The sequence below is a fragment of the Coturnix japonica genome, chromosome 20, assembly GCF_001577835.2.
Source record: "Coturnix japonica isolate 7356 chromosome 20, Coturnix japonica 2.1, whole genome shotgun sequence".
Taxonomy (NCBI): domain Eukaryota; kingdom Metazoa; phylum Chordata; class Aves; order Galliformes; family Phasianidae; genus Coturnix; species Coturnix japonica.
In genome coordinates this window covers 3966889-4027836 of record NC_029535.1, presented here as the reverse complement: position 1 = coordinate 4027836, position 60948 = coordinate 3966889, and the positions used below count along the sequence as shown (strand labels likewise).

Genomic DNA, 60948 nt, shown 5'->3' with positions numbered 1-60948 from the left:
CAGAACTGGTTTGGATCCAATGATATTTAGCAACTTCATAAGACAAGCTTCCAGCACCTCAGGGCTCTGATCATCTCCTGCCCATCCATGTGAGATGCAGCAAGAGCAAGCAGTGCCCACACCGTCCTTTTGGGCGGAGCTTTACAAAGGTATACAAAGAAGTTTGGTGACCAATACCCACTGAAAATATGCAGCAATCAAACATCTGTTGTTCTCTGGTTCTGCTGGCAACCTCATCCCCTGAGGGGTTAATGGCCATGCTTGCCTTCCTCAGCTTGATGCAATGGATGTATAAGAGCTGCAAGAGCCCTTTTCATCTCTTCATGTCAATCTTTCACCAGCATTGAAACTCCTCCCCCCATCCCCCCTTATTTTTTTTGTTTTTTGTTACAGTCTTGCAGCATTTGCTAGAATTAAGTAATTTGACAGAGTGGGGATTGTTGGCCTTTGCTCAGCCAGGAGGGAAATGAAAGCCTGGCTCCCTTTTTTTTTCTACTAAGAGTAGAATGAAGTACTGACAAAGGGCACTATGTGTGCTCACCTCTGTTCATTTCAACTGTTACTCATTTCCCTTGAAACAAGAGGATTCCCCTGCTTAGCTGCCTCACTCAGTACCCACCCTGCAGATTTGGGGACAGAAGAGCAGAGCAGTGATGGAAGGAGCAGGAAGACCTTGGGCCATTAATAACCAGACTGTGAGGGTCATAGAAGGGTGTGCAATGAATTCAGAACTGGCATTTCCCCAGCCTGTCTCTGCACTGTGGGTTATCCTGGAACAAACATACATCTACACCTATAACTGCACCCACATCTACACCTGTACCTACAGCTATGCCTACACTTACACCTATAGCTGTACATGTATAGCTATACCTCCACCAACCTCTGCATGCCTCATTTTTCCCCCCATCCCCTCCAGGATTGTCCATTTGATTGCATTGCTAACTCACATGCTCTACCTAACAGGGTGAATCTCTGTAGTCAGATAAACAAGATGAGGCCAGAGGCCAAGCTGCAGGGTGATATTTTGGGATGGCTGTGGTGAAGCCCTGCAGGCAAGGTGCCCGTCTGTAAGCAAATACTTTCAGGCTAGATTCCGGGGGAGCCCATGTGATATCTGCAGGCAGCTCAATACCCTGCATCCACCCCACTGAGCTCTGTTGGCAGAAGCTGGACACTTACAAAGATGTGTTTTTGCCAGTGTAACTTATGATGCCTTCCTTGCTGGAGGTCAACATTTGTAAAGAGGTGATTCAGAAGTTAGTCCCAAAGCAACTATTAAAGATCTGTTAATGACAATGGAAAAACTGGGAGATAAAGAGAAGTGTATGAGCTGTTTATTTTTTTCCTGCAGTGGTACTATCTGGAGAGAACTTTCTCCCTCCATAAACATTTATCTTGCACTCGAGGCCCACTGGCCACCTCCCACCTATTGGCTGATTTGCTGCCTGGCCTTCAGCAGAGCTGCACCAACCACCACCAGCTCCAGACTTGGAGCACACTCAGCAGCTTCGCACTCCTTGGGTATTCACATGCTCCAAGCAATTATCAAACCTTCAGTTTACAGCTTCCTTGTGACTAAATATCAACCTTTTTTTTATCCTGCATGAAGTCACTTTTCTGCCTTTTAAGTGGGAAGTCATTTCTGCAAACTCTGTTCTCGCTCCATTCATGCGAAGGGACCAAGAGGGAAGGAAAAGAAGATGCAGCCACTTCAAAACAAAGCAAAACAAATTAAAACTCCCAAGTGGCTGTGGTGCAGATTCCTGCTGTCCTCCTACACAGGCTGCCTGCCCTTGACGGATGGATTTTATTTATCTGTCTATTTTGTGGGTGCTTTCTTCAGAATAGCTAAGGGAAGCAAGTTACAAAAAGAAGTGCTGTCACTGGGAAGTTAGTCATTAACCAACGGGTGTCTCCCTGACATGACGGAGGTGCTGCAGCCTCTCTGAAGTTTGCATGTCTTTATGGAAGGATGTCATGGTGTGACAGAGATGGGGATTTAAGGCAGATCTTTGCCTGCCTGGGGTCCCCTTTGCTTCTGTGGTGTTTACATGGGATCTCTGAGCTATTTTGAGCTTTCAGTACCAAATGCATCAGCACTGTCCATGTGCATCTCCCATCAAGAAAGATTAAGTTTGCTCTGCACAGCAGTGCAGAAATACTCCCAGGGCAAAGCAGGATGGCCCCAGCAAAGATCTTTCTTTTTCTTTCCCCACTCTTCTCATTAAAGCTGTAGGTGGCTGATGGAAATAGCTTACCTAGCAGGGAGACAAATGGCCAGGAGCTGATGTGCTACAGTAATTCACCCAGTTGTGGTTCTGGATAGAGCAGGGGTGTGATGGCACTTTGCAAGTGCTTAAACCACTTTGTTGAATCAGATTTAACACACTATTTCATCAGGAATATAATTCCCACTGTTTTGTACTGCATCTGACCCTGAAGGCATAAGCAAAACATCCCATCTCAGCCCACATCCACAGAAAGGTTTTGTGTCACTAGGCAGAAAGCTGGGATCCCCATCTCACGTAGGATTTGGACTCGGTGGTCCTTCCAGGTCCCTCCCAACCTGGGATATGCTGTGACTCTATGATTTTGCTGTGGATCTATCCCACAAGATCTCTGCTGCCCTGCACACTCTGGGGCTTGCAACCCTCGGGAGCATTGGGTTCAGGGGTGCTGGAATACAGAGGCACTACTGCTGAGAGCCACATGTCCTCGGTGTGCTCAGGTGAGGAGAAGGCTCTCAGTGTAAAGCTGTGTTACTGCACACTGCTCTGAGGAGCTGATGAGCAGTGATGTTTTTCTCAGTGTGAACTCCATTATCTGGAGTAATCTAATCACAGCATGTTAATGAAACTGGGCCTAAAAGACCACCCAGTAATCAATACCAAAGTGTGCTAATATTGTGTACTGCAGACCTAACATACCCATTTTCCATGCTTTATTTCATTTTTATGCACTGTTTTCTCTCTTTACACAGAACAGCCAAGAAGGAACTAGCATCTCTTCCAAAATCCAGCAGCATTGGAAAGGTCCCTTTTTGGTAATATTTCAGTGATGATTCACTATGAGTAGCCATATAAAAAATTAACACATGGCATTTCAGAGCAGAGCTAAAAAAAATCAGGAGATCTGAGTTCAGGGGCTGAGCTGTGCTGAGCTGCTGCTCCCACCATCAGTTCATTTCCTTCTGTGAACAGCCCATGAGAGAAGAAAGGTTTTGTAGGGAAGGATGAGCACTTTGCACCAACAGGTTGTGCAGAGGGAGTGGAGGAGGCAGGGAGACTTTGCTGTTTAATGCCCATAATCCTTTTATCCATAGAGGCATCACAAGGTGGGAGTGGAAGAGAATGGGAGCAGATGAAAAGGCTTTATTTTTTTATGCCCTTCCTGGAAAGCTAAACCCATCTTTTTTTGGTGTGTTTTTTTTTTTTTTTCTATGTCATTGTGCTTACACAGAGAGCATGGATTGCATGACAGCAATGATGAGCTCAGATACATCATTCCTGCAGCAGAGATGGGTATACAAAACTTTGCTCCTCGTCTCCTAAGAGAACTATGACCCCCCAGGTACCAGGACCACTAATCAAATAGTCCAGATCATGCTTTGCCTGTAGTCTGCATCTGAAATTCATTCTTCTAGAGTAATTTCATACTTCAAAAGAGTTCATTGTGGGAAGGGTGGAGCATGTTGGTCCTAGGAGCTGTCTTAGTACTTAATCAGAGGGAAGGGCTTTTCCCATACTCCACAATTACTCTTAACCTCAAGCAGAAGTTCCTCAGCCACAATTGCAAAGTGGTGAAATGCACTTGAAAAGGCAAAGAAGACCTATATTGTTGCATATATAACTTAAACCCACCACCCCTGGGGCACCTAAAGCTCCAACATAAAGTTTGCTGTAGGATGATGCCAACCAATATCAATGCACTCAGCTCATTGTGATGAGTTCTGGATACAAACAGAAATAATGGAATAAGCCTTCTTTCTTCAGTCACACAGAATCAACCCCCCCCACAAAAAAAATCTACCACCAAACTCGACTCTTTTTTTTTTTTTTTTTTAAAGAAAAAGGCAATTTTTCACATTTTAATAGCTTTCATTCCATGTCTTAATAAATGCATGTTTGTTGATTTGTGTAAGCATGATGTAGGATTCTGCAAATGAATGTAATCTGCAACGAGGGGATAGCTAACCACTAGCTAACACTTTTGAATAATGAATCCCTACTGTATCAGATGGACGCTATTCATAATAATTCCTTGCTTTTCTCATTTTGTCGTGTACAGTAGCGATTAATCAATTTGCAGTGTTATGTCACCCGCAACAAATTGCCAGCACCAAGACAAATTTATTGCTTTATGATAAAAGAACTTGTTTAGGTAGAAATAAATTAAATTTGGGGGGTTGTTATTTGAGTTTGATGTTTACATATATGACCCATGCTGCACAGGCTGGCGGAGCTGAGGGTATCCAATTATTACTCCAGTGTTCTGAGGATAGTTCAAAGAGATGCAGATGCTAATGGCATGTTTGTACAGCTAACTAGTCCTTGAGGACACCAAGTCCCTCTGGGAGCTTTCTGTAACCTGGATGAGGCTCTTCTCAAGAATTTGGAAGGGTTCTCATTGTGGAGCTGTGTGTTGGAGGTTTATTCCATTGAAGATGACTGGGTGTTCATTCTGGGGGTCTGGAGGACAGGCAGCTCCCAGCACACCAACAAATATTGCGTCTATGGATGTTCTTGTGACAGTGGTGCTGCTTTGTGGGAATGGACTGAGCAGAAATAGCTTTGCAGGAGCAGCTCTGCTCACCTGTGGACACAGACTCTGGGATGCTCTTGGGTTACTTGGTGGAGATGCCCAGGCCTGAGGGTTAAAAACCTGCTTAGCTTCCAGCAATAAGAATGCCCAGATCATTGCCTTTATTTTGTTTTATTTTACTGTTATTTTTTATTTCCTTCACCCTTTGGCAGACTCTGGTCTCCCGCTCCCCCATCAATCAGCTCTTCCTCTTACTCTTCCTCATACTTTCTCCTTCCCACTGCCTCAGAAATCACTTTGACTCTTTCTCCCTGGGTTAAGTACTGTTACTTCTCTTTCTTTGCCCATTTCTTCCACTCTTCACTTTTTCTCATTTCTCATACTCCTGACTACGCACTTTCTGTAGCACTGGATAATGCTTCTCCCCTCCCTGCTGCTCCCCAATAATGTTCTTGTCAGCCTTCCCCTGAATCATCACTGTACAATCCCAGAAGATATTTAACTGAGATTATCCCTCATTGGAATCACAGAGCTGAGAAAAACTAAAGGCTTCAGTTCATCAAGGTGACCCCAAAGCCCTGAGAAAATAGCCCAAAAGGAGGGATGGAAAGGAGAGGGAGAGGAAGAGGAGGAGGAGAGAGAGGAGAGGAGAGGAGAGGAGAAGAGAGGAGAGGAGAGGAGAGGAGAGAAGAGGAAGAGGAGAGAGAGAAGAGGAGAGGAGAGGAGAGGGAAGAGGAGAGGAGAGGAGAGGGAGGAGAGGAGAAGGAGAGGAACGAGGAGAGGAGAGGAGAGGAGAGGAGAGGAGAGGAGAGGAGAGGAGAGGAATGCTGCCCTCATTTGTCTCTTCATCTCAGGCATGTATACTATATGAGCACTTGTCCCACAGTGAGCACATGCACCATTCAGACCTTATTGTGGACATAGCCTGAAAAAATCATATACTCCTACAGTTTGTGTCAAAGTCATCATTAAATCCAGTCTTCACCAGGTTTGGAGATTTTCTGCAGATTTTTGCTGGTGTAACTAGTCTCAGAGAGTTCTAATGTTAGTCAATGGCAGCACAGTAATGATCTATTAATTAGCCAGTTTCTATCAACACCCACGGTGAAACTTTATTACCCATGACAGCAACCGGGCTGTGATAGCAATCTGCCCTCAGAATCATTTGAGGGAGCTTTCACGCTTGCTGAATAGTCAACATCTCCAGCAGTATCTTACAAAATCAAATGGTATTTCATAAAGCTTTCTCACCATCAAATATACCTGAATCAGGGAATAAAGAGGAAAAATCCCAAACATGCCAAATAGTGCCCTTTTTTTGTACCCGGTATGAATATGGGTATAATACATCAGCTCCCACTGCACTGAAACTTAGTGCTTCCCAACTGACACAGCCATACAAGAAACACAAGAACAGAGAGCTGGGGATTGTCTGGAGTAATCAGATCTTTGGTGTGAAGAATCCTCAGCACCATTATTATATATTTTCTAATTGTGTCATGGCAGTATTGCTGTGTCACAACCCAGCCTTAGCATCATCGTGCCAACTACCATAGGTCACATGTGGCATACTTCTATCTAAACTGTGCTGTGAGGTTTAATTAGGGTATGTGGGCAAGCATACCTAAATTAATTTCAGATAGCTGCCAATCTTGCACAGCAGCTAACTTCAGCATGGATTGGCCACTGAGTGCTTAACCAGCATCCTGGGAGTGCTCCAGCAGCCTGCATCTGGGTGCTGTGCCATCCTGCTGTCTCCTAGGGCAGATGAAGACTCTTGGACATACCCATAATCCTTGAAAGTGTAGGGGCTATCTGAGAAAACATGGAGAGAGTGCTGGAGTATAGTGGTGGAAAATCACAGCTGATTCACTCAATTAATGGGCAATATTAAGTCCCATAAAATAAGTAAAAAAATACATAAAATGGGATTATCTTTATGCACATTAGCACAAAGGGAGGCACTGTGCTATTTCTAATGTGAATCAATATTTTGACAAAGCTGATATTTACGCTCACACATTTCCTCTCCTTTGATGCCCACGTGGGAAGTGGCCTCACAAACACGGGTTGCCAAATGCATATTCATTAGCCTTGCAATTGGCTAATCCAATAAAAGAAAGAAACAAAGAAAGAAATAAAGAAAACTGAAAAAAAAATAAAAAAAATCCATGCCCTGGTAACGTGCTTATGGAGTCATTTATTGTAAACACGATCCAAGCAGCTCATTTCGGGTGTGCTACTAAAAGCTTAAAGAATTCTGGCACTGCTCAGCCCCAAGCCAAACCCTGCTCAAAGGAAGGGCCTTCAGCCCAAGCCAAATGGAAAAAGGGAATTAGAAGGATGTTACTCATTCATTACTGCCACTTTAATCACTTAGAGGTCCAATTAAGAATAAATCATTAGTATTAAGTTACTTTATCCAAGACTCTTTATAACACACATGGCTGGGTTTGGAGGGCTCTCAGTGGCTAGATGCAGTGTGAGCTGAGAAAGGCAGGCAGACGCTGGTTCCCCCCTCCCCTTCCCTTTCCCCCTTGCTATGAAATTGATAAATGAAGGCTGCATTCTAGGTGCAGCAGTAATTTCTGTAGTGCAGTCAAGTGCTAGGTCCCTTGTCTCCCGCAAGCAATGAGGCCGCCGTCCCCTTTAATGCTGCAGCCTCCCCCTGGGCTGCCAAAGGGCCGGCCCAGAACCTGGAGAGTTTCATTTCACAACCCCCCCATGTGGAAACCCTTCCTTCATTAACAGATCTGTCCTTTCCAGAGGCAGGGGCAGAGGGAATGGAAAAGCCGGGAGGGAAAGTGGCAGCCATCCTGCCTGGCTCCTGCCTACCACCACAACCCATCTATTGCTGGAGAGACGATGGAGTGGCATCATCCTGGATACCTTCCTCTTCCCTTCCTTTTTCTCCCTTTCTTCCCAAGGAAGGAATTTCCCTGGTGGCCCTGACCACTATCTGGGAAGCATATTTCCTTCTAATCGGTTTTACAGCTCTTTTAAAGTAATATGTCAGATCATTTTCTCCATATACATAGTTAATGAAAGTAACCCTACAAATTCATTTTAAATAGATGGAAGTTGTTATAACCCTGATCTGGAATTTATTACATTCATTACAATCTTGCTGAAGTAGGTAATGTAATGGACTATTACTTTTATTATCTTTTTAATCCCTCAAAATTATTAGGAACTGACTAATATTTGGCATCACCCTGTTAATGTTTAAACAGAAATTGATATCTTCATTCATCTAATGAATGATGAGGTCTTTTTTTTCTTCACAGAACTGAAGCTGGTGACTTTGTCTTTCAATCTGTACTAGGCCAGGAGTAACATCATAAACTACCAATGTCTTAATTTTATGAAATCAACCCTTTTACCAGGTTATGGGAACACCTTGCAGAATTACTTCCATGGCTCCTAGGGAAAGCCTGGACCCCACTGGTTTCTGTGAGGAATAGGTTAAGGTTTTGCTTCAGCACACAGCCAGAGTTTTGCCTCCTGACCAACGAAGCAAAGCACAAAAATTGTGCTAAATCTTTCCCTCATCATGGCAAACTTTCTTTAAAACTCTGTGGCAGTGGTAGTGTTCCTCAAGAGTATCCTCAGATCAGCTTCCTCAAAGCACAGCTTCCCTGCACACAACCTTTCGGTTCCATCCCACCTGTTCAATACCCAATGGGAGGCAGGTAGCCCCATCTTAATCCATCATTCCTTCCTATAAACACAAGCACGTCCTTCTCATCTCCCTTGTTCTTCAGTAGTGACACTTGCAGATTCGCTGTGAAAACTTATTTTTGGGCTTCAGGAAGAGGCCATGCATTTCATCGTCTGTGCTAGATCTGGGAGAATTTCAGGAGCTGTTTCAGGGCAGCAGATCAGAATACCAACATGTGGTAGAAACCAACCAGGGTCTACGCATGCTCTCCTGTGTGAGGCCACCATCATCTACTGGTAGATGTGATGTTAGAAGAGTTACAGCAGGGTTTTGCCATTTTCTTTTAACCCCAGTAGACTAGGAGCAAAGTCACCAGTAACTAATAGCAGGAGTAGAGTTCAACCCCATGCAAATGGCTTTTCTCCTTTTCCACCCGGCATCTATCACTTGGACTTCGCTTAAAGTCCTTTGCTATGTCAGTAACTATTGGACACAATTTCCCAAGAAACCTAAGTGATGAGGTTCCATTTTTTGAAGTTATTTAGATAGAGACTGTAATGTGCAAACAAGTTTCTAAAGGAATTTTCCAAAGCACCTCAATTTTACTTTAAATTGGCAATGATGCAGGTGCTTTGAGTCTTGCAGAGAATACCTGTTTGTACTTTGACATAACTTTGTAGAGCTTTACAAAAAGGAATCGGAGTCACTTCTAAAATTGCACTAACAAATCTGGCCCTTTGGCACTTCCAGCAATGTTACCCAGCATGCAACCTTTGAAAACATCCAAGCTATGTTTTAATGCTTTTAATCTGCACCTCACCTTACAAGTGTTATTAATATTCATTATAGATTAAGGCCAAAATGAAGATAACAAAGAGTTCTTCACAGTTTCCTTTGAGTTAAAACTGGGTTTTGCAGCACAGTGCAAAGGAAAGCAAAGAAGTTTCTTTGGACAGTAGCCCTAAAAAACAGCTACAGAGGTGTGTGTGTATACATATATATACATATATATAAAAGACCTTTTTGTTAGTGTATAGGTGAAAAAATGCACAGAGTTCTAGCATGATGAAAGAACAACAAAGCGGACACATAGTGTCATTTATTTTCATTTGTGATAAAAAAGAAGAAAGAAAAAATATAAAAATTTAGATGTAAACCTTAAAAGTGAAACATCTTCTGTGTATTGACCCAGCAAAATGAATATTAGTTAATACATATTCCCTGAAGTAAAGAACCCTGAGACAAAACACAAAGGGTTAGTGCTAGCTTTTAGTGAAAATAATGAGAGCATCAGCAGGAAAAGGCTGCTTGTGCTGCATTCCGGGAAGCTTTGGTAATCTGGCAGAAATAACCAATCTGCAAAGGATTACCTGCTATATTCACATATTCAAATACTGCACTGTGCTCTGTATTCTGAGATGGGGTCAGAGATGCAGCTGGGCTCTTTCTTTTGGTTATGATGGACTGATGGCAGCTTTTACCAGCTAAGGGTCTGTTCCGAACATCATCATGTTTTGAACTCAAATGTCCTCTCAAAGATCAATTACCATTTTAATCTTGTAACGCTGAACCTGCTGCAGGTACCTGACCAGAATAATCACTGAGCCGTGCCCATGCTCTGAGCCACAACCTGTTCCCAGCTCACAGACCAGACACCCACAGAAAGATGCATCAGAAGGATGCTATTTAGTACGACTTCTGTGCTTCTACATACATTAATAAATAAAATAAATGTGCTTTTTGTCTTCCTACTAATTTTGAATGGACAAATATCCAAATGGCTTTGGTAGGTGGCTCACAGAAAAACATCTCTCTCAGTCACACATTAATACCAATACTTTCTTGCCTTGCATTAATGCTGTCTGTGTTTCCTGATCTGCTGCTGAGGCAGAGGAAAAGAATCCCTTTTTTCGTATTCCAAATACGGCTTTAATAAGACTGAAACTCTCTCTCTTTCTCTGCTTATAGCCCTACAGCAAATAAATGGAGGTGTCAGCCCAACACCCTTGTAGGTTTAAACTGAATGGAAGTGTCCTTTTGAAAAGCTTGTTCTGTCTGACAGTCCTGAATGTGCTCCTATTGCAGTTCCTTTGAACACCCATCTTTTCTGCGTTGGTACTCTGCTGACATGGCTTTTCGTTTAGTTAAAGATTAACAGAATGCTACAGGATGTCAGGACTTTGTGATAACTTAATTGCACAAAACAGAGTTGTTCCTATGCAAATGGGAGGATAATTGGGCACTAAGAAATTACTCCCCCCTGTATAAAGATGGCAAAGTGGATTTTGAACACACATAGGGAATAATAATCTATTACCTTTTATTATATTTGAAAAACGTAGTTCACAGTTTTTATGATGAGTGTTAGACGTGTGTTTAATAGCATGGGGATATTCAATTATGTACATTAAATATAAAGTCTGGAAGCTCTAAAGTCTCCTTAGCTTTAAGTGTATGTTAACAGCTGACATTGAAATTAACATAACAACGTGGGAGCTTTGCAATATGTTCGTAACCTGTGAATCATAACAAATATTCTCAGGGTATTTGCAAGCCAAAGGAAACATGGTGGACACTCTTTTAAATGAGGAAACACAGCAGAAGCTCCCTGAAACTGTTTCTTTGTTATAATTATCTTTGGGCAAGAGTAAGTATGAGATTACAGCATCATCTAAACACATATCATAAACCAGATAGAAAAATGATATTATAATCTCAAATGGGACAATCCTGGGGCAATTGATGCTACCCAGAGTAAAGGTCTGGGGCAAAGAGCAGAGTGTGAAAAGAAGGGCAAAAAGGAAAGTGATGTGTTGTGGCTGTGGAACTGGTGGTACTATTTACCAAACTACTGAAGACTCACCTCTAACAATAGCAAGGCATCATAAACCAAGGTCTGTGAGCTAAGCCCTGTCTCACGTTGAAAGGGCAATTACAGTGCACCACATCCTCCTCCCTCAGTGTTTCACTGCAGACGCTCAACACTTTAGGAATTCTAAAGCACAACAAAATGGAAATGGTATTGGAACAGAAAGAGACTCCCGAAATGAACTGTACGCAGTCCGTTGTGTTGGCATGATTGATACTGGAGCATGTAGGTGTAATGAAACTGATGCTGTCTCTTCTGCACCTGTGATTTATTGAGTACAAATTTAAGATGAGAAAAGGCCCCATACCAGGAGCTGCATCTTCCCCCTCAAAGAGGGTATGGTCATCCATCACCAGCCATTGCAAAAGGCCCAATAGTGAGCGGCTCATCAGATGAGCCAATAGTCTCTTTGTTGGGATTCCTAACAAGTGTTGGATCAGCAAAAGTCTATTTAGGCTGGTGGACCTTTCAGGACCAATTTGTAGTGGGTCACTGATTCTGCTAGTGTATTATCTTCTTTACTACTAGTACCAGTTGGGCAAGCAGCAAAGATTAATGATTTTAGCTGCCGACTGTTTGTGGCAATCTACTGCTTCTGGACCAAAGATTAAGATTTTTTTGTGCTTTACTCGAAAGGACACACCTTTTATCCAGGGCCCTGTTTTATTTGCTGAGTTCTGTACAAATAATAATAATAATAAAAAATAATGGGCACCTCAGCTGCATTTTTTAATGGCAATAAAGGGGATTTTTGCTGGTGCACAGTGCAACAAAAGAGTTTTGCAAGGGAATAATAAAACTCAAAGCCAAGAGTAAGTTTCAGTCTCGTTGGGCTGAGGAAAATGGCACAGCACAGCTCTTTCCTTCATCCCACAATACACTTTGCTGGGAAAAGGAAAGAGAGAAATAGGGCTCTCCCCAGCAAGAGATAATTTGTTTTCCTATGTTAATCTTTCTTAATTTTTCATAGCAGAAATCCTCATATTGATGGATATAATGATAGTGCAAAATACCTTGAGACCCATCCGAGGGCAGCCTGGAGCTGCTGGGATATTGAGTGGATTTGTTCACTTTTTCAGACAGTTTCTCTGTAAAATAACTCAGAAATGACATTCCTGTGACTGCATCATCCCCAAGGCTATCAAATCTGGCAGTCCTGTTTACCATGGGAGCACTGACCGATGGCTTCTGAGAAAGCAGATGAGAAAGGGGAGAGATTTTGGTGACTTTGTCTTTTTAGCTGTCTCACTGGCACGCCAGCAAACAGAGAGATACATTCCTAAGATCAGAAGGTGGTACAAGACATGGGACGTCTCCAGACAAATGCCACTGGCTCCTTGTAAAAACACAAGACATTGCACTGATTAGCTCAGAAGAGACGTGCCAATGTTGAAGAGATCAGAAATGGAAATCTAGTGACTTAAGTAATTCAGCTGTTGGAAGAACAGACCCAAACAGGTTAAAATAACTCAAACTACAGTGTTTCTGAGGGCCTTGCTGCAAGTCTTCATTATTAGTGTTATGTGTACTAGAAACTTTCCAGGGGCCAAGGCAGAGGTTGCAGCCCTGCCATAGGCAAAGGTCAGAAGAAAGACAGGTGCTGCTTGTGGTGGGGAAACGGTTCAGGAACCAGCACAGCTCCTGCAAGGATCTCGCAGGGGCTCGTTTTTGCAAAGGGCTTCAATTGCAGCCATGCAAGGCCCATGGGTGAGCTCGGGACATCCTGTGTGTGCTCCTGCAGCTTTCACATCCCCGAGAGGTTGAAGATGTTGTGCTGAGCATTTCCAAAGGAAAGCCTAGGGCTTTCTCTCTGTTGAAAACTAGGACAAAACATCCAAGTGTGTGAAAAATGCGCTCATCAAGGATCTAATTTTTAAGGAGAAGAATTCTATAAATGACCTAATAAAAAAGTGATCTAATTGTTTCCACAACTGCTTCCTAAATTACCAGGGCCTTTTCTCCTCGCTTGTCATTGTTCACGGAGTCATAAATCACAACCCAGGAGATCACTCAGCTCTTGACAATTTGCAGCCGTACTCCCGCGTCCGCATTCAGCTGGGCTGCGACCGCTGACGAGCTGTGCCTTGAGCAGTTGACAGGTGCAAAATAGCACAAGCAACAAGGATACTATCAAGTCAAGAACTATTTATTTATTTATTTATTTATTTATTTTAGATGCTTATCTTCTATTCTTCTTATGAGCACTGTCAAAAAACATGGGTACTCCAAGGTTAGATGCTTCAAAAATCACGTTACGCTATATAATATGAGCTTTCTTCTGTGCCGTTTATTGGAATATGGTTGTGATGGTGTCAGACAGGAAAGGCCTCTCATTTAAAATAACATTTATTCAAAGAAGTCTTCCATGCGTTTCATGCAGGTTGTCTTCTCACTTCAATCTCAGAAACATCATCAAACTCAGAAACTTTCATCAAACGTGAGGGAGGACGATGAAATTTTAGGAAAATCATAGAATCACACAATCATAGAATCACTAAGATTGGAAAAGACCTCTAAGGTCATCAACTCCAACCTCCCGCCTACCACCAGTATTGCCCACTAGACCACATCCCTCATTGCCACATCTCTACATTCCTTGAACATCTGCAAGGACGGTGACTCCATCACAGCCTGTGCCAATGCCTGACCACTCTTGCAGGGAAGAAGTTTTTCGTAATATCCAACTTACCTTCCAGAAAAAGAAAAGGAAAAAGAGAAAGAAAAATTGCAACACATTGAGTCTGGTTCTTTGTTTGGTGGCCCAAGCACTGTCTGTGGCAGCATGTCCCTGGGAGTAAGGAGCTGAGTGGGGCTCCTCTGGGTGGGAGTGAAGGGATTGCTCCTGCCCCTGCTTGCTGCTGCTCTTGGGCATTGCAAGGCAAACAGCACTCCTGGCAGCATAGGCAGGCGGAGGATGATGATGTATGTGTTTTAAATCCCAGCTAGGCAAACAACAGTAGGTGTTTCTCAGATTTGATCCACCAGATGACAAACGCCCTTCGCTCTTTTGTTCCCTCAGAGAAATTGAGCTTGCCCGTTGTGCAGCTGTATTTCATTCCCTGGCCAGCGTGGCAGACATGTTTTGACATTGCTCAGTGAACCAGGGCCATTTTTAAGCATGCAGCTATGGAAAGTAGGCTGCATCCAGCACTGTGAAACCCCACACTGAAGTCTCTCTTTCTTCATGTGAATTGAAGAAAATACCCTTCCCAGCCCACTTCACAATTAATCCCACAGTTTATAAAGTTCAAACTCATTCTTCCAGACACTTTCTTGGAATTAGTGCTGTTAAACAAAACAATTCAATACTAGAAGTTAAGCTAAACTCATAACTTCTGGCAAGTTCTCTTGTCAGTTTGTTTTGGGATGGTCATCCCATTGCTGCAGTTCCTCTCTTTCAGAAAGCTCTCTCATTTCTAGGGAAAGTAACAAAACCAGTTTCTTCAGTGAATCACTGGAAGGTGACCTCACCTTTGTCCAGAAGGAGCAAACACCTGCAGAAAGCTGGGACTTTTCTGGCCCATACAGAAGACACAAAAAAGTAAATTTAATAGAGCCTGTGGAGATCCAGCTGGGTCATGAAAGGTGCAAATGGTGCTGGAGGGGAATCTGTTCAAATTCAGGTCCTTCTGCTTAGTGCAGGTTGTGAAGAAAAAAATAGAATGCCCCAGATGTAGAGACTTTGTGAAGAGAGCATATCAGTAACCACTGGAGAATTTCTTTCCTTTTCACTCTAAGTAGTTCTTTGCCATATCCAAGTTCAGACTTGGATGTCTTTTTTCCCTACTGAATTTGAAGGCAAAGTGCGCAGCTGGTCTAAACTCTGGATTTCTGCATGCCACATCGACCTGCTTGAAGGGAGAATTGTGTCTCCACTGATGACATGGAATAGCTGGAGCCAAGAAAAGGGCAGTGCATGTGGTGCAGATGGCCAGGAGCTGCTCAGCAAAGCATGGCTCAGCAGTGAGCCAACAAGGCAGGCACAGAAATGCCAAATGACATGACCAAGGCCACACAAGAAGCTGGAGGCACAGCAAGAAAACTGAGGTTAGAGGAGATCTAGACTGGAGATAAGGAAGAAGGTTTGGCACTGAGGGCGGTGAGGCACTGGCACAGGTTGCCCAGAGAGGTGGTGGTGCCCCATCCCTGCAGACAGCCAAGGTCAGGCTGGACGGGGCTCTGAGCACTGATGGAGCTGTGGGTGTCCCTGTTCAGTGCAGGGGAGTTGGGCCACATGGCCTTTAAGAGTTCCTCCCAACTGAAAAGACTCCATGATACTATGATTTTTCCCCTCTGATTCCATCAGTTGTCAAACTTTTGGAGTGCTGCGCTTACAGAAACCAACCAGAGTTTCAGTGGTTTGAGGTCAGGCCCAATCACAGCAAAACCCTGGGGCAAAATGTGTTTTTCCTCTCCCTTCCCTCCAGCAAACGCATCTCTCAACACTTTCTGTGGGGAAGGTCAGTCCTTCCTTGGAGTCCCCTGAATACAGAGAAGCTTCTGGGAGCACACTGAGCAAATGGGTTGTTTTGAAAGGACAAGTTAGCTCTATAATTTGCCTTCACAATGTGTTCTGCACTCTAATTACAAATGCAAACACAGTAATTGAGAACAGCATCATAAAACTCTAAAGGAAGCCATAAGTGATATAATACACGGACATGTTTACCATTTGGTGCAGCAGAATGCCTCGGTGATGTTTTCCCCATGTTTAAACAGGGTGGAGATTTGCTTTTCTTTCATAAAGTTAATTTCACGACAGCAATTCTCCCCTCCGCCTCCTTGCTCCTGAGCTTGGGCTAATTTAAACCCAGCTTTCAGAAAACAGTTCCTCTCTTTTCTCAACTGGGAAAAGCCTCTTTTTCTTTTTAATGATAAGAAAAGGTTAATTAAAGCTATTCTGGAGGGAATAAAGAAGGGAAAACTGCAGTGTGCCCTCCACCTGTGCTGCCCCGTCCCACCTGAATACACTCTACAGAGCTGGAGGCTGTGCTGCTGCTCCCCCAGTCCTGCTGCTGGGTGATGTGTTTACCTCCCCTGGTCACCTCCTTGTCCCTCTCAGCTCCCCAAGCCGTATGGATGGTGCAGGCAATAATGGTTCTAGTTCTGCTCCATCCGTGCCATGAACTCTGCCATTTGTTGGGGGATGGGGAAGAGGTCAAAGCTCCAGTGATTGCAGGTAGAGCAAAGGTGAGTAGTTCAGATGCAGAAATGGTATATGAAATCTGGCAGGCTGAAAGCTTTCATTATGCAAGGAGAGCAGGACATAAACGTGGTGCAGTCCCACGTTCCTGTTTTCCTTGGCTTTGTCCCTTTTTCCTTGTACTGCCTGCTCATCTCATATATCACCCTCCCCACAACAAACCACAGTTCTGTTCCAGCAAAGATATGGGCTGTGGTCCTTGAGAGTCCTCCTGGACACAACACAGCAAACAGAAGGGAAGTGGAAAAATGCAACTGATATCAGCCCCGTGCAGGTGCAGTGGGAGGCTGGGCAGTGGCAGAGCAGACAGGAGGGATGCTCGATTTCCAGAGGTGCTGAGTGCCTGCAATACATCGTGACAGGTTATCCATCAAACCCATCACCTCTTGGGAAACCTGATTACCCCGGTGGAAGCCCTCATTATGAGCATTTAACTGGTTCCTGCGGGTTTAAGCCAGCCAGTTCAGTTTAGGAATGGGTCACTGGGATTGGGGTGGACAAATCCTTTGGGAGAAAGAGGTCCAAGGGCATAGAAACAGGTGTAGGAATCTATGGAGGTGTCTAGCAAGTTACTAATTAAAAGGTAAAAAAATAAAAAAATAAAAAGGATATTCTATTTCTAAAATGTTGAACCAATAAAAACAGCTCACACTTGGCTGGTTAGAGCTGTGCATCAGGTGACTTGAACAGATGTCTCCAGCTGGGAATTCTTAGATGAAATTCTCTATCTTCTCTCTTATTATAAGCTGGTTATTAAAGAAGTACATTCGAGGTATAGAAACGTGTGTTAATTCTAGCCTGGAAAATAAAAGAAAACAGAAACCACACATACATCACCAAGAGGGAGGTCATGGAGGTGTAATCACAGCTTTAAAGGGGTGAAGCCCCCAATGTGGATGTTTGCAGGATGAAAACACAGCTATTAAAATACTGCAAGTACAGAGTGAAGGTTGCATGTCAACAAGGCACTTGTACTGCAAGCACAGGCAGTGTTAAAGGAGGCTGTCCCAGAGACTGCAGTTTGGTTATTTATGTGCAAATAGTCATTAACTCTGTGTGTGTGTGTGTGTGTGTGTGTGTGTGTGTGTATGTGTGTGTGTGTGTATGTGTAGATTCATTCACTGCAACTTGATATATGTATATACATATACATGTTCAATTTTCAGCTGCATTTCTGAATGAATTCCTGTGTTCTTCTTTCAGCCCAAGTCTGCCCTGAGGAGGGATGAGTGAACAGGACTTTGCATGGCTGTGCAATGCTGCAGGAGCTGCTTCTTTCCTGCTTAGCAGTGGTAGGAATGCTGGTATGTATTCTGCACCTGCTAATGTGAGTGGATTTGAGGGAAACAAGAGGTAACCACCTCCTTTGATACAGGAAATCCAGCATACTACATTGGATTGCTGCTAACACAGACATAGGAATGAAGCATCCTTCGCTGACCACCTTTCCTACTGAAGCACCTGGCCCTTCCCCTCTCCTTGCTGAGTGTTTCTGCATTTTCCTTCTCTACATTCAGGGAGATGTGGGCACAGCTTATGGACCTAAGGATGACCCATACAGCATCCAGACCATGTGGCTGCAGAGCATTTTGCTCAGGCAGCACTGGGTGAGGATTTATGTGTAAAAGAAGCAAGTTGGGAGCTGTTGTCTTTCCCCTGTCTGGGCAGCAGCTAAGGAAGCGTTCCTCAGCCTGGCAAGGAAAGCAAGCAAATGTATTTCCTCAATATTGTTCCCTTTCTTTGTCTTCTTTTTCCTTCTCCCATTTAGGGCTTAAAAACATTTCAGGAGGAAGGTAGAGGTTTGCAGAAACCACTTTGTTTCCAGTTCTGCTCGCCTTTCTCTCTCACAAACACACAAAAGGACCTTAATTTCAGTGAATAACAGCTTTCTAGTAAATAGGTCCTTGCTTTTCTTCTGCACCTGGATGCGTGCAGAGGGGCCGGCATCACAAGATTGCTGTGTTTCCTTGGGTGAATAAAGAGCTCCATTCCCAAAGGGCGCAATAAACCCCATCCTTCCTCCTCTGATCAACAGCAGCGCGGAAGCTGCAAACCTGACCAGTACATCAAAAAGGAGCTTGAAAAATACTTTGAGCAAAAAATGCTAACGGTGCATCCTTCCCCTGTAACTGCGCCGATATTAAATCAGGAAACAGTACAGAACAACCACAAAACATATATACAGGGGCTGTCAAAGCAGAAAGAAAACAAAATCCCTAATGGGGACTAAAGGTGCAAAGAGCAGAAGGAAGAATATGCAGCATGGGCTTTATGATTATATTTAAATCCTTATGCAGCGAGTGCCAGAAAGGGAATTCCAACAGAAATCTGTGTATAAGCAGGTTTGGGTTTGTTTGTTTGTTTGTTTTTGTTTTTTGATCCTGGACTTTGTGCAATGAAAAGGGGTTACAGATCATGGAAGAAGCTCTGAGGTGTCAGAGGAGCCCTGAGCTGGAAGGACAGTCCCTGATCCTGCAAGGGCCACATGCTCAGCTCAGTGGTAAGGAGCCCTACTGGTGCTGTGGTGTTCTATTGAAAGGATGCTCATATAGGGCTGCACTTCTTCATGCATAACTGAGGCCACATCTTCCTCCCCTCATCCTGGGGCATCTGAAATCTGTTCAACCACAGAGTGCCCTGCTGAGCTGCTTGGGAAAAAAAAACAAACAAACAACAGAGGCCAGAAAGGTGGGCTGACCTTTACTGGAAGGTTTTCTGGCTGCTTATCACTCTCTGACATTTCTCCCTTTTCTACGCCCATTGCAAGGAAGCAAAAAGCTTTTCCCACCCAGAAATCTGTGTATTACTTCTGTATCCAGGAAAGAAGCAAGATAAGCAGGAGAGAAAATGTCCCTAAATGAGAGGTGCTCAAGTTCTGAAGTGTCTGAGAAACCTTTGTATGCCAGATGCCATTCCAGGATACAGATGCAGTGATTATAGTCCAACAGCTTCTGCTGGCTCCTTCAGATCTGAAGGGCAACTTCTGATCGCCCAGAGAGATTCTGGTGATGCTTGTTTGCTAAATGCTCCTGGAGGTGCTTGGATGATGAATTCAGCATGGCAGGGTCCAAGAGGGGAGCAGGACTGAGCCAGGCTCAGGAGGAAAGCAGGCCCTAGAGAGGTCTAAACAGGAGATTTTGTGCTTCTGGAGCAGGAGTTTTCTTGCTATATACAAGGGTGGCAGTTAATAATAGGGTGGCAAGGAGAATCATACGGGGAGTATGTATTAGAGGCAGTGTTAGAAAGGGCTGTAATGGGACAGCACTGTTTGGAAATGATGAGGGAGAGAAAGACTCCCTCGGGAAAAGATACAAATAAACCGGATCGCCTCATTCATAGCACTACGAGCCCAAGGCTGAAAGAAAACTGAGAACGGAGCTGCTCGCTGCCGTCTGCCCTCACGGGCCGTTAAAGAGCGAGAAACGGTGCCGGTTGTCCCGAGGCATCCGCTGCCCTTCCAGCGCTGCGCTCAGGCCCCGAGCAAACTGCAGAGGGTGCCAGCGAGGAGTTCGCTGTGTTCCCTGCGAGCGCTCCGCAGGGCGGCAGGGATGCACCCGGCGCCCCGCAGCTTCACCCCGCAGCTCTGCGGGACAACGTGGGGGCTGCGTCCGCCTTTGGGATGGGGATGCGCGGAGGCAGAGCGGTACCGAAGCGCTGCGTTACGCGGCGCCCCTCGGCTCGCTCTGCTCTTTCAGCCCTCCTCCAGCCCCCGCTTCTAAAGGAATTCCGTGCCCCCAACCCCGTCCCGAGCCCTTCAGCCCCGCTCGGTGCTGCTCCGACGGCAGACACAGTTTAAAGGAAACGCCTTCCAATCAACGCCCTCAATCACGCCGTCCCGTGTAGTGGCACCTTGCCAGGTGCGCTTATTCTAAGAGACACCCCATTCTCCTTTCCGAATCCCTCCCGAATCCCAAATCCTCCTCTCGGTTACACCGCCCTCCCATCCCAGACAGGGATTTAATGCCGGGGAAAAACAACCTCCCCCCCCCCAGCCCCCCCGCTCCCAACCTACCCTTCTGCGGTCGCTGCTCCGCTTCCTTCCTACACGTCCACCTGTGTAAACGTGTCTAAAGTTATTGGGACCGGCCCCGCTTAACGGGCTCGGGTTAAAATCTGAAGAGACCCCACCGAACCTCGGACGGTTCCGTAGCTCATTTTATACCGCAAAGCTACCGTGCAGATTTTGTGCGGAGCGTGTTGCACTCTTTACTTCAATAGAAAAGAGAAGGAGAGAGGAAACAAAAGACTTACGATTACCATTAGTAATTTAATCCTAAATTCGTGGGCCATTCCCATCAGCCCGAACAAGCAAACATCAACACTTTTCTTTCTGATGCACACGGATCTGCGATAGATGATTAACCAGGTCCCTCTCTGCTTGCACAGGGGAAAAAATATCCTGACAAACGGCACGGTGCTTGCTGGCAGCTCGAGAAATTAAAAAGCAAGGGAAGGGAGGTAAGGATTAGGAACGAGATGCCCTTCTGCCCCGCCAGCGCTGGCTGCCGGCCGGGGGTGATGTCGGTTTGTGGGTTTGTTTGTTAACAAAAGTACCATTTCAGACAACGTATCTCATTGATGTTATGGGGTGAAAAAGAGAATGCTGGGGGAAATGTAGCAGTCAGAGACCAAAACCGAGGAGCGCTTCTCACCATGGAAAATCCATCAGTGACTGTCTTCTCATACTTATCAGTTACCAAAATCTGCTTTCTAGGAACAGGGGATTAGGACTCCACAGTAATACGATTCCCTTTTTGAACGTGAAATGCACAATTCTGGCTGAACCCTACGGAACCAAACGCACGTATTATCTGTAGGCATCAGTTTAAAGGCGAGATTTCGCATTTCAGAGGCTCAGGACCCGCACTGCTCTACGCGGACACGCGGGATGAGCCGACCTGAAATGACACCATCGTACGGTTTGAACGCATCCTGATTTTAACCGGGAGTTTCCCACAGGGAGGAGGGAGAGAAGGGACAACGGAAAGAAGTCATTTTGTATCCGAAACAAACCGTCCGAAAAAAAACACAAAAGAAAAGAAAACTACCAAAAAACGGATCTTAGAAAGAAAAACCCAGTTAAACGCACTGGACGGCTTTTGGGTGTAGGGAGTAAGTCGCGACTTGAACAAAAATTGCCCGGGAGGAGCGGGATGAAGGGAAAGTGGTGCCCCGGCGCGGGGATGCCGGGCAGGTGGGGCCGCTCCGCGCCGTGCGCTCCCTCCGCGGGTGCGGAGAGGGAACGGCGGGGCGGGGGCGGCAGCGCTGCCCGCAGGAGCCGCAGCCCCCGGGCATCGCTCGCTCCGCGTTCCGGGAGCGAACGGCGTCGCAGGGCCGGGGATGCGGAGCTTCCCCTGCGCGCAGCTCCGCGGTTCGGCTGCGGGTCCTCGCGGCAGAAAACTCTGCCTGGGCTGCCAAGCTGGGCTGCTCAGCCCTGATCCTCTTCTGCTGAGGCAAAGCTATTTCTTCCCCAGTCCTCACTAAAATATATATATATATTTCTAAAAAGGGATTGGACAGAGGGAGATCCCCCCAACACACAACGGTTGAATTAAAAGCTCTGCAATAAAAAATATCGGCCTTTCACTGGGAATTCGGGGCAGAAAGCTCTCGGTGTTTCATTCAGCCAGACTTGCACTGCCGCAAGTTTTGAGGGATATGTGTTTTCTTGAGGGAGTGAGGGATGGAAGAGCAAATAAATGGACTCGCAGAGTGCCCTGAAATTTTACGGCGATGCTGATTGAACACGCAGAACCAAACTGTAATTCACAGCTTAAAAGATTAAGAAGAGACAGAGTGCGTATGGACAGGGAGATAATCAGATCAATGCTTCCTCCACCTTTCAGTAGCTCCACCTTGTGAATATACCTCAGTAATTATGATAGGAAAAAAAGTATTATCCGTCTCATGGCACATTTCGCTGGGCTGCTTCCTCACTTCCTAAGCGCTCGCCGCGGTTCCCTTTCCCTCTGTTTCGGGACCGATTCCCCCCACACCGCCACCGATCACGTTTATGGTGTAGGTAGAAATAAAGCTCTCGCCTAGCACCCTCCAGGACCTCAGAAATACGAGCTGCTGCTTCCCCTGGGGAAGCTGCTGGCTCTCCCCGGGCTTACCGGGAGGCAGTCGGAGACGGGACGGGGACCGCCGAGCTCCTGCCCCGCTCCGACCTCTCTTCGGTCCCGGAGGGGCACCGAGCTCAGCTCTTTGTGCCTCTGGGCTCATCGTTCTCAGTGAAAATATATATATATATATATATTAAAAAAAAAAAAGGAAAATTTCCTGAATTTGGCAGCGATAGGAACTCAGCAGCGCGGTTCTCTCCCAGCGCTGCGCTCCACGCGGGATGTTCCCACGCGTGTCCCCACTTCTGCCTTCGGAGCGGGCGGTGGGGAGGGGAAGGTTGCTCTCTCAGGGGCTCAGCCCTTTCCCGGCCGGGTTTGGGTCCGGAGGGACTCTCTGACCCCCAGAAACATCACGCGTGGGGACTCCGGCGGGTACCGAGCGCGTCGGGCTTCACCGATCCCAGGCGTTTTTTGTATACCCCCTCGGCACATAGAGGGGGAAAGCTGCAGGGAGGCTTCACCCTGCAGCACCGAGCCGACCCCGGAGCGCCTGTAATGCCGAGGGAGTTCCAAAGAACCCCCCGGAGCCCTCCCCGCAGCCCACTCCCACGGGCACAGCCGGGACTTGTTGGCAGAGCGGCACTTAGTGCGGTTCCCTGCGCGGCCGCGGACCGTTCCGCGGGGACCATCGGGGCTGCGGGCATCGCCCCGACAGAGCGCACGGATCTGGTAGGGAGAAAACAGAACACTCTCCGCTGGGCACTTTAAGGGCACGATTTCTATCCCAGCACCTGAAGGGGCAGCTCCCTTCTAATGGATTTCTGAAAAGATGAAAGATTTTAAAGTATAAGGGGTTATTTTATTTGCTTTCTTTTCTTTGGGGTAAATCATTGAGAGGGAAGGGACGGGAGGATGCTGAGCGCCGGGTCGTCCTCCCGGCCAACCCCCCCCTCCCTTTTTTGTTTTGTTTTCTTTTTCCGGGTGTTTTTTACCCCGTGAAACGGAGCCGTTATTCCTAAACGTCACTTGGTGTCGCACTTTCTGTCTGTTTGAGGGTAAAAGCAGCGTAAAAAAGAAGCCTTAATCTCCCTTAATCGTTACAAAATGTTCAGGGGGAAAAAATAAAAAAATAAATAAAAATAAAATAAAAATCCTGTTACCGGACCCAAAAGGAATAAAAAAAAAAAGAAAAGAAACCAAAAGCCTCACAAGCCGAGCGCTCCTTTGCATGCAGTCACTGAGTTAGAGATCAGCAGAAGAAAGAAAACGCGGTCCCTCAGAACTGCAATGTGACTCTATTTTCTCCCTTTCACCCCGCCCCCCCCCCCCCGCCCCCAATATTTGAGATTGTCTGTGTCAATGCCCGCGCTTTACTTTACGGAGAGATTTGCTTCCCGTAACCGGGAGGGTTTCCCCGGCTGCCTGCGGACTGACAGCCCCCCCCCCCCCCCCCAATAAACCTCCCCCTCCCTCCCATCAGCTCCGGTGCTTCCCCGATCCCATCCCCTGCGCATCCCCCGCAGCCCCGCACTTCTCCCGGCTGAACCCGCGCATCTTTCGGCCCATTTTTCCTCTGTACCATCTCACGGGTGGACGGTCCCCCGTGAAGTTGGAAGGGGAGACGCGTGTGCACGGGATGGGTGAGGAGTTGGGGGGGGCTGGGAAAGCCAACTGCCTTGAAATGTGCTACGGGACGGCAACGGGCAAAAAAGAGACTTTGTTATATTTAGAACAAAGGGACGGGCAGGATGTCCCCGAGCCCTCCTCCTTTCTGGACTGCAGAAAAAAAATAGGAAGGGGGGGGGGGGGGGGGGGGGGGGGAGCCCGGAGGAGCGGGGCGAGGAGCGGGGCCGCTCAGCTGGCGCTGCGGAGCTGTCACGCCGCGGTCCGCCCCCGCCGCACCGCCCAACCCCGCCGCCCCCGCCGCACCGCCCGGCCCCGCCGCACCGCACCGCCCGGCCCGGCCCCGCCGCCGCGCTGCCATTGGCGCGGCCGCCGCCGGCCCCGGCCCCCGCCGCGCTCTCGGCGGGCACGGCCGTATAAGAAGCCAAGGGGGGCTGCGCTGCGAATCACAGCTGCACAACGAGCTCTGGAGGCGGCAGCTACATCGGAGCGCTGGGTTTGTCCCGTCCCCCCTCTCCTCCTTTTTTTTTTTTTTTTTTTTTTTCCTCCCCTCCCTTCCTCCTTCCCCTCCTTCCTCCCCCTTTTCCCTCCCCTTCCCTTTGCGCGGCGAGAGCCAGAGAAAACTCCCGTGCAAAGCCCGGTCGCTGCCGCACAGCCGGTGCGCTCCCGGAGCGGAAAGTTGCGGCACGCTCCGGCGCTCCGCTACCGCGGGGAGAAGGCTCAGGACTTACAAAACCCACCCGGAGGCGCGGGCTTAGACCTTCTGCACCGTTCTTCTCGCTTCCCGCACGGCCCCGAAGGCAGCATCTTTGTTTTGTTTTGCTTTTGACCTCCTGCCGCTGCTCCTTTCTCCTCTCCGTGGGCGTCTGAGTGCCCGGAGCCGCCGGCGGTGCGCTGCCAGCGCTGATACCCAAAGCCGGGAGGCGTCGGGCGGCCCCGGGAGCCGGCTCGTCCCTGGCTTTGTTGCCGCGGTCCGAAGAAGCCCCAGAAGCCGGGAGAAGGAGGAGGCGGCGGTGGTGGAGGGGGGAGCAGAGGAAAGGAAGCGAGAGGCGAAGCGGAGGCAAAGTTTCTTTGGAATAAGGAGAGCGGCCAGCCCTCTGCCAGGCTGCGCGCTGGGGCCAGGTCTCCAGCCCCCTCCGCCCGGAGAGGAGCCCGCAAGACAGCGATGGCCGGAGAGCTGAGCATCGGAGCTGAGCTGCCCACCAGCCCCCTGGCCATGGAGTACGTCAACGACTTCGACCTGATGAAGTTCGACGTGAAGAAGGAGCCCCTGGGTAGGAACGACCGCTCGGGCAGGCACTGCACCCGCCTGCAGCCTGCCGGCTCCGTGTCCTCCACCCCCATCAGCACCCCCTGCAGCTCCGTGCCCTCCTCGCCCAGCTTCAGCCCCACCGAACAGAAGACCCACTTGGAGGACCTGTACTGGATGGCCAACAGCTACCAGCAGATGAACCCTGAGGCGCTGAACCTCACCCCGGAGGATGCCGTCGAAGCCCTCATCGGCTCCCACCAAGTGTCCCAGCAGCTGCAAGGCTTCGAGAGTTTCCGGGCCCATCACCACCACCATCACCACCACCAGCACCACCACCATCAATACCCCGCCGTCACCCACGAAGACCTGGCGGGCAGCGGGCACCCTCATCACCACCACCACCACCACCATCAGGCCTCTCCCACCCCTTCCACTTCATCCAGCTCCTCTCAGCAGCTCCAGACCTCACACCAGCAGCATCCCCCCTCCAGCAGCGTGGAGGACCGGTTCTCGGATGACCAGCTGGTCTCCATGTCCGTGAGGGAGCTCAACCGGCAGCTGCGGGGCGTCAGCAAGGAAGAGGTGATCCGCCTCAAGCAGAAGAGGAGGACCTTGAAGAACAGGGGCTACGCTCAGTCCTGCAGGTATAAACGCGTCCAGCAGAAGCACCACCTGGAGAATGAAAAGACCCAGCTCATTCAGCAGGTGGAACAACTCAAGCAAGAAGTGACCCGGCTGGCCAGAGAGCGAGACGCCTACAAGCTCAAGTGTGAGAAACTTGCAAGCAATGGCTTCAGAGAGGCCGGCTCCACCAGTGACAACCCGTCTTCCCCCGAGTTCTTCATGTGAGTGCTTAATAAAAGTAATTAAAAAAGAAAAAAAAAAAACAAAAAAACAACAAAAAAACAATATTAAAAAAAAAAGCCCAACAAGAAAAAGAACCCACCCGACCCCTGACCCCCATCATTCCCACCCCTCACCCCCTCTTGCTCCCATCCTCCTCTGACATCTTCATCATCTGTCTGCTTGACTAGAGAGAAAGAAGGAGACGAACTTAGAGACTTGATTTTTGTTTTTGCAGCATCCAGTCTTCTAGATTAGCTGTGGGAAAAGTAGGCTGGGGGTGGGGATGGGAGAGGTAAAGTGCAACTTTTTGACTTCGGTTTGCGAGTTAGAGAGAGGGACAGAGGAACGGGAGAAAAGGACAAGTGAAGCATTTTATAGATCGCTTGCTTGCAGAACGAGATGGACTTTAAGAGAATAAGGACAGAAAAAGACAATGAACGAGCCTATCTATGAGCTACTGCCTGCTCGGGAGGAGAGAGGACACACACAGCACCATCTCATGCACAATTTACCCACTTGGGAAAAAAAAAGTGAATAATCAGAAAGGACAATATATGCAAACTCTTCATATATTGCCTGCTTAGAGAAGAAAGAAAAAGTTACAGGACTCAGATGGGACATTCAATCTAAGAGAGGAAAGAAAGAAAGAAAGAAAGAAAGGAGAAAAAGATAAACTCATCAGTTTTATTGCCTGCTTGATTATATAGAAAAAAATACGAAAATCTGCATTAAAAATATTAATCCTGCATGCTGGACATGTATGGTAATAATTTCTATTTTGTACCATTTTCTTGTTTAACTTTAGCATGTTGATCATCGATCATAGATTTCTGTTGTTTTGTTTCATTGGTAAGGAAAAGCATCGCGAGTTACCCCAAGTTTTTACTGCTTGTGCAGTTTTTGTTGGTTGGTTTTTTGCTCTCTTTATTGTTTTTTTATTTCTTTTATGGTCGTCGGCTTGTAAATATCTGCTACTTCAAACCGCACAGGAAGAGAAAACAGAACATAAAGCAAAGTAACATTTCAGCAGGCTGGTTGTACGGTTTGGTTGGTATTAAAGAGATACTTAAGGGGGGAGGGGGGGGAAGGAAAAGTTATGGGCATTTTGCATTCGGAAAAAGAGAAGGGGGGAAAAAAGGCAACTTTGTATATCTGGTGCACTTTTAAGTTGTGTGGTTTTTGGTTGTTTTTTGTTTTTTTTTTTTGGTTGTTTTTTTTTCTTTTGTTTTTTAGTTTTCATTTTGGTTGTTGTTTGTTGGGGCAGAAGAAAGGAAAAATAACAAAACGCGAAACCAAAACGTTTGGATGGCATTGACAAACCCAGACTGAATGGTGAATGGAGAGGGGGGTGGTTGGGAGGGGGTGAAGGCGGCTCCGCTCCTCTCCGCTCCGCACCGCGCACTCAGGGCGGCCCGGCCCCGCTGTTCCCGGCAGGAGGAGCCGCGATGCTCCGCTCTGCGGGCGCTCCCTGGCGCTGTCAAGCTGGGTTTCCCAATGCTTCGAACGGTAACGCTTCCTCCGAGGAGGCGACGCCGCCGCTTTGAAAGCGTTATTCTTTTGTAATCTGCTTCTCCGCTTCCCTATGCAGCGAGTGAAAGTTTTTAGCCGAAATTAATTTGCAGTTTGTATAGTAGCGGTAGTTTGGAGTCTTATGGGTGTTTTTGATGACTTTTTTTTTGTTTTGTTGTTTTTTTTCCTCCTGCAGGTCAGTAAAAGGATTTACGTTGCACTGACAAAAAAATATACCAAAATGAAAACTTATTTTTTAGTTTCCTTTTAGGATAGCTGGCACTGCTGGCCGGATGCATTTTAAGTTTGTATTAGTTTCTAAATTAACAGTAATAACAAGATTGTAATGAACAGCATGGTGCTTGCAGTTTTAAATATTGTGGATATTAGTCACGCATCAGAAAACGATCTTTGGTTTTTACTGATTCAACTGTGTTGAAATCAAGACATTGCAGCAGCGGAGATAAGAAAAATAATAATGGTTTTTATTTCATGTAAAGTTCAGAAGGGATCAATTTCAAATCCTGCTTACGATATGAAAAACAAAAAAAAATATTAAAAAAAACCAACCTGGTCTATTGTAGTTTTATTCAGACTGGTTTCTGTTTTTTGGTTATTAAAATTGTTTCCTATTTTGCTTATTAAAATCATTGAAATGGCATTTCTTGGAGGGATCCGTTTCTCTGCCGTCTCGTGTTCCGAGTAAAAAAGAAAGAGGTGATGACAAACTTGAGGACATGAAGCTCTCGGAGCGCTGTCCGGCCCAAGCAGCTCTGCTCTCCCCCCTTCTATCCACCCCCCCCCCCCCCCCCCCCCCCCAGCGCTGCGTTGCCCGCAGGTTACGCTGCCCCGAGGCCCGACCCGGCCGTGGCAGATCGGGGGCAGCCCCCACCCGCAGCGTTGGGCAGCGGAGCCCACCACGTCGGGCCGCGATCCTCCGGCCTGGGCGGCCCCGCTGCAGGGCACTGCGAGCTCTCCTGCGTTTCTTTCTTGTTCTCCTGCTTTCTTTTTGCATTAAAAAAGGAGAGGATTTGGCCAAGTCTGCCCTTCCCTCCCCCCCCCACCCCTTCACCACTCGCCCCCCGCTCCTTTGGGATTCACATCCCTCCTCTCCATCTGCACTCTTTATTTATTCTGGCTCTCTTCTTTTTATTATTATTATTAATATTATCTTTTTAAGCTCGAGCAACGGGTGCTTTGCAAGACTTTAGATGTGAATGGAGAAGGGGACTGACTTCCCCCCGCCGCCCTCAGCACCCCCCTGCCCTTAGCAGCTCTCAGTGCAGATAATGGCCCTCTCCTCTCATCCCATCGGGGTGAGGCGTGTTTGGGGAACAGCCGCCTAAGGACAGAGTGTGGCAAAAAAAATCAACAGCGACTACGGTCCCCTAAAACCCACATCCCTTCTTAAATCGCATCCCTGCCTGCTCGGAGCTGGGGTGGCTGGCAAGGGGCTGGTCCCGTCTCTATGGGTCAGGCCTACAGGAGCTGTTCTGCACGGGGACAAGACTTTGTGGAGGGAGAGGATGAGAGCCTGGCTGTGACTGCCTGGCCGTGCCTGCCTTCCTTCCCTCTTGCCAGCGAACGCTATGGCTGCAGAAAGCCTGAGAGGAATATTGTTTGTGGGAACTGCCACCGCATATTAATGTCCCCTCATGCATGCATTGAATAAATCACTGGGGCTAATTGAACAACAACAACAAAATAGGGAAATAGGCCTTAGAAAAGCCCTCCAGATTCCCACCGCCGAGCAGTGGCAGCGCCGGGGCAGCCCCGTTACCCAGTCCCCGCCGCACCGCCGGTGCATTTGCAGCACCCGCTGCCATTCCCCAGATTTAACCGAGCCCTTCGGAAAGAAAAGAAACCGCAGCCAAACCCCACAGCGGGCACAGCCGGGGCCGGTGGCTCCGGGCCGTTCGAGACTGCTCCCACTGCCCCGTGCCACCCGGGGGGCTCCGGGGGGGGGGCTCTGATGAACCATGGGGCTGAGAACCGCCGGTCCCTGTCCCCAGCGCAGCCCGGGCCCGGGCTCTGTAGCAACGGGGAGCGGCTGTCCGGGGGTGGGGGGTTGGGGCGGGTAGGGCCTTCCTGAGCCCCTCCACCGGGGCAGCTCCAGCAGCAAAGGGTGACCACCTGCACCCCAGCTGTTCCACGCGTTGCCATCCCCGCATTACGGCTTTGATCTCTCGCTGTTCATCATTGACCTCTAAAGTGCTGCTGACACTGGAGTCGGGGATGGAGAGCAGCTTCGTGAATCGATAGGGCCGTCCCGGGCGCGGGCTGCCCGTGGGATTCTCCCCTACGAGAATGCTCGTTTTCCACCTGCAGCGCTGCGGAAGATCAGCGGGGGGTGAAGCATCTCCGCTCCCAGCCTTTCTTCTTTGCCCTGTTCTGGACCCTCTGCTTTGCCTGCCCCTGCTCTGCCCTTCCAAGCCCCTTCTTCCTCCATACATCTCGGTCCCGGCACCTTGATTCCCCCGAGGCTCGGAGACTTCAAGCAGTCACGGAGAGCTGCAGTAGTGCCCACGGATGGCACAGTTCGAAGAGGAGCATCTCCTGCTCCGGAGATCTGCCAGCCCTCCTTGCCATTGAGACATTCCGGACCAAAGATGCAAAAAGGAAAGGAAAGGAAAAAAAAAAAAAGAAAAGAAAACTAAAGAAAAGAAAACTAAAGAAAAGAAAATTAAGAAAGAAAGCCTAGGCAAAAAGCACTCCTCGGCCCCATCCGCTCCTTGCAGCCTCGGGAGCGGGGTGACAACAGGACAGGACAGGACCCTGAGCCGCACTCGGAGCCGTCCGTGCAGCCCCGGCCCTGGGATGTGCTGGGATGTGCTGAGGGCCCCGGGATGTGCGGGGACAGCCGTGCCCTGGGTGCTACCGCAGCTCTGCTCGCACCGCAGACGCAGCTCGAACCCCGGCGGCCCCGCGCAGCCCGAGGATGGATGGGCAGTGCGGAGGGGAGGGCTCTGAGTTTGCATCCCGGGTCTGTCCGCCGGACGAAGGTTCAATGGTGATCTCGTGTAGTGCAGGAGGACGATTCCCTTCAGTGAAAAATCTTATTATTTTGTTTGATCTCGCAGTTTTGCAAGAGCTATTGCTAACAGCTGTGGAGAGATTTGCATCCCCCCTCCGGGGCAGAGGTGACTACTGGCTACGGCTGCTCCCAGAACTAAACGAGGCACTCGAATAGGAAACACAATTGGCAGCAGCCCCCCTCCCCCATTTACTGACACCGAACTCTCGGGCTGTCCCTGCCAGCCCCACGGGCGGCTTTAAATCGTCCCTTCCCTCCTCTCGTCCAGGAGAATGTACAGAACCGATCGTCCCTAATTCCATAACAGAGAAATCTAAGACTGAAAAAGACTTCTGGGACTGGAGACAGCTCCATCAGCCCAACACTTTGCAGAGATGCTGAGTGCCGGTGCCGTGCTGTGGATGAGCACAGAGCATAGGAGCGGGCAGGAGAGATGCGTGCTGAGGATGAGCCAAGGCTGGCGAGAGATAACGGTTCCCAGCTGTTTTAGGTTTTTTTTTTTTTTTTTCCCTATCCTTTCCGTTTTCTTTTCCCCCTCCAGCTGGCGCAGTGCCTGCCCGGCTCTCGCAGCCCTCTCGCTGCCTCTGATTGACAGGCCGAGGTCAGGGAGAGCTCTGCGGTGCTCCTGGTGTCGGGTTTCGGGGACTCCAGATAAAGCAGCTTCAGCTCTAGGCGACCCCTGCGGCCCCGTCGGGGCAGGTGAGCATCTCTCTGCTCACAGCTCTGCCCGGCAGTTATTCCTTTTTAATTCTTTCCAACCCTCTCAGTCATTTTCCCTTTCCCTTTCCTTTTCCCGTTTTCTTCATTTTTCCTTATTTATCTATTTATTTATTTAATTCCCTCCTTATCTGGGCAAGTTTCCCTTCCCTTCCCTTTCCTTCCCTTCCCTTCCCTTCCCTTCCCTTCCCTTCTCCTTCCCTTCCTTCTCCTTCCACTTCCTTCTTCCTTCCCTTCCCTTCCCTTCCCTTCCCTCCCCCTCCCTTTTCCCTTTCCCTTCCCTTCGCCTTCCCTTCCCTTCCTCCCTTCCCTTCCTTCCCTCCCTTCCTCTTCCCTTCCTTCCCTTCTCCTTCCCTTCTCCTTCCTTTCCCTTCTCCTTCCCCTTTATTTTACTCACTATGTTTCACTCCATTACACTTACAGTAAGTCTGAAGTTACTCACACACACAGGGGCACACACACACCACACTCTAAATAGCTCATTGCATAATGCTGCATGGCGTGCTCTGTGCTGCAGCATGCAGCGGTCTGTTAGGACCCCACACTGGACTTTTGTTTTATGCAAGAAGGAGAAGAAGAAGGAGAAGAGGGAAAGAAAAATGAAAAAGGAAAAAGATGGGGGGAAAAAAAGGTTTCAGTGCTTTTTTTTGACTTAAACAGGGACTTTTAGCAGCAAATTTTGAGCACAGCATAAAGTGCTGCAAAACGTTTTCCTGCTGTTGCATCCAAGACTCTAAATTTATGGCTGTGAGCCGTCCCTGCCCATCATGGTGCATGGAAGTGTTAGAAAATACATTGTGGTGTATTCAAGAGCTGCACAGCAAATCCTTGGCCTTAAAGAGAATTGCTCCAGTGGGAACTTTGTGTATTCATAGGTCTGTCAAGATAGGGCTGCAATAAATGTATTGCAGCAAGGAGGGAAAACTGCATTTCATGCAAAGAAAGTGGAGCGTTTCCTACCCCATAGAGGCTGCCATTAGGTTTTAAAGATAGTTGTCCTCTCCCACATTTTATTTCCCCTTTAAAAGTTCCACTGTTTGTCTCAAGGCACAGACGCAGAACACCGCATCTCCACTTTATACATGTGTTCTTTTAAAAGGTTTGTTTAGATAAGGAAGCCAATGCTAACTGCTCTCACTTGAAAGAAATTAAATATATAGAATGCTAAGCCGCTGCTAAAATATATAAAAAACACTTAAATTAATAATAAGGACTTGTTCTGAGGCAAAATTCAATTTTACTTCCTATTATGCAATCTTTGCATGTAAAGTTGCTTTAATGCAAAATAGCAGCTCATCAAAAATTCTGTTTTATTGGTATCAAAAATTTATGATATCCTGAGGCATGAGGGGCAGAGAGCAAGGGAGGAAAGCCGTGTCCTTTCACCAAGTTTAGCTCTTTCTTTAAAGAAACCTCTCAAACTTCTTCCTCCTCCCTTCTGCTGCGCTCTGGGAGGCAGCAGGTAAAGTTTGACTCCAGACAGGTCCCAAATGGTGATGGCACTGTGTGGATATAACACACCATTCTGTGAGCTGCAGCTCCCTGCAGACTCCCATTTTCCACCACGCTGTGGGGTGTTGGGAGGACATGTTTGCACACATACAGAGATGGGCTGCTTTGTAAACTTGGGTGTTTTCGTTCAGCATTGCAGTGATGCACACATGTTGCAAACATGCATAGCTGGTGCCTGTCTCTGATAGCTGAATCTTGCAGCCTCCCACCAGCAAAACTGATCTGATTCTGCTGCTCCCACTAATAAGACCATTCCAGGAAGGCTTTATGATGGATATTAAGCACTCACCTGCAAAGCTGTGGTGAGCAGTGTGATTCCTTACTGAAGTGTTGCAAGAAATCAGTGCCAAGCATCTGAAAGCTGCACACATGGAATTAAACAGTATTTGATGCTTTTTCAGTAGGGCTGGTGGAAATGATGGAGGTGGCCCCATTGTGAGTGTCCTTGGGCAGCTGGGGAAACTGAGGCACAGAGCCCCATGGGGATCTGGTCCCACAGTGCCATCAGTGCCTTGCAAGCAAGGGTGCAAGCCCTCGTCAGTCTGTGTGTAATTGGGGCCCATCTCATTTGATAGTGAGTGGAGCAGAAACTTCCCTGTTGGGTCAGGGGACTTAACAGGGAGAGAAGTTACAGAGAGCAATAAACCCGCACCTTGGACTTCTGCTAACTGCTTCTTCCTTGCTCTGTGCTATGGTGCAGCTCTTGCCTAAAGCTTTTGCAAACACGAGGAAGGGAACACACACTACAAGCACGTCTCTGAGCCGACGCTGGCCCTTACAGCTCTCTGGATCTCCATTTCCCCACTATTTAAGGTGTAGGGAAAAGGGTTTTGAGCCCCAAATCTCTGTCTGTATGATTCTAAAGGAGTGTTTTTCCCTTTATTCTCAGTGTGGGCTCTGTGCTGCACAGCACCCAGCTCCATGCATTGTGTTAGAGCAGTGCTAACATCAGCTCCAGCAGTGAGCCATCCCACGTGGATGCTGAAGCAGAGAAACACAGGGCACTGTTCATACATCTGAGCAATAGGACTGTTAGGTTCCCCTAGACACAGGCTGTCCCTATTTTCACATCAGCCTTGGCCCATGGATTAGGCTTTTCATTCTGGGTACTGCAGGGGTAATGCTGAGCTGAGGGAGTACACCCTGATCCCAGGGATGGAGGAAGCACAAATCCATGAGCTGCAGTGCTGGTCTGAGGTGGGACAGATTAACCCGCTCCTCAAAGGGACAAACGGGGTAGCAAGGATGTCAGTGGGAAATGATCTGGGCTGGGTATTTCCAGGACCTTGCTTTTCCCAAATCAGGGACCCAAAAGAACAGGATCTCTATTAATGGTGTCTTTTAAAAGAAACAGAGAAAATAGATTTGATAAGGTTGGAAAAGCTCTCTAAGACCTTCTAGTCCAACCATCCACCTAACACCAATACCACCCACCGACCCTGTCCCTAAGTATCACATCTCCATGGTTCTTGAACACCGAAGAGGCCCTTCTCCATAATCTGTTTTCAATTGAACACTACAGTAAATACATGAAGACTACCGGATCACATTGTTTACAGATGAAGCAGTTTAAAGGTGAAGTTATATCTCGTTTAAATCTTCTGTGCTTTGAAATGAAAGGCATTTCTGGAGCAGCTGCTGGAAAACAAGAACACCAGAAGAAAAGAAAAAAGGGAGAAGATAAAACATGGCACTGTGAGGGTTAAGCAAGGTCCCAGGATCCAAGTAAATATTTATAAGAGTGCTCAAAGAGGGGGGAAAAATCTCAATATAACCAAAATATAAATCACAGTGCTTTATGTTAGCTGTCAAATTATTCTAGCCCCTGCATTCCAGTACTTGCTCTACTGGTAATGTCACATACAACATGTGGGCTTATGCCTTGGTGCAGGTTTGGCAGGTAATTAAATTCAGTCGTACCGAGGTTTATACAGACTCCCTCCGATCCCCTGGAAGACAAACAACCTGTTAGCTGTGAGCAGAGAGGGTGCAAGGAGGGATGGGAGAGGATCTGGAGCAGGGCAGAGCAGGGGTCTGGGGCTGCCTCTGAGCGGGTTAACTCCTTGGTGCCTCTACATCCTTTGCAGGGAAATGCAGCAGGGGTTGAGGCAGCAGCCAGGCATTGGCCAGAGGAAAATAGTAATAATAAAAGCAAGCCTGGAGGGCAGCTAGCCCTCGGGTCAGGTTTGCCTGCATTCTTGACCTGGGGGAGACTGTTCAGGATGTCAGCTGAGTGGTTGGGTGTCCCTGCTTTGCCCAGCTCTGTGTGTTGCAGACTGCAGCCACAACACTTACTCCTGCTTCCAACCTGAGGTGGTCCCAGAGGTGCCCAGCTCCTTCCCTGTCCCCCTGTGCATGATGGCCAGAGCCTGCATCTCCCTTGGCCTCCCATAGGGTAGTGCATCTCATAGCCTAGGGTGAAACTTGTTCAGAAAAAACAACCAGAACCAAAATCCAGGGCTCAGCCCCAGTCTGCTTTCTTCTCTTTGGACTCCTTTGCTTGAGCAGGTAGGAAGGGAAAGGGAGATACTGAGCCTCCTATTCCACCCTTTGCAGACAGATGTTCTCTCCTGTCTCCCTGAGCTCTTCTCACCAGGATACAGCAGTGTGTCCCTGGTTGGACACAGGGCTGCAGGTTCTGTGCTGAGACATGGGTGCAATGCTGGTGTCAGGAGCTGTGCCAGCACCCCACAACACCCTCCCCCTGAACCACGGATTCAGCATGGCACCAAACATGGTGTCAGCCCTCCCTCCATCCACAGAGATGGGGGCAAAGAGTAATCCTTCCCCATGCAGGTTACGTTTCATTGTCTGACTATGGAAACTTCCAGAAGGGAAGTCAAGCTGTGGACGTTATGTCCATCCATAACCCCATTATGAACACTGTTCTGCAGGGACTGGTGAACAAGCACAGTCTGCTCGGCCATCCATTTGCTTAGAGGTGAGATCAACCATTCATCTCACAAATCTCTTATGTTGATCTCTGTCTACCTCCTTTCCTATCACCTGGTCATACACTGACCCTGACAGCCAGGCCTTCCTCCAAAGACCCAAAGCAAGCAGATTAACTTCTAGAATTGTTTAGGTCCATTGAACTGCCCCAATCAAGCAGTGATTTGTGTATCTGATAGGAGTTCTGATAAAGTTTTCCACAATTTGCAGTAAGTCAATGTGAAAGGGGAAGAATCAGAAGGCTTCCAGGCAACATGCTGCAGATGGGGAGTTTTGGAGGAAGGCAGAGAAGCCCTTGTTAGACATCTGCCAGTCTACATGGAAGGCTGTGGCAATTTCCCTGCTCTGAGGAGTTCCCCCCTGCAAAGATGTCCTCCTGCTGCTGCTAAAGCCAACCAGAGGACAGAGAAAATCCCTGGAGAGCAGGAAAATACTTTCCAAAACAAGTTCTTGCCACGACAAGTGGTGAGGATTGAAAGAAACAAAGATCCCAAGGAAGGACACTGTTGCCTCCCCCACAGGGACTTTGCTCCCATGTCAGAATTATGCAAGCTAGAGCACAGTGCAATGCTCAGTATATTCAAGATAGTTGTCAAGAGCAAAGTATAAACATTTCCAGCAAATGCACTTAATAGAAGCTTGTTTGCCAAGTGCTGCAGCCTCCTTTCTTGGTTATGACAAGGAAAAGACTTTTTTTGATTAAGTGGGGGAAAAATAGCCCTTCCCCTTCAACTGAAAAAACCCAAATCTGTTGGATGTGAGGCTATTTCCAGCCTTCTGCTTCGTGACAATCTGCTCTAGCAGCAATTTATCCAGAACTCACTACAGTCTTCCACCATACACTCACTTCTACAAATGCTCCCAGTGCGCAGCCCAGATCCCACATGGGCCTGAGCTGATCCAGCGAATGATATGGTGAGTGAGCCTGAGCTGAGATCCAAAGGGGATGCAAAATGGAGCGGGACCCCCCGTTGTGCACCAAACACAGCTGCATTCCTGGGAGGATGGAATCCGTGGGAATTCGGCTGTTGGACTTTGTTGGGAATGAAGTTTCACCCCAGTGTGCAATGGGGGTGAGGTGCCTTCTGCTAGGAGATAGCTGCACACGGGGAAGAGAGGCTTTGCAGCAGCAATTAAGCTATAATCAGTATCTGCCTTTGCTTGAATCACTTTGCTCCACCCTGAACATGCAGTACAGCAGGGCTGGGAGCTCCTCCAGCCAAGAACTTGGGACTCCAGGGAAGGGGTGTGTTTGTTCCTCTGCTGAACTAACAGCTTCGTTCCAAAAGCAACCTCGCTTGTCTTGAGCTACTGTCGCCAGTTCAATATGCCTCCAGCAGAAAACAGAAGCTCCCTGTGAATGAAAATCATCATCTTTCTGAATCTATTTTAATTAACTAATGTGCCCCATAGATTCATGCCTTTCCCTTGAAATCTCAGTTGGCTTCTCTAATTGCCACTCTCAACAGCAAAGCTTAATTCCCCCTCCCCAGACTGCAATTGCCTTTTCCCAGGGCTCTCTCCCTGAGAACGCCCATGAGAGCCTTCCTTGTATCTGAGCACAGGAGAAGCTGCTTCCACTGGAGAACCCACCACCAATTGCACACAGCTATAGAAACCCTCCCTGCCTGAAGCCCCCCGTGTTCCCACCAGACAGAGCTGCTGGCTCTGAGGTCTCTCACCCAGCTTCCTGCTCAGAGCAGGTTTGCTGCCAGCACTGGATCATCTCAGCTGTGATGCTGCCTTGAGAAGTCCCAGAAACATCTGGGAGCAGAGACCTCACCACCTCTCTGGGTGTCTGTTTTGCCCTTGTTCTGTTAACTCTATCTTTAGGAATGTGGCCATCTTCAAATCAGCTCTCCCCCACCAGCAGAACGATGACTTCAAGATGTTTTAGTGTGCCACACCCCCTGTCCGCTGGGGAACCCAGACTTAGATACAAGCCAGAAGTTGAACACCTACAATGGGAACTAGGAGCGCTCAGTCTTCTGTTTAGATCCTCAAAACCCCCACCAGGCTGTTCCTTAAACCAACCATCTGGAGGCACCTGCAGAGCAGTTCGTCAGAGCCCAGAGTTCCGCTCTGAGACAGCCAGAAGCAGCTCACTGCCCGACTCCAGCTGTGGTCTCATGGTCATACTTGAAAAAGTAAGATATTTTGCCTCTCTGGGCTGAAAGCTCATGTGTTCTCAGAGCATTCCCATAAGCCCCACTCAGTGTGCAGTGTGATTTATGTACTGAGTAGATGCATCATGCTCTACTCATTCATTCTTACATGCATGTTTGTAAGATCTTTCCCCACACTCGGTCCTAACTTATTCTTCCCAAAGCAGAACAACATTGATAGAGCGGGGTTGGAAAGTAATGGTGCCAGGCATCTCTGGGAGAGATCTCAGGGAGGCAGATGCTCAGGTAGTGCTGGATGGGCTGGAGAATCCCCAAGATACAATGGTTTCAATCACTGCTTTATTTCTTCGAATTGCAGAATCACATTGAGGTTGGCAAAGATCTGCATGATCACCAAGTTCAACCCCAAGCCATCCCACTGTACCCACTGGCTGTGTCCTTCAGTGCCACATCTCCACAGTTCTTGAACACCTCCAGGGATGGTGACTCCTAACTGGTGCTTGTTGTCTGGATGGTGGCTGGGCTCATGGAGTAGTCACGAGTGTTACAACGAAAATGCCCATGTCCTCATATTTTAACCACCAATTAAAAGCTTCAAGGTTGATTTGGTTGCCATCAAGTCCACACACACACAATGACACAGACAAAGGATCCAAAAGCTGCAGATCAGAGGAAAATGAAGTTCCAGACTCAAAACAGAGGGCAGCTTTACAGTAAAAAATATAGCTAATATGATTGGTGATTGGAACAACTCACGAAGGGCTGTAAATGGATATTCCATTGCTTGGAAATTGTAGGGAAAGGTTGGATATTTTTCCAAGATTCATTTTAATCAAATTAGGAATTAATCTAGACATGTCCTACTCTCCATTATACATATGAAATCAGATTAGATGGTCACAGTGGTTTCTTCTGGTCTTACAATCAATGAAAAAATGTAATTGTGGTGATAGTGAAACAGCGAAGAAATATAGCACTGAGCAAGCTGGGAAGCTAACGGACATATGAAAATATTATGAATTCTAGAGCTTATATAATAGATTGCATTCACTTCAGCAAGAATTCCTCCATTGTTTTTTTTCCACATTTAATTTAAAGAGGCAATATCCTTTTAAGCATTCATTCTGCAGCAGGGTAGATTAAATTTAAAATAGAAAAGTGCTGCAGAATAGATCTAGGGATGTTCAGGGCTGGAGGACAACTTAATGAAGCAGAAACTGAAATACCATACGTCTCCAATAGCTTTAATTTATACAAATATTATCTTTGTGTCTTTCATAACATGATGCAGAGGAGCTGAGAGTACAGTGTAATTCCTTTGCTTTTCAAGATAATTTTATCCATTTTAGTACCTGGGCTTGAAACCAGCCCAATTCAAACCAAAAGAGCTATAAAGATTTTTGCTCTAATTGCTGAAACAGGCTTGCACATATAAATTCCGTTTCATGGCTGGAAAAGGCTGCATGGTGTATAAATAGGGATGGGTTCCAGACCACCTCGAGCCCAGCTCTGTCATGGTGACTTGGAGCCATCGGTGCTGCCATGCACAGGCTGCTCAAGATCAGGACACCAACCCACTGGAAACCCCCCTGACACAGGTGCATAGGACCATACTCAGGTGTGCATTTGCTTTTCTTCTCATTAGCAGGTGGGTGGGACTGTGCCCATCCCACACAGTGAGAGCTGCACCCAGCTGGGTCCCCCATCCCTGATGCTGTCTGTCCCCTTGGTGGCCCTGTTCCCCACAGCACATCTCCCCTTTTCCTCTCAGCCTTTCTGGTTGAATGTAAAAGTTGTCAATTCTTTCAGGTTTAAAGCAGTATCTTTTGGCCAGCGTGATTTCCCAGATCTCAGCATATGTCTTCATCCACTCCATAGGATAACAGAGCTGCCTCTGCTTCCAGCTTGCTGTGTGATCTCGGTTAAGTCATCTTCTCATCGAATTAGTTTTCTTCTCTGTGAGGCAAAATATCATTTACTAACCTCTGAAAAGGGCTTTGAAACTTAAATAGGAGGTATCTCGTGTTTAGCACTTATTTATTCACAGATGTTTGGATCTGCTCAAGACTTGCAGAACGGGGCTTTTCTCTTTTCACTCTGTATCAGAAGTGGGGAGAAAGAAAGAGAGCGATAAAACGTTGCTGGAAGACATCTTCATTCTGAATGAAAGCAGAGTTTGCTCGTGAAGAGGGTTCATCTTTTCTTCATTCTTCACAACATGCGTTTTCATGACTGGTTACAAGTCTGGCATTGCTTCTCCCTTCATATGCTGCCAACAGTTCTCTGTGATCTTAATTCTTCCCCCTCTGTGGAAACCTAAGGAAAAAAAAAACCAACCACCCGTATATTAGTCTGCAAGCATTTGATTGACACGCAGATTAATGTTACACAATTAAGGAGTGTTATCAGGTGAGTGCTTCAAAAATCACAATATTTCACAGGCAGGCAGCCTTCTTGACACCACGGTAAGTAGAAATACTTTATAAAAATTATTTAGAATCACCATCTATCATCATGAGAAACCTTGTGTTGTGCTACAATAATTGACAGCTTGATAGCTGTGAAATGTTCCCAATCCAATAAAATACAACATAGTTTTTCCAATAATAACACTGATACGCAAGGATTTACAATGGTTACCAATTTATCACAAAGATGATGGAGTTATAATTTGTGAGCAACTTGAGTGTATGAGTGCATTTCAACCCTGTGATCAGTGTCCTTCAAACTATTGCTAATCCAGTCATTTCTTTCATGAATAAACGAGCCATGAATATGCATATTAGACGTAGCACAGCATGGGCTGCTCTGCCACCTTACATCCAGAAGGTCATGGACATAAATTTTCTTAGATGCTAATATTCTCTCTACCTCAGCGAGGTATCGAGCAGCTCCCCACTTTCCTAATGCTGTTAAAAGGAGGTGTAATTGGGTAGAAACCCTCATGAACTCACTCCCTGGTGGGTTGTGTGGGAGAAAGTGGAGCTTGAATTAAAAGGATGGGATTGGAAGTGAAGCCGGCAGGCACTCATCACAGCTCATCCATCAGTGAGCATGAATCTAATGGCTCTGGGTCCTAATGGTTCCTTTTCAGCAGCACCGCACATTGCCTCAGCTGGACTCAGGAGACTGGAAGCACTCATCTCACTGATCTTCCTAAGCTGGTCTGAAAGGAGATCCTCTCCTGCATCTTCTGTTCAAGAAATCTAATAAAGCCTCAGGCTGACGTGGGACTGCAAGCCAGGTGCTCTTGGATGATGGAGGAGTGCAGTAAGGGCTCTTCCCTTCCCGTTCCCTGGCCCTTCCCTATTCCTTCCCTTCCTTTCCCGTTTCCCTTCCCTCCTCGCCTTCCTCTTCCCTTCCCTTCCCTTCCCTTCCCTTCCCTTCCCTTCCCTTCCCTTCCCTTCCTTTCTCTATGCAGGCTCCATGCAGAGTGAGGGCTTCTCCTCTACCCAGGAGAACTAAACAGCAGATCTGGAAGATGAAACACCTGTTCTGTTCACTCATTTCCCTCATGTCCTTGGAGTTAAGCAAGCTAATTCAGATCTTGTTAACCAGAGGTGTAAGCCGCAGAGACTCTGACATTGGCGGAGGGTAAAGAAATAAGGCTTCTGCTGATGTTTAAACATCCAGACAAAATGCCATGGATGTTCCTCCCTCAGAACTCCTCTCATGGCTACAGGAGTACTGACAGCAGCAGGTAAAATCTGTGGCTTTTCACACACATTTTGCTTAAAAAGAGAAATACATTTGGACTGTTGCTTGTAAGTAAACGTTTCCTTTAAGCAGCCATCCCAACACTTCCAGCAAGTATCAAGTACCAGGGATTTCCTTTTCCCACCCTGCCCCCAAAATTAACAAGAGAGAAGGAACATAATATCCTAGAGTAACAATTAACCTTCAGCGTTCTTCCTTGTCACGCAGTGTATGCAGATTCAGGAGAAAGCAAAGCTCAGATGAATGCACATTGAAGCGCTGTCCTTTCCGAATCCTACTAGAGGACACAGGTTTATAAAGGAGATCATGCAGAAACTGGGCCCAGTTCTGCCATAGGCCCTGTTGAGGCATGGGGTGAATGTTCTTCTCCCAGGCCTCACCACAAGGCTTGGACATTGACAGAAGTCACAAGGTTTTGAATACTTGTTTATAACTACATAAACAACTAGCTAATTTAATTATATATACATGTATAAATCTACAGTTATACATGCAGTCATAACAAAAGTAACTACAGTTGTGTTTGCAGCTACCTAAGATTTTTCATGAGGTCAGCTCGATGGACTTTGAAAACTCCAATTTGGATGTAGGAAATGTGACTGGGGGTTTCCCAGCAGTAACTTGAGGAGGGAACAAGGGTAGAATGTCGGCTTCCCACCCAACACGGTATGGCTTTGTTCCTAAGCAGTGAAAATTCACTGCTCAGACTGTAGCAGTTCTTGTCAGAGGATGCTTTTGTAGTCAGAGACATGCTTTTGTTTCCACTGTTGTGTGTAATTGTTCCAAGAAGAGAGAGATTACTGTATGTTATTAAATTATTTACATGGTATGCAGGATTGGATGATGATTTCCAGAGGAAAGAAGCCCAACACCCGTCAGGAGTGATTCAAACAGATTAAATGTATCATCTGATCTTAAATCCAGGCAGTGGGCTGGTTCCACCTCCACGTGAAATAAATCTGGGCAGGTCGGGTTGGCTTTCCCCCCACTCCCATTTTAAACACAGCCTGGTTTAGACTGCTTCACTCAAATAGTTCCTTTCACATGTTGCTGGCAAGAGCATCAAAACGCTCACTGGGCTTGTATTACAGCTGACAAATCACGGTAATTTGTGATCAGAACTTCTGCACTTTTTCAGAGCAACCGGTGCAGCTACGGGGGCTGAGCATGACTGGCTGCCCTGTAACAATTACCTGCTGGAGCTTCTAAGCACTGCCAAGTAATTTGGGTTAACAGCTCTTTTCATTATAAAGGCACCTTGCAAGACAGGGCTGGCCCCACAGTGCATCAGCTCGGGACTGGGCCCAGCAAGAGGAGGAGCATTACCTGGATTAAACTGGCCACACATGTCTGTGATGTGAAGATGGTTATTGTCAATGAGAACCAAAGAAAGCCAGTTTAACAGCACTCTGAGCATAGAATCACAGGAGCATAGAATCACAGATCATAGAAGCAAAGAAAAAAAGCCATCTTAGAATGGCTTGGGTTGGAAGGGAACTTGAAGATCATCCATTGACCAAGAATATTTGGTCAGTGGAGGAAGTTAGTCTTGGAAATTGAAAGGAATAGGAGGGTCCAAACTAAAAGGAATAGGAGGAACCTCAAACTAAAAAACAGATTTCACACTACAGAAGGGGAGATTTAGATTGGATATAAGGAAAAAGTTATTTAAATAAGTGTAGGTGAAGCATTGACACAGGTTGCCTAGAGAGGTGGTGGTGTCCTGTCCCTGCAGACATCCAAAGTCAGGCTGGATGGGGCTGTGAGCACTGATGGAGATGTGGGTGTCCCTGTTCAGTGCAGGGGGGTTGGGCCAGGTAATTTGTAAAGGTCCTTTCCAACTCAAACAGATTATATGACCCTGTCCTGCTTCTTGTCTGCTCAGGCACCAAGCTGCTCTCCAGCAGGTGCAGCCTCCACCTCTGCCATCATTTTAGAGCTGGCAAAATCACATTTCTTTTAAATTCCTTGAGACATCAAGGCTGAAGAAACCTGAATATTTTGCCTTGTAATGAATGAAGAAACTTTCAGCATCATTTCAAGGTACAAGCACCAGCTCTATTCAGAATTTTCAGGGCCTCTTTTTTGAAATTTAACCACATTTCAAAATTACTGGAGGACAACCAGTCACAGCCTGGATTCCTCATTTGATTTTGCCTTCTCTTTTAAAGAGTTCCTTTATTTGTCTATAGTGGAAGAGAGAGTACTTTCAACTTAATGTATTTTGATCCTTCCCATTTTACAACCTTGGTTTTCAGCTTGCAGCTCCTGGCCTTTCCAAGAAGAGTTTCCAATACCTTAACGAACTGATCTATTGTCTGCTGGACTGCATCTTCAAAGGCTGCCTCACTTCAGGGGAACAGGGCTGGCAGCTCTATTCTAGGAATATTGCTGCATGACACAAAGATCTTTTGTGGGCACTTTGCTCTTTTTCTTTCTAGGATTCCTTATTCTGAAATGGAAGTAACTTAAGAGAAAAAAGGAACAGGACTGCTCTTTGTGTATTTAGCTAGCTAACTGTCTTGATTTTATGAGCAGTCTCATGGTACTTGGTATTTTTCTTAAAACTTTAGACCTTGGAGTCGTGTATAATGCAGTCTCAGCATTAATGGAGAGCTTTCCAGACTGCATAGATGGAGGAAAGCCTGAAAAGCATGAACTTGGGGAGCAGAAGAGAAGAGCCTCAAAACTGCTTTTCACCAAACTCATGTTTTTGGAGCTAAAATCCCAATTCCTGGAGGAGCAGGGAAGTGTGGAGACAAGATGGCAGAGCCCCTTGGCCCAACATTAAGCTATGATAATTCCTCCACTGAAACACATCCTTAGAAACTCAACTTTCTGTTTTGATTCTGTTAGGCTAATTGGAGTCAGAGGCCATTCAAACTTACAATATGAAATGAGATTTGGGGAAGACCGATTCCCAGGAGACAGGAATAAAAGGGGTTTCCTTGAATCCCAGTCTGTCTCTCACAGACTGACTGTGAAAGGTCTTGGTGCACTAATTTTAATCTAAAAATAAAATCCTAGAGCAAGAAATGAAACAGAACAAAAATATTGTCACTAACTCAGCTGAGAAGAAAGGAATTGTAGGGATTCTTGCAACTGCAGGTCAGCACCCAAATTTATCAGATCTGGGGCTTTACCAAACTAATGACTATGAGCATCATTTGAGAGCATCTGTGGTGATGCAGTGGCACAGCTGCCCAGGGAGGTGGTGGGTCACCATCCCTTGAGGTGTTCAAGAACCATGGGGATGTGGCACTCAGTGATATGGTCAGTGGGCATAGAGGGGTGGGTTGGGGTTGGACTTGGGGATCTTAGTGGTCTTTTCCAACCTTGACAATTCTATGATTTTATGTTCCAAGTTACCAACAAGCTCATGGTAATGGCAGCACTGCCAATCTCTCCTCCCATGGCCAGGATTTCAGTTGAAGGATTTTTGGGTCAATCCAGAAGAGCCTTTCCTTACCGCTCCCACAGGGAAGCCGAGTGGATAATCCAGATCACAGAACAGGCCTTGCTCAGCTCAGTACATTTTCCTGTGTCGTAACAGACGTTTGATAACAAAGTAAACCTGCATAAGCAAGTCAGCCCATGGCAAAAAGAGTAATCCACTTAAGTTGGGTGGTTTCTGTGGTGCAATGCAGCGCAGCGCTGCTTCCCCTCTGGCGGTCCTTGCTAGAATCTAAGGCTTGTTGTAAGTAAAACAAGTTTGTGAGGCTCAGACAAGAGACCACTTTGTAAAGCAACTTGTGCCTGCATGACTTGAAAGAGCAAGAAGAAAGCACACTTAGGACACGTTATTACAGGAGCTGGCAGCAGGTAAAGGCCTCTTTTCCAGTTTTAGCTGGTTTATCAGTAATACGGCTGCAGCACCATAGCTGTGAATTAGTCAGTGTGAATTAGGACTCTATTAGAGCTGGCATCAGGAGATGCTCTCAGGGAAAACATTCTCCCAAGCTGTGACCCTCCATTGGAGCACACAGATCCATCCTGCAGCACACAAAGATGCTGGCTGTGCCATTGGGAAGCCCTTGCAGCCAGACCTGCAGAGCCTGACCTACTTTGGAGCAGGGATGTCACAGTTTACATTCTTCCTCCCCACCTTTACACGCCAATCGTTACACAGGGCCTCTAACACCACTCATTATAGGGGTGTCAGCAGCCCAGCTGAAATGCACTTCACTGAGATCAAAGCAGCATGCAAACATCCCATATTCAGTCTATTTGCCAGAGATCAAATAACATCTATAAAGCATATAGCCTTTCTTTTTTAAACTACTCATCCTACATTGACCAGCTGCTTACCTCATACTATGGAGACCTTCCTCACAGTAACACAGGGCTAAGAAAGTAAGGTTTATGTCTTCCTGTGCTATAATGGCTTCAAGTTGCACCAGGGGAGGTTCAGGTTGGATATCAGCAAAAATTTCTCCTCCCAAGGAGTGGTGATGCCCAGGGAGGTTGGGGAGTGTCCCTGAAGGTATTCAAGAACTGTACAGATGTAGCACTGAGAGACACAGTTATTGGCGTGGAGGGATAGGTTGGACTTGGTGATCTCCGTGATCTTTTCCAACCTTAATAATTCTATCCCATTGCAGTAACCAGCCTTACCAAAGCTCTTCAAAAAACCCTAGCACTAGCTTTCAAATGTATTAGCTTTTTGACTAGAAGATCAAGAAAACTACCCAACTCTCCTAAGCTTCTCACTCTAAGTTGGTGTATGTATGGGCATCCCAGCTTGCCTGGGCACTGCTGCTCATTGTTTCCTCCAGCATTGCTCCATGGGCATCAGCTGTATTCACCCAGTAGGCAGAATAAAATGAAGGATTTCTCTCTCTTTCTTTTTATTGTTTGCATGCTGTAGCATTTGTGGGCTGTGCCTTGAGGTGAGGATAGTCTGCAAGGGTCCTTTGGAGAGTTTCTTTTCTTGCAAGACTTGGAGAAGAGGCTGCAATCAGCATATTAAGCAGTTCCTGGCGGAGGATTATGGTAGACTTTGTCAGGTGAGAAAGGGTGTGTTGTCCTCTGGGAAACTTAAGAAGGGAGGGATAATTTTTGGTGATCACTTTACACAGGCATCTACCAGGGAGAGAGGGTAGCCATGCTATTAAAATACTGGCCTTATATGTAGAAGTTGACCTCTGGCTTTTACATAGGCTTTCCATGTAGCTGCTGACAAACTGATTTGTAGATGCTATTTTTTGACATCCTTTAGATAAGTAAAATCATGAGGACATAGCTCTGGAGTTTTGTCACAGTTTCTTCTATACAGACAGGATGGCAATAGTATTACTTCCACTCACCTGTCTTTTCCCAGTCACAAAGCAGGGAGCACCTCTGAGGATGGGGCTGCACTTTTCAATGAAGAATGAGATCTGGGTTAAGTCTGTATGTGCCATCTTCCATGCCTTGCTGGCCCTTGCTTCTGCATGGCAGGGTCTGGGCAGCCCCCATGCAGACAATGGGGCTGGCTATAGGGCTGCTGGCTCCAAGAGGAGCTGTGATGTATCCCTAACCAGCAAAGCTGGTGGTGTTGGGGTGAGATCTTGCCCAACAGGAGCTCTGTGCATTACTGGTCTCTGTAGGTCCTTAAGGAGAAACTCAACAGGTCTGGGAGGTGTTTGTGTGTTTAGTTTTTCTTGATTCCACTTGGGCTGAAATCACTTGACAGTGTTCTTTGATGGGTGGGTGAGAGAAGGTGAAGCCTTGTGAAAAATCTGCACTAAACACTTCAGGTTGTTCATTTTAGCATATCAGTTTATTGAGGTGTCTGGCATAAATTCTGTAGCAATTATCCCCAAGGACTTCAACAATTTGATTTCTTCATTTTTTTCTTTTTCTTTTCCAAAGCAGTGTATGCTTTAATTAATAGCTTTTATATTTTAGACTAGCCAAAGCAAACTTCTTTAACCAGAAAAATGTATATATTGACACACCTTTAAGGCAGTAAACTTTTCTGCATGTTAATATTGAAAAGAGCCTCATTAATTAGGCAGTCACACTCGCACAAATCTTCTGATAGAATAAGTGCATTGAAAGTTTTAGATCACTTGGGACAAGTTCTGCCTGGAGCAAAGCTGCAAAGTTAATGCTCTGTATTAACTCTGGCAATCAACCCCCAAAATGGCTGCATCCCTCAAGGCCAGTCGTTCCATTTGATCAGGTTGCAAAGCAAATTAGCATTCTCTTTGCCCTGGCTCTGATGCTTCCTATTCTTTTCATGAATGATTTATTGGTCTCCCCTGCCCAGGATATGCTTGTTTTAACATCTACCTTTTTAGTGATGTTTTCCCCAATGAAAGGCATCCCCTGTGGTTTTGGTGCTAACTGGAACTTGTGCCAGATGCTGCTCTGTCTTATACTGAGCAGCAGCATTTTCTGCATGATGGCAGGAATTTGTTCCAATGACTGCTGACTTTCTCATCTATCTTTCTTCTAATTCTGTTGTCTGTGTTTGGATAAAACTGTCTTTCAAAGTTGCATGCTCAGACTCCAAAGAAAAGCCTGTATTTGCGGGCTGTGCCAGCCAAACCCTGATGAAGTGACTTGCAGCAGCTGGTTCTCTGGAAGAAAACCTTGCAAAAGCTCAAGAAGAGCCAAGGAGTGAGGCAAGAAGTCCCACATGGGGCGTTTTTCATGTACTCTGAACCACGGAGGTGCTGCAGGGCAGAAGTGTTCCCTGGTCCCTCAGCCTCCAGCATTAGCAGTGATGGAAAAGGCGTCCATTGGGCTCCCTTGCAGCTGAAGTTTCTTGGCTGTGAAAATCTGAGTCAGGAGCAGGTGGGGAAAAGCAGGGGAAGAAAGTCTCATCCAGTTCTGGATTCATCAGATTCAAGAACTGAGACATTTTCCTTGGTTCTGCACTTCAGGTATAGCAAACAGCTGAAACGGGTCGTTGTTCTGGAGGTTCTTCAGTGACTTCTTCAAAACAATAGTAGGTAGTTTTAAAAAGAATGCATAAAAATAAGATTGAAATGATGCGTTTCCTTTGTTCCTCGCATCTCTGTGCTGGTTTAGATGTTTCTTGAGGGACAAAGTCCGCCCCACTACCCATTTCTCACTTCCTTTTTCCTGGAACCTCCTTGTCAGCAAAACCCTGCCTGACTTTCAGGAAAACCCTCCTACAAGGTGACAAGGAGCCCTTCATTTTGGGAAGGAAGACTCTGGTTTTAGCCAGACTTTCCTGAGTGCAATCTGTCTATTAGTTTTTGTTGAGTCCTTTTTTTCCCCCCTCATAGAATTATTGGTGGTTACCTGAACTGATTCTAATGAGCTCCACAGACCTGAAGGTATTAGGTTCAACTCTCTATTCAAAGTGAACACAAACTTTGTCAGCTATCATTTGACTACTGTGTGTATAAACACTGATTTTCATGAGTTACTGATTATTTTCATCTGTGCAATCAAGATGACAATCAAGTCTGTTTCTTCTGATGTCCAGAGAACAGTGACATGAGAACTGGTCTCATTAGCACTCATGGGAGATGCCGGTAAAGCCTGGGAAGAGAATGTGCAGCTTCTGACTTCTTAAATTTTAATGACACAGTTTATAGGGCTTTGATCCTCTAAGTTATCTTTACTTACTTGAAGGCTCATGAAAGTCAATTGGACCTATTTACCATCTAGAAAGTTAAACACAGGAGTTGGTCTGTGCGAGATCTGCAGCTGAGAAACCAATATTGCCTTGTACAAATGTAACTATTTCTAAATATTAGTTAAATGAAGAGGTCGTGTTCTTTTGACCAGCTGTGGAAGGCAAATGGATTCTCTGTGCCCATCACAGATGTTTCTCATGGGCTGGGAGGAGATTTTGGCAACAGAGTTGAATACTTATTGTTTCAGTTTGGAACTGCTCTATGTGTTTCTCCTGATGGCAAAGTTTCTCTTTAAAATTCTTGAGGGTAGATCAATAATGCCATAACGTAGCTACAGTTGTCAATGAAATGCCTCTGGCTGTTTTCCTAGGTTTTAGAGATAGCTCAACAGCAGCTGACATGGCTGAAAGCAGTGCAGGAATGGAAGAAATATTCCTTGTCAGTTGGAGTCATGCTGCGGACATCCTTCTGTTATCCATTAACAGTGGTAGAGGAGAAGCTGTTAAACAAGTCAAACCAGCACACTGATCCCAAACCAGCCAGCAAGTTCCTCTGTCCTGCAAAACTTCACAGATAGAGGATTGGTGCTCACAGCATCATTCTATTCCTAATCTGGGTTCATGTCTGGGATGTATGGGAATTTTTACTCAGAAAAAGTTGATTCATTGAGCTTTCCATGCTGGCAGATGATCAAGACTGAAAGCCTGAATATTTTAGTTTTGGTAATACTATAATTTGCTGAGAATGGGCTCCTTAACACACACACAAAAACCCAACATCAAAACATTTGGTTACCTTAACAAAGGATGACATTACCGTCATTGCCTGGAAGTATGTGCCATTGTACTATGAGGTATCATAAAAAATACTTAAAGCTGAATTGTTGGTGTCAGTGTTGACAGCCTTTAGTTGCATCACCAACCAGCACTGTACTACCAGGATGAGGCTGGAGTGCTCTGAGCCCTGGGTATCGTGTTGAGTGTCCTACAGGCTTAGTGGAAGATGCTGAGACAGCCCCGGCTTTCCAGGAATGAAGCCCTGGAACCATGCTGCCTGAAAGTGAAGGGCAGTGCTCCTGTTCTCTGTTCTGGAGCCTGGTGATCTATCACCTTCATTTTCTCAAGGCCTGGCCCTGACTCTTTCTGCAAGTGATGTGCAGAACTGATTAAAAAGAGCTGCATGAGAAGGTAAAAATGCAGGAATATGGGGTTCTTAAGGCAGTTTTAACTTTAAAAAGAAAATAAATAAATAAAAAAACCTGGGTGGTTTTCCTGACTCTGCTCAGCTACCAACCCCCAGCTAATGATAAATACATCAGCTCAGCTTCATTGGGTGTCTGCTTGCCTGTGCCCCTGCATGTTCTGTGCCTGTCTCTGCTTGTCTCTGTGCTGGAAGCGGAGCGCTTAGAGGCACTGGGCCCTTCAAGCTTTGCTTGAAACTTGGCGTGGAGCTTCAAAGCTGGCTTTAAATACAGGACATTGCACTATGCTTGGCCTAGGGTGGTCAAAATTGCTGATGTATGGTGGGGAACTGGATGCAGCAAGAATTGCCAAGGCAAAAGGATGCTGAAAGCCATGTTCTGGGAGTACATATGCCCCATCAGCAGCACTCATGTGCTGCTCTCAGGAGCTGTTTCCTTCTACATACAAAGTTTCTCTGTAGCTGTTACCCAGAAGGTTGGTCTCTGTAAGTGCAGAGCAACTGCAGTTACCTGTTGTTGGTGAGCACAACAGCTGGAGGTGTGTGCTGATGCTTGCTGGGCAAGTACCAAGTAACAGCAAAGCTGCTAGAAAAACTTCTCTGAAAGGGTGATGATGCAGTGGCATGGCTGCCCTGGGAAATGGTGGAGCCACTGTCCCTTGGAGGTGATGAAGAACAATGAGGAGGTGGCACTGATGGATGTGGGCAGTACTGGTGGTGGGTGGATGGTTGGACTTGTTGGCCTTACAGGCTTTTTCCAACCTATTGGTCCTGTGATCTCCTTAAGCATGACACTGCAGCTTCTCAAGTACAGTAAGCAGAAAATCACAACTATTTCCCCACAAAGTGTTTTGGAAAGAAATGCAACATTTTCACTTTTTCCATTCTTTTTGAAGAAACTTTCCAGCTGCTCACTTAAAAACAAACAAAACCCCAAGCAGAAAGCATCCAGCTTCCAGCTATTTCCAGCGCTTTCAAATTATTCTTTCAGTTTGGGGATTATTTTTTGATGTTGCTGAAAACCAAGCTATTTAGATATTTGCTTTATTTTAATGGTTTCAGCAAAGCGCATTGAAAAGGCTTGGCTTCAGCTGAGCGTGGTTTGGGAACATTGTAAAATTATCAAGCATTTTGCAGGAGGAGAAATCTCTTTCTATCCAGCTTTGCCAGCTCTCTTACTGTCATGCTTCTTTTCCTGCCTCTTTTCCTTCTTTCCTCCTTCTTATATTTGCATTGGTTTTTCAGCTTCTCAGAACAAGGGGTTTTTTTTACCTCCTTTTGCAATTGCTCAGCACCCTCTGTGTTTGGGGTATGTAACACAGGTAATTTATGATAATGGATTTGAAAATGTGTATTTAAGTCCAAGGGCTATTTGAGTTTCCCCATTCAATTTCATAGAATAATTGCTTGGCAAATCTATGCAGAGCTCTAATTTTCGGTCTCTTCTGAGAGTAATTTCTTTAGGGCTCAGGCACGGCACTTAATGGCTTTCTTTTTTATTTTCTAGAAGTTTGTAGTGACATTTTTCTTGGTCATCTCTCAGGACATGGCAGTGCACTGACCTTGGTTCATTGGCTTGTGAAAGCCCCGTGTAAAAACACTTCAAAAACCTGGATCGTTGAGCTTTGCTTACAATGGCCAGCAGCCCCAGTTAGAAGTCCAAGATTGACTCAAAGTGCTCAAACCTAGAAATACAAGTATTTATCATGAAAGAGACTTAATTTTCATAGCAGGGCTTCCTGATTGCCGCTGGTGGTTCTGTTCTGGGGACAAGAACGATGGTACAATCCTCAGATCCTTTTCCTTCTGGCCCTTGCTGAAAAGCAGGAAGAACTGAAGTGCCTGAAAACGTAATTAATACTGGTAAAACTTCAATTGGTGCTTTCAGTAATGCATCCGAAAGTGTTTCATGTATGCCAGGTAATAAAACCTCCTGGAGTCTCTTAATTGTCATTTTACTGGAGGTGGAGCTGCTGGTGCCTCCCCATCGCAGCCTGCTGGGACTTTGCAGCCATGCACCAGGGCTCTCAATGCTCATTGTGGGGCAACCTGCAGCAAACCCATCATCATCAACACGCTCATAGTAGGCTAACAGATACATACTTAAAAAATAATAATAATAAATCCATACAACTCACAAGAAAGTGTATTTAATAAAATAATAGCGTTTCAGCCTGGGCTCTGGTTTGTCACTATTTCCTTGTGCCTTAATAACTGAATTAAAACATTCCACTGCAGCACGTAGGAGTACACTTTCCAAGCCTGGTTCTGCACTGCAATCCCATGCACGTGGCTGCTTGTGGCTCAATGCATGGTTGTCTGTTTCTCCCTACAAGCTCTTGGACCTGTCACCCAGTTTCAACCCATTTCTTAGCGTGGCCAGAGACGTTACGTGCCTATGAGTTTTGCAAAAGTAGGTGCCTGTGTTCAGGAAAGTGATTTTGTCAGTGCTTCTACTGAAGCTGCTGTGTGAGCTCATCTCCCATGAGACATCAGAAAAGCAACTCAGCCTATTGAGCTATACATCCGAGGGCTACGCCGGCTCTGCTCCTCATGGGTCTATTCCTGAGCATGATTCACCTCCCTCAAGCACTCCTACACACACAGCTACTTTCCCTGCTCTTGCCACAAGCACTGCTTGGCATGATGATTTTCTGTGGCTGCGTAGATACCTTCATGATCTCTTTTTTTTGGTGTTCTGTTTATCTCCGTGAAACAGGCATAACCTCTTCACTTTGTTCTTCTCTGCTCTGATTTTAGGCCATCCAGTTCTTCCTAACATTCAGTATTCATTAAATTATTAGATGCTTTAAGTATATTCACTGTATAAATGTTTCCCTTTTCATTATCCCATCACTTTTTTCTCCTTTTCTTTTGCCAGCAAATGTCCCTAGAACATGGTCACTGCTGCTTAAATGCTTCCTCGTCTTTACATGTTATTGCTTGATCCATTTACGTTCCTCTTAGGGCTCAGTTCTCCAGCTTTGCTTTTGTGCACATCATTTCTTTTTCTGAAGGCCTTTGGAGTCTCTTCGTTTAGGCCTTCTGACTGGGAAATGTCCTTCTCATCAACAAGTGACAGGAGATGTCAACCCTCTAATTCTGCTGGGATGATTCACTGCACGTTCCTCTTATTGGTTTGTTCTTTGTTTTTATTCCCCTCCAAAAGAAATAGGCCGGAGGGCAAAGGTGCATTCGAGTTCATCATAGAACTGCAGAATCATTAAGGTTGGAAAAGACCACTAAGATCACCAAACCCCAACCCCAACCTGTCCCCACTGTGCCCACTAACCACATCCCTCAGTGCCGTGCCTACCCTGAGCTGGTGCAGAGCTGTGGGTCGTTCTGCTGGGAATGCAGAGGTTAAGCCTGTGCTGGGGAGCTCTGCTTTATTTTTCCCTAGAGCTTGGGTAACGCTTCCTCTTATTTTGTTCCTCACATGTTTTTTATACTGCAGATTGAGGCAAAGTCATTCTGAAGTCTCCCACTCCCTCCTTCTCATCTTTGCTCCCTGCCATCTCAGCTCCTCTAAGCCTTTCTTTGCTCAGAAAGCCACTTCCACCTTTCCTCATCCCTCTCACCTCTTTTGCACAAGGCTGTGACCTCCAGCCCCCCTGGCTTCCACCCCTCACCAGACTTTGGTTGTGCCTGATGTTGAAATCTCCTCTGTGTGCAGACGCTGCGAGTTCCCCTTTCGGGGTTGTCATGGTTCTTGTGTTGTTGTAAGAAAACAACCGATCGTGTTCCTACCGCAAATCACTGTGAGACCATTTAGGGCAGCTCAGCCTCCTTATCTGAGATCAGATCAAGGCCAGAACAAAAAACCTGTGCCACAAACTCTGGGGAGCCTGGGTCTAATTCTGCATATTATGGCAAGATGAGGAAGCACCAGGGAGATGCGCGCTTTGATTCCACCACCTCTGTCCACAGTCTTAATCATGCTCCTGAAGTTCTCAGTGCCATTCATGAGGTTTTCAGTAAAAGCCAGTAATATGCTCTTGAAAAAGAGCAGGAGATGGTGACAGGTCTCATTAGTGCTCTACGTCTCTTGAGGAGCAGTCAGTTTTTAGCTTAAGTGACCAAAATAAACATCTGGTCATGCTACAAAAAAAAAGGTAAATACCTGCAAATAAGGTCTTCTCCTCTGGCCCTAGAGAAAATTTCTTCGTGTCTCTAAAAGAAGGTGCCAATTTAACCTTGCACATGTACACAGAAACATTGGTGTGAATGAAGCAAGAACACAGAAAACATCCAAGGAAACTTTTATTACTTGTTGTTGCATACAGTTTTCTCTTTTGCATTTGCAGAAGTGAATATCCAAGAGATGCTGGGGTTACAAGAATGTCCTATGCACCTGAATGCAAAGACCCACTTCTCCTTGTAGCCACTCTCCCAGAACAGTGTGTCTGCTGTTAGTGAAGCTGACTTATTTTCTGCTCCCTCCGCTCTGGTATCTTTGGGGCTGGTCATCTTCCCATGTGCCAGTTCCTCTGCTGGTGTTCTCATGAGCTTGTACCACACAGCTCCTCATTATCGTCTGCCAAAGCAGTGATTTACTTGCAGGGGTGTTCCCATTGCAACATCCCATTGCAATCCCCCATCGCAGAACGGCATGGTTAGAATACAAATGCTTAAAGGGCGGCTGTGACTCTGCAGGCGCAATGCTGGGTTGGGCTTGGCAGGCTTACAGGCAGCAAGCTGGGGTGGGTGCGGATTTCTGCCTGAATAATTAATCCATCCCTAGAAGCTTTATTTGGGCCTTGGGTGTCAGAGCAGATTTAGCTGGTTTTGAATATTTCCTGTAACTTGCACATCTTCTCATTGCCCAGTGAATGCTTCCTGTGCTTTCTGGAATGATAACACCTTCCACTCGCTGGCACACTGCAGCCCTGTGAGCACGTTAAGCCTCTTATCCTGTTCCAGAGTATTTTCAACCCTCCAGCAAAGTGTTTGCAATCTTGTCACCCCGTGTGGTTTGATCTTCCAACACCCAGCTAGGGTGAATGAACTCTCCTTCTAACAGCTCCTCGTTAAGGGAAAGTGGCATATACACAGTGATGAGGCAGAGCCACGAGGAACAGTAACGCTATAGACACATTTAAGATGCAGGTCCTAGATTCCAGCAGTCACGTGGTTTGCTGAACCATTTCCATCCCAGAAGCCTGTCCTGTACCTACAAGTTATCCAAGCAGGGTGGAAAGCACGAGGCAAGAGGAGACACCACGGCGGCAGACCTGGATGAATGTGGTGGCCCCAGAGGCTGCATTACGGTTGCAACATTTGGTGACGAGTTAAGAAAGAAAGGGAATAGAGCAAGCGGAGCACGTAGGAAGCACACTGTGGTAGGCAGGTGACACCCCAGTGCTGGGGAAAAGCGCGTGCAGTTGGCGTGTAGGTTCATGTGCAATTAGGAGGGACGTGGCCATCCACCACAACTGTGAGTGCAGTTGCAATTAGTACGGCGAAAGTATGCGCCTGAAGTTTCCAAGTACAAAAATGTCATTAATACTGCTGTTTAGGAAAAGCAAAAGGACATTAAACTGCAGCGGTTCCTGTTTCTTGGCAGGAGCGGTAGAATTTTGTCACAGCACAAATTTGTGAATTCCCTGTAGATGTTATTGCTCAAGCACAAACAGCCGAGAGGTGATCCCTGCTGCTTTGGCAAAGCCACTGCTTTCTGTAGACTCTGCTCTGTAAAAATAAACTGAATGGAGTAGTTCTTTCCCTTTGGATTTTCTCACTCAGGAAACACCTATGCCCAAATCCTTAGCCGGTGTAAATCTGCAAAGCTCCTTTGACTTCAGTAATGTGATGCCAAGTTCCTCTGTCAAAGAGTGTGACCTGTTATTTTGACTGAGCCTGTAAATGGCCGGTTCTGTTTTTGGACTGATTGTTAGGGAGCTAATCCTCCAATTTGCACGTGCACAGTCTGAGCGCTCCCATGTGAGTGTTTCCCTGAGCAGAACTGCAGCCAACACAAAGTGAGTGGGCCAGCAGCTAGGTGTGTAATCTGAAGCATGCAAACGTGGAGGCTGAGTTTAGCTTTCCCCCGAACGCAGCACTTTAAATCTCCTTTGTGCGTTGGTTGGTTCTGTTGTTTTTATTTGCCATCTCCTTACACGCAAAAACCACACGCACAGTCCCTCAAAACCCACACTCACAAAAACAGCTGTAAGTGAACCCAAGACAATGCAGCTCATTGTGGAGGAGCAGTCACTCAAATCTCCCCCCTGCATTCCCCACCCCATGCCCGCACATGCTGGGAGTCAATCAGCGCCAATGGAGCGCAGGGAAAACACCCACCCCTGAAACTGCTCCAGCAGCCCCACTCCCTCAAATCCCATCAAACCTCTGTGGTTTCAGTGCTGCTTCACTCCAAAACAACACTTTCAAACTGAAGTTTTAAGGGAAAAAGAATTTTCTTTCTATTTTTTTTTTTCTTTTTCTTTTGTATTTTCTTTGTTTTCTCCTGGGTATTGTTTCATCCTCATTGTATTCTCCCATAGAGAAGTTGTTTATACAGGGAGATGGAGATTAAGCCTAAAACTGCCAAAAATGGAGCTTAGGTAGAAGTTCATGTGCAGACACCTGCCAGTGTCATCACAGGCTTTGAGGTACCCAGCCCTGAAAGGAATAAGGATGATTCCCATCCAGAGATTTAAGAACGTAAAGCATTAAGTTCTTCATTAGAAAAAAAAATGGTGTGGGATTTTAACTTAAATCATTTGAGCCATACCTGAGAATAGCTGTACAAACTGCTTTGAGTGAGCAGTGCCTCCACCTGCAAGTCCCACCACTGGCCTCTGTGCGTGGGACAGGCTCACTGCTCAGTACTCCCAGTGCTGTATCTCCTACCATCATGATGCAATGACACAAAGAGTCAGGAACCAATGGAACAAATACCTATGACATCGGGTGTGCCCACTAAGTGCTTTTAAATGCTCTGAAGATGTGCTATAATTGCTGGTGGAAGTGGGACTCTGTGCCAATCTGTGCTGGTTCTCAGTGCCAGCTGGGACATGGTGAGACAGGAGCACATATTCTTCTCGTATTTCCATCTTTCCTCTCACAAGCAGTGTGGGGTCAGTGTGCCCAGGGATCAGAGCCCATTTGTTTCCATTTTGGACTTGTTAATGCAACTGTAAGACTCTCATCTTTTGAGCCATAAGCATGAGCCAATGGGGAAACTAAACTTACCCCACATCTGATACCTGTGGGACTCATCCCTTTTGCTGCCATCCAATTTCTGCCACCAAAGTCCAGGAGTGGAGAGCAAACCCCAGGCCATCAGCATGCCGTGAGTGAGTGTGCAGGCAGAGGATGTGCTGACAGCAGCAGAACAGGATGTGATGGGACCCTGAGTGCTGGGGATCCCAGCAAACAGACAGTGGAACACTGCTGGCACTCAGCAGGGCAAGTGCTGGGATGGTGACTAGGGTTCGTACAGCACTGAGCCTTCCTATTGCTTGCTTGCCATCACCACAAATCCAACCCTGACCCATCCTGAAGAGCAGGGTCCTTGTGTCTCTCTGGGCTCAGTGGCTTTTGATTTACCAAGATTTAACTCCCAGCAAAGCTGTTTTTGCAGAATGACTGCAAGCATGATCAGGAAAGCACAAACCTTCCTTGCAATCTGTCATTAGCTGGCTGAAACAGAAAGGGTGGAAAGATCTTCCCTCTCTTGTGTTACCCAAAGGGTTTTATAATTCTGCTCTTCTTTCTGCCAGCCACCACGGCAATATCTTTTACTCTAAGATCTATAGGCATGGAACATCTCTTAGGAATGACCTTGTTTTAATTATCTACCACAATAATGGAATCACAGAATATCCCAATTTGTAAGGGACTCACTGAGTTTTAATCTTCCCCTCTTTTCTCATTTTTTAAAGTATGTTCTTAAACATTGAACTCCATTTTTTGAACTGGGCAGATTGGCTGCACCTTGCCTTGCATTGCCAGGGCAAGAAGTTCTTTGAGAGGAGGGGAGACAGGAGAAGCTTTTGGGGAAAAATCTGGCTGTTGGTAGGCTTGTAGGAGAGGAATCTGACTTCTGGGATACCTCCAGTAGTTGTTGAGTAAAAGCATTAATAACTCACAAAAAGGATAAAAGGGATGGGCAAAGCAAAACAAGAGGACCTGCCTGAATTCCCAGTCGGGTTTTACACACACCAGTGACGATGATTCACTGTCTGGTTCTCGCTTTGTTCCTTTGCTTCGGCACTCAGCTGTCTCCTAACACTCGCAGAGCACTGCTTGTCCTTTCACTTTTCCTGGGCCTTCTGCTTTTTTGCTCTGATTGCTTTATTAGCCATGACCCAAACTGCAGAAAACCAAGCCTCATACTTTTCCTCTATTTAATTTCATTTCATTGACTTATGCTAGAAATTAAGTGCTTTAAGAGTGCAAATGAGAGAAGAAAAAGTTGTTTTGTCAGATCTTACCTCACCACTAACAGAGCATTAATTTTGCAAAGCTGATCATAAACATCCTCTTGTAAGGAGATATTTACTCAGATGAAACCAGCCTCCACAAGCCTCCTTCATTCCTTTTTTTTTCCATAATATTTTTCCCGAACAAAAGCTGTTACCAAATACGTCTGTTAGGCTACAGCGGGGGACTTGCAGCAATGTTGCTCCCTGAGCAAACTGCTCACTCTGAGCTCCAGCTTTCTCTCTCATCCCTCTAAGAATATGGCACTGGTGTGCCTGGTGGTTCCCCAGGACCCAGCAGTAAGAGCTGGCACCAGGGTGTTGTGTTTGATGGGAGAGTATTTTGGCCCTTTTTAATGATGATGACCCCAACAGGGAAAAGGGACTGGATTGCTCTGTTAAGGTGCAGCTTCGGCTGCCCTTCGGCTGCCCTTCCAGCTCCCTGCTTGTCTCTCCCCAGCACTGAGAAGCCATCCCCAGCTCACAGATAGCCACATTTGGCCTCCAAGGGACTGCGTTTTAATAAAACGTTCTGTTTCAAGGGGGAATAGAGACATATTTCCTCCTTATCCCAGTCTCCATTTCCTTCAGCTCTCAGCAGGCAACGACTTGGGATATTTATTGCTCTCTGTAATCTCTTTGGGGACCTCCTTATTTTATGCATGGCCTAATGCAAGGCTCTCCCAGTTTCAGAAGAGGAAAATTAAATTGTTTCCTCTTGATAGCAAAACGTTTGCTTTGCCATCATCTGAGGCCTAGCAGGAATTCACCTTGAGCTGCGGCCTGGGCCTGCTGTCCTGTGGGACTGGCTTTAGGAATCTGCCTCAGTGAATAATTCATTTTCCAGTATGGTTGCTGGGAGGTAGGGGAAATTCAGTGTAATGCAAACCAAATCTCCCCCTTCTTCATTGCATACACGGCCATATATATTTTGCTGCACTTATCCTGGTTGCTGCATGGGTAGTTTTGCTGCTGTAAGCCATACGTGTCAGTGGGCATGGCCAGACCTGAGGACATGGGTGGTGGCAAGGGACATCCACTGGGACACTTGCATCATGGATGCAGACGGAAAAGTCCATTGAGCTCTGTGCAAGCAGTTAGGAGCCTCAGAAAGCAGCAAAAGCCCACCAAAGTGTTTTCTTGCCTGAAGATGAATACTGTGAAACAACCCCTGGCAGAAACCTGCTCCATCCTTGTGAACTGAACTTAGTATTTGACCCCATTTTGAAAGGCGTGGAAAGATCTGTCTCAATCTGTACATATTCTTCTGCTTAGTGCAAGATCTTTAGTATTTGACAAGTAAATATATTGCAAAAGAAACTTTGCTGCCATCACTGACATGACCTGAGGAAGACTGTGAAGCACCTCATGGGCACCTACTAACTGCTTCTATTTTAATATTACTGCCAAAAAGCAAATAATTTTTAGCACTTTCTGGCTTTTTGTGTTGAGAGCTCCCTAGATCCTGAGTCTGTATGGCTGTGGTGCATGAAAGCAAGGGTCCTTGGACCACCTGCAGTGGGTGAAAACCCACACAGCATTTAGAGATGTAGACGATGGAGAGACCACTGGTTCACTGAGTTCAATCCACCACTTCTGTGTCATATTTTTGTATGCAAGCCCTTCCACAGCTTGCTCTCACTTTCTCTTGAAAATGGCCCCTATTTTGCTAGGCTAAGGCACAGCCAAGCCTGGGAAGGCAATGACTTAATAAACAAAGTTTAACGCTTCCCCAGCTGGGTTAACCATGCCAGGCACTGAACTTCTCTCTGGCAAAATAGGGCTTACTTGTGACACCACACCAGTAAGACATTATTTTGAAATGCAACCTGTCAAAGCAAGCTTGCTAAGCAATATTGTGATGTTTTCAA

At 46.6% G+C, this 60948-nt stretch overlaps 1 protein-coding gene across 1 annotated transcript; it reads left to right on the top strand.

The window, feature by feature from the left end:
* Positions 1–24621: 24621 nt before the first annotated feature.
* Positions 24622–28453, top strand: MAFB (MAF bZIP transcription factor B). Its single transcript, XM_015881450.2, has one exon. The coding sequence runs from the start codon at positions 25351–25353 to the stop codon at positions 26284–26286; it is 936 nt and encodes a 311-aa protein (XP_015736936.1). The 5' UTR covers positions 24622–25350; the 3' UTR covers positions 26287–28453.
* The last annotated feature ends 32495 nt before the right edge of the window (positions 28454–60948 follow it).

Coding starts and splice junctions, on each gene's coding strand:
- MAFB (XM_015881450.2), top strand. CDS start 25,351: ATGGCCGGAGAGCTGAGCATCGGAGCTGAGCTGCCCACCAGCCCCCTG.